This window comes from Schistocerca nitens, chromosome 1 (genome assembly GCF_023898315.1).
Source record: "Schistocerca nitens isolate TAMUIC-IGC-003100 chromosome 1, iqSchNite1.1, whole genome shotgun sequence".
Classification (NCBI taxonomy): Eukaryota; Metazoa; Arthropoda; class Insecta; order Orthoptera; family Acrididae; genus Schistocerca; species Schistocerca nitens.
Window position 1 is genome coordinate 57,214,253 of NC_064614.1, and position 72,089 is coordinate 57,286,341.

Sequence of the window (72,089 nt, forward strand, 5' to 3'; positions counted from 1 at the left end):
CTTAAATTCTGAGGTCATCAGTCGACTAGAACTTAGAACTAAGTAAACCTAACTAACCTAAGGACATCACAAACATCCATGCCCGAAGCAGGATTCGAACCTGCGACCGTAGCGCCTTAGGGTCATCCAGATTTAGATTTTCCGTGATTTCCCTACATCTGTCTTGTCCACATCCGAGCTTATCTTCCGTCTCTAATGACCCTTTTGTCGATAGGACGTTAGACTAGGTTTCATCTTCATTTGCCTGTACACTGACGAGCCAAAACATTACGACCACCTGCATAATAAATTGTTGGACCATCTTTGTAACGCGTTTGATCATCGGCTGTGCCTATCAGTAATTCTACAGGTCGCTGGCTGATTTGTGGAGCTATGCGGCCCCAGGCGACCATGCCTGGATGGAGGAGGGTGGTGTGCCAGGGTAATCTGTGCAGGTGTGTGAATCACTGTACCGAAATGGCTTTGCGGCTAAAGCACCTGCCTAGAAAGGGGACGACACGGGTTTCATTCCTGGCCTTGATAGAAATTTACACTCGCCGCTTCAGTTTATACACTATGTGATCAGAAGTATCCGGACGCCTGGCTGAAAATGACTTACAAGTTCAAGGCGCCCTCATCGGTAACGCTGGAACTCAGTATGGTGTTTGTTCCACGCTTAGCACCGATGACAGCTTCCACTCTCCCAGGCATACCTTCAATCAGGTGCTGGAAGGTTTCTTGGGGAATGGCAGCCTATTCTTCACGGAATGTTGCACTGAGGAATGCTATCGATGTCGGTCGGTAAGGATTGGCACGAAGTCGGCGTTCCAAAACATCCCAAAGGTGTTCTACAGGATTCAGGTGAAGACTCTGTGCAGGTCACTATATTACAGGGAGGGATGTTATTGTCGTGTAACCACTCCTCCACAGGTCGTGCATTACGAACAGGTGATCGATCGCATTGAAACCTGCGATCGCTCTACATCAGTGGGAAGCAAGAAGGTGCTTAAAACATCAGTGTAGGCCTGAGCCGTGATAGTGCCACGCAACACAACAAGGGGTGCAAGCCTCCTCCATGGAAAACACGACCACACCATAACACCACCGCCTCTGAATTTTACTGTTGGCACTACACACGTTCACCTGGCATTCCACGAACCCACAACCTGCCATCGAATCGCCATATTGTGTACCGTGATTCGTCACTCCACACAACGTTTTTCTATTGTTGAATCGTCTAATGGTTGCGCTCGTTACACCAAGCGAGGCGTCGTTTGGCATTTACCGGCGTGATGTGTGGCTTATGAGCAGCCGCTCGACCACGAAATCCAAGTTTTCTCACCTCCTGTCTGTCATTGTACTTGCAGTGGATCCTGATGCAGTTTGGAATTCCTGGGTGACGATCTGGATAGATGTGTGCCTATTACACATTACGACCCTCTTCAACTGTCGGCGGTTTCTGTCAGTCAACAGACGAGTTCGGCCTGCACGCTTTTGTACTGTACGTGTCCCTTCACGTTTCCACTTCACTATCACATGGGAGACAATGGACCTGGGATGTTTACGAGTGTGGAAATCTAGCGTACAGACGCATGACACAAGTGACAGCCAATCACCTGACCACATTCGAAGTCCGTGAGTTCCGCGGAGCGCCGCATTCTGCCCTCTCACGATGTCTAATGACTACCGAGGTCGCTGATATGGAGTACCTGGCAGTAGGTGGCAGCACTATAAACCTAATATGAAAAACGTATGTTTTTGCGGGTGTCCGGATGCTTTTGATCACATAGTATTCACAAGATCATATCTGTATGAGACCAGTAAAGTCTCTGAAACTGTGTCATTTTATCCATCCAGGAGAATTACACCCTGCTGCACAGCACGTCCAGTAAGCCAGAAACATTTTCTGTTTGGCTCTGCGATCCATGCCTTAATCTCAGTGTCCATTCCATTCTGCTTGGGAAAAATGTTTCCCAAATATATAAATATGTCTGTTCTCTTAAAACTTACTTCATCCGGTGTCAATGGATTACCATCACTGGGTACCTTGCTCACTTCAATGCACTCAAGTTTTCTTCTCATTAATTGTAAACGTGCTTTGCTTGCATCAGCTTGTCATCAGCTGCAAGTTCTCTTTGCTACCACCTATTGCAACAACATCGGTCGCATATGCAAGCTTATTTATCGTGTTATCACATAGTATTACTCAAATTTGGCTTAGTTTTTGATGTGCTGTGGGTGTCTTAAGGTTGTAGGTTATGGGTGATAACGAGTCTACTTGACCAAAACCAGTTCTGACTCCAAAATCCTCTGACATACCTGTCGTGATCTTTACTCTGCAGTAGGTTTCCTCTAAACACATCCGCAATAAACGTACTAACGTTTGTGGAAACTGAAACTCTTTCATGAGAGTGGTCATTGTGCCCCTATATAGCCTGTCATAAACTTTTTTGAAGTCATCAAACACCATGTGAATATCGTTACTTTCCCAACCTTTCTCGGTTACCTGTCTGAGCGCTAAAAGCTAGTTTATCTATACACTTCCAATTCACCTTATTGCGTGCTTTCGATTCAGTCGACTACCATTGGCTTTGTCAACAAGATAAATTGCTGACGGAGAATAAAGATGACTTACAATGGAGAATATATTTACTAGCTAAGAATTGTGAAGAGTTGGCTACCATTTAATGATTTCCGAAAGAAATAAATCAGCAGCTTTTAAAGGAAAACATCCCTTTGGGTTCAAATGGCTCTGAGCACTATGGGACTCAACTGCTGTGGTTATCAGTCCCCTAGAACTTAGAACTACTTAAACCTAACTAACCTAAGGACATCACACACATCCATGCCCGAGGCAGGATTCGAACCTGCGACCGTAGCAGTCGCACGGTTCCGGACTGCGCGCCTAGAACCGCGAGACCACCGCGGCCGGCCATCCCTTTGGGGACAATAATTATAATAGAATAACACAGCAAAGCAACAGTTTAGCAATTCAGGTTGCGATGACATGGATGTGACGAAGATACAGAGAAGAAATTAGCAAAGTTCGGAAACAGATAACTAAAAAATAAAACGAGGAAAGAAATTGTAAGGCGATCGTTTGCGCAACGGAAATTCTACTAATACCGTGGCTGAAATGAGGCACCTGTGCAAAACGAACAAATAACACTGGGAATCTGGTGTATGTCAGTGAATCAAGGGATAAAATTTAGGTATATTTATTTGAGGCCTGTTTTGCTTCTAGTAAAAGAATGAAGTTTGGGAGAAACGTAATACTGTATCATTAATCACCCTTCAACAATAAAACGAGAAAAGACCTAATCCACGACATCAATGAAAAACCTGATAATGAACAAAAGGAGAAACAGAAAATCTTTAACCTGGTCTGGCATCTCACAGGAAACAACTCTGGCGAGAAAATTTAGTATGAATCGAACAACACTAAATGCATTACAAAATATGAGCCCCAACTAGCAAGATTTTTTGAAAAGTAATTATTTAGCGAACCGACCTCGTTTCTACGCGGCGTCTTCCCCTCTACAGCCTGGCGAGAAACCTGACTGTTGCCAGAACAACCATGTCCACTCTTTCCGTAATGGTACCAGAATGCCGATCAGATTTGGCTTTGTTTCTCCGCTACCCCACACATCGTGCGAGCAGAAACACACATATCACTCTACAACTGTTTGAAAGTTAATCTTTGCCAGTGTGAGTCAGAATCGATAAACGAACATGAAACAAAGAGATGCTTCACATGAAGTTCCAGAGCGCGTATAGTAACTGCCATCTGAAACACAAACATTCCTGAGGTGGGGTGGCTTGCACGCCTCAACGTTATAGATAACCGTACCGTAGGTGCAACCATAACGAAACGCATCTGTAGAGAGGGAATATGAACATGTGGTTGCTGAAGAGCGCAGCAACCTTTTCAATTGTTGCAGGAGCAACAGTGTGATTGATTGACCGATCTGGCCTTGTAACATAGCCAACACTGGCTTTCTGTGCTGGTACTGCAAACGGGGAAGCGAGGGGAAAATACAGCCGTTACTACCATGAATTTAGGATCTACAAATGGCTCAAGATATTATCAGTAGAATAGGTTTCATTGGCGGCGACCCGTTCCTTTGGCTAATTGCTAAATTGTGTCAAGTGTCGACGAGAGAAGTTACAATGTAACATCAGTCATCAGCTGAACGAGCATTTCTAAAAGTCATGCTAATTCAACCAATGCTAGACAACAAAATAACGTGTTTTAAACAGACTGTAATCTAAAGGCCTCAGGCAGAATATTACTAACAAAATATTAAACACAATAATAAATTTTCGAAAACGTCGGAAATATTACAGACCTGCAAAATCTAATAACAGTTTTGGAATCAGTCCCAAACTTTCTTTAATATGAGACTTTCGCACATCATTTACAGTCATTTTAAGTTTAGTAGAATTTACATTTATTTCGTTAAGATGGCAGAATGTTTTGTGGAAGAAATATATTATTCAAGTGTTGGTACCGCGTTAATATACATTAGGATTACTACAACACTTACAGGACAAATCCTTTAAGTAAAAATTAATAATAATCAGGCAACATACTGCTACTGCGAAGTACATATTTATAGTTTTTAAGCACATATTTATACGTTGTTTTTGTGGTATCAAACCTCCTAAACTTACGGGGAGGTAGGTGACTATAAATCTCTTTATAAGAGACGCTTAATTCCATGGGGGTGAGTGTCAACTAAACGACTATTCACACTTGTGTTTAGAACGTATAACACTGACGACACACCATCAGACTTTCGGAAGAACATCATCCACACAATTCTGAAGATAGGAAGAACCAACCAGTGCGAGAATTATCACACAATCTGCTTAACAACTCACGCACCCAAGCTGCTGACAACAACAATATACAAAAGAATGGACAAGAAATTCGAGGATCTCTTAGATGACGATCACTTTGACTTTAGGAAAGGTAGAGGCACCAGAGAGGGAGTTCTGGGGTAGCGATTGATATTGTAAGCAAGACTAAAGAAGAATCAAGACATGTTCATAGGATTTGTCGACCTGCAAACAGCATTAGACAATATAAAATGGTGCAAGATTTTTTAAATTCTGAGAAAAATAGGGGTAAGGCATAGGAAAGGAGGGTAACACACAATATGTTCAAGATCCAAGATGGAACATTAAGATTGGAAGACAATGAACGAAGTGCTCGAATTAAAAAGGGTGGAAGGTCCGTGCTGTTCAGCCTATACATCGAAGAAGCAATTAGCGAAATAAAAGACAGATTCAAGAGTGTAATTAAAATTCAGGGTGGAAGGATATCAGCGAAAAGATTCGCTTGACATTTCTGTCCTCAGTGAAAGTGAAGGAGGATTGTAGGATGTGTTGAATGGAATGAACAGAGTACATAATATGGATTGAAAGTAAATCAAAGAATGATGAAGGCAATGAGGAGTAGCAGAAACGAGAACAGCGAGAAACTTAACATTACATTTGGGGATCACGAAGTAGACGAAACTGAGGAATTCCGATACGTAGTCAGGCAGATAACCTATGACAGACGGAGCAAGGAAGAAGTTAAAAGCAGACTAGCTCTGGCGGGAAAGGCATTCCTGGCCAAGAGACGTCTTTAGTATCAAACATAGGTCTTAACTTCAGGAAGAAATTTCTGAGAATGTTCGTTTTGAGCACAGCATTCTATGGTAGTGAGACATGGACCATGGGAAAACCAGAACAGAAGAGAATCGTAGCCTTTGTGACTTGGTGTTATAGAAGAATGTTGAAAATTACTTGGGCTGATACGATAAGAAATGAGGAGGTTGGCCGCAGAATCGAAGAGGAGAGAAACATATGTAAAACACTTAAAGAAGAAGGTACCGAATGATAGGGCGTCTGTTATGGCGTCAGGGGATAACTTTCATGGTACTAGAGGGAGCTGTAGAGGGTAAAACCTTTGGAGGGAGACAGAGATTGATATATATCCACGAAAGAGTTTAGGACGTAGGGTGCAATTGCTTTTCTGAGATAAAAAGATTGGCGCAGGAGTAGAAAAAGGCAGGTCAGGTTAACACTGGGGGTAGGTCATGTGACCTACATTACGTATATTTTTGTGACTGCCTACCAAAGTTAGGTTGGCACCACTGGCAATGGCTGTGGCCTGTCGATATATCTTACTGTATATGTGAACTGTGTTTACATAGTAAATGTTATTTGTGGAAACCTGTTTTGACATAACGCTTTGTAATGGTACTTGAATTACGTAACCATTACCGCACCTCACCTCAACCTCTCGATACCAACAGTATTCTACTTTGTTTCTGTAAAGTAGTTAACAAAAATGGTTCAAATGCTCTGAGCACTATGGGACTTAACATCTGTGGTCATCAGCCCCCTAGAACTTAGAACTACTTAAACCTAACTAACCTAAGGACATCACACACATCCATGCCCGAGGCAGGATTCGAACCTGCGACCGTAGCAGTCGCGCGGTTCCGAACTGAGCGCCTAGAACCGCTAGACCACCGCGGCCGGCAAAGTAGTTAACATATTTCTGTGACAACATTCAGATTTGATTTCATTAATGTAGAGGTACTTCGATACATCGATATGTATATATTGCAATGATATTATTCTTATGTGTATTCTTTCTTTTGTCACTATGATCTTTGACGTACTTGTAACTCTGATTTTTGGGCGCGTAAGCGGTTATTAGAGAGTCAAGCTTTGGTCATGTTAAAAAGACGCAAATTGTAGTCAGTTTACGAAATGTCAACTTTAACAGTGAGGAAGATATTTTAAGGAGGAGGAGGATATTGGTGTTTAACGTCCCGTCGACGAGGTCATTAGAGACGGAGACATTTTAAAGTATGTTTTATATTGTGAAGTGATGTTTTGGAACGAGTTACGTGATATTGCAACAAAAGTACTAAAAAAGAAGTGTAACTTAAATTCGGAGTGCTGATTACTTTTTTACATCACCATTGTCCTAACTTGCAAAAGTTTAATCTTCAAGAATGGTTTATGAAACACACCTATAAAACTTTTGAATATCGCAGAATAACACCTAGGCCTCTTTGTATACGAGCTTGGAATCATCACTACCTAGATTTTCGACGATCGAGCAATGAATTCACAACGAGACCAGCGTGGGAAACACGAAAAGATGAGTGCCTAGTTTATCCAATATTTCAAGAAATGACTTAATTAACTGTGCTCTAATGACACATGCCACATAATATAACTTTGTTGTTGCCCGAAAATGCAATATTTAGGACTGAAGGAGCGCTTCCGACCACACGAATGAATAATCCAAGATTCAGATGTCTGCCATTACGTCACGCGTGTCTTTAGCGTCTATACTAAAGTCTTATAAGACGAATGTAGTTAAACATTACAAAACTTCAAATATTGCATCTAGGATTGAAATATCATTTACGTATCCCATAAAATACCCATACATCATCAATGAATTACTAAAATTGAGAAACAAGACAGTTTTAAAATAGTCCGTAGGTAAAAAAATATTGGAGTAGATATATGACTGACGTTAGATGCTAAATATTCGTCCATCGCACACGAATGTTTATCACTGAAAAGGGTTTCTACAAATTTCTTAGAACTGACACACTACCATTTGTCCATCCATTGCAGAAGAGAATATTCCATTTGCTGCGTCGTGTGGACTAGGTTAGCGAGAGGCGTCAAATACTTCAGAAAAGCAATTTCCCAGACACCCGATTGTGGATGTGGCCTTGTTCGTTGTCATAAGTTAGGGGCAACTCGTTGCGTTGAAAAGAGGTGTTGAGTGGTTTTCGTTTTCAAACGCAGGTTCTCAGTAATAAATTCAGCCTTAACCGCAGTGCGGTCAACTGGCCCGTTGCATACTGATTTAAATTCTTCTAAGCCAGTTCGGGTATAACAAGAACCAGCATTTCATAGCTTGGTCGTGAAATATACAAACAGCTAGTCAAATTGGATGTCGGTCTGAATACGACCACATTAAATCTACTTGTTAGCAGAGCATTTCACCATTCAAGGAATTTGTACGCCTTCCTTTCAGACAAACCTTTCCCACTGCGCTGCCTCGCTCTGTGTAAGTAGGGGAAAACTGTGTTAGAAATTTTATAAAAAATGAAGGAACTACTAAAAGAAAAACAAAATCCCTGACCATGATCTTTAAGGATCATCGGTGACAATAGTACACTTGGCTAAGGTAAGTGCCATCACCTTGCGAGAACAATGGAGAATTCCCGGCCGTCACCGTCTGTTGGAAGCTCGCACCGTTCTAGCGTAAACCTATCAGATGATAATCGTCAATCTGTGACATTCATCTTACAACAAGTCTTCTTCTTCTGCACTACAGCCCTTGGTGGGCCTTGGACTCCTCAACAATCTCCCTCCATGTCTCTCTCTTCTCAGCTTTTTTCTTTCATCCACGGATCCCCATCTTGGCAAGTTCAGCCAGCACATTGCCATCCATCTTGCTTTTGGTCTGCCCTTCCCTCTGGTGGAATACAGTCTGGCATTCATTATTCATTTGGGCATCCTGTCTTCCGTCGTCCTCTCCGTATTTCCTAACCAACGTATTCTCTGAGATTTGATAAATTTTACTATAACTTTCCCTTGTATAAGTTCTTGTATTTCATGGTTGCATCTCACTCTCCGACCTTCTGCCTCTCTCAGAGGCCCATAGATTTTCCCTTAGGCTGTCACTGTCTGCTTCTGTCAGTGTCCACGCTTCTGATCCGTATGTGACAACAGTTCGCACAAGGGAATAGTATACTCTCAGTTTAATTGTTCTTGTAATTAGAGAGTTCTTGAATAGCTTTAGGCTTGCATAGAAGGCTTTGTTTCCTGCTTGTATCCTTTCTCTAACACATGGCCTCATACTGTTATCATTGGTTAACAGGGCACGTAAGTGATGGAAGCATCTAACAGCTTTGAAGCATTTATCAGAGATCTTCAGGTCCTGTGGTGTTCTCTTAGCTTCAGAATGGGACATAACGATATATTTTGTCTTGCTTTAATGTACAGTAAGTCCAATTCTTGTTCCTTCTGCTTCCATTTGTACATATATTTCTTTAAGCTATGTTACATCCCTTGTTCGATGGTAATATCATCTGCTTATGCGCATATCTGGCTGGACTTCATCATTATTCTTCGGCTTTTATCTACTTTTTGTATGATACTGTCCAGTGCTAAGTTAAACAGGACTGCAGAGAGGCCATCATCCTATTTCACTCCATCCTCAGTCAAATTGCCTGGTCATTCTGATATTCACTTTTACTTTTGCTTTTGTACCATTCCATTGTTAGCTCAATTAACCTTCTCGGTTTATCACAGATGCCCAGTTCTTTCAGCCCTTTATACAATGCTGGTCTGTTGATACTATCGAAAGCTTGTTTGAAGTCAGCGAACAGGAAGTGGAGATGTATATCATATTCATAAAATTTTTCCGTTATTTGAGTAACAACAAACAAATGGTCAGATGGACCTCTGTTTGGTCGGAATCCACATTGGTATTATCTGAGTATCTTTAAGACGCAATTCTTTATTCTTTTGTTCAGCACTCTAGAGAAAATCTTATATACTGTATTAAGTATAACTCTATTGCTTTCACAATTGAGCTTTTGTCCTATCTTATGTATTGTCCCCCATTCGGATCTCCGGGCGGGGACTACTCAAGAGGACGTCGTTATCAGGAGAAAGAAAACTGGCGTTCTACGGATCGGAGCGTGGAATGTCAGATCACTTAATCGGGCAGGTAGGTTAGAAAATTTAAAAAGGGAAATGGATAGGTTAAAGTTAGATATAGTGGGAATTAGTGAAGTTCGGAGGCAGGAGGAACAAGACTTTTGGTCAGGTGATTACAGGGTTATAAATACAAAATCAAATAGGGGTAATGCAGGAGTAGGTTTAATAATGAATAAAAAAATAGGAGTGCGGGTTAGCTACTACAAACAGCATAGTGAACGCATTATTGTGGCAAAGATAGACACAAAGCCCATGCCTACTACAGTAGTACAAGTTTATATGCCAACTAGCTCTGCAGATGATGAAGAAATAGATGAAATGTATGACGAGATAAAAGAAATTATTCAGGTAGTGAAGGGAGACGAAAATTTAATAGTCATGGGTGACTGGAATTCGTCAGTAGGAAAAGGGAGAGAAGGAAACATAGTAGGTGAATATGGATTGGGGGGAAGGAATGAAAGAGGAAGCCGCCTTGTAGAATTTTGCACAGAGCATAACTTAATCATAGCTAACACTTGGTTCAGGAATCATGAAAGGAGGCTGTATACATGGAAGAAGCCAGGAGATACTGACAGGTTTCAGATAGATTATATAATGGTAAGACAGAGATTTAGGAACCAGGTTTTAAATTGTAAGACATTTCCTGGGGCAGATGTGGATTCTGACCACAATCTATTGGTTATGAACTGCAGATTGAAACTGAAGAAACTGCAAAAAGGTGGGAATTTAAGGAGATGGGACCTGGATAAACTGAAAGAACCAGAGGTTGTAGAGAGTTTCAGGGAGAGCATAAGGGAACAATTGACAGGAATGGGGGAAAGAAATACAGTAGAAGAAGAATGGGTAGCTCTGAGGGATGAAGTGGTGAAGGCAGCAGACGATCAAGTAGGTAAAAAGACGAGGGCTAATAGAAATCCTTGGGTAACAGAAGAAATATTGAATTTAATTGATGAAAGGAGAAAATATAAAAATGCAGTAAATGAAGCAGGCCAAAAGGAATACAAACGTCTCAAAAATGAGATCGACAGGAAGTGCAAAATGGCTAAGCAGGGATGGCTAGAGGACAAATGTAAGGATGTAGAGGCTTGTCTCACTAGGGGTAAGATAGATACTGCCTACAGGAAAATTAAAGAGACCTTTGGAGAGAAGAGAACCACTTGTATGAATATCAAGAGCTCAGATGGAAACCCAGTTCTAAGCAAAGAAGGGAAGGTAGAAAGGTGGAAGGAGTATATAGAGGGTTTATACAAGGGAGATGTACTTGAGGACAATATTATGGAAATGGAAGAGGATGTAGATGAAGACGAAATGGGAGATAAGATACTGCGTGAAGAGTTTGACAGAGCACTGAAAGACCTGAGTCGAAACAAGGCCCCGGGAAGAGACAACATTCCACTAGAACTACTGATGGCCTCGGGAGAGCCAGTCATGACAAAACTCTACCATCTGGTGAGCACGATGTATGAGACAGGAGAAATACCCTCAGACTTCAAGAAGAATATAATAATTCCAATCCCAAAGAAAGCAGGTGTTGACAGATGTGAAAATTACCGAACTATCAGTTTAATAAGTCACAGCTGCAAAATACTAACGCGAATTCTTTACAGACGAATGGAAAAACTGGTAGAAGCTGACCTCGGGGAAGATCAGTTTGGATTCCGTAGGAATGTTGGAACACGTGAGGCAATACTGACCTTACGACTTATCTTGGAAGAAAGATTAAGAAAAGGCAAACCTACGTTTCTAGCATTTGTAGACTTAGAGAAAGCTTTTGACAATGTTGACTGGAATACTCTCTTTCAAATTCTGAAGGTGGCAGGGGTAAAATACAGGGAAAGAAAGGCTATTTACAATTTGTACAGAAACCAGATGGCAGTTATAAGAGTCGAGGGGCATGAAAGGGAAGCAGTGGTTGGGAAAGGAGTGAGACAGGGTTGTAGCCTCTCCCCGATGTTATTCAATCTGTATATTGAGCAAGCAGTAAAGGAAACAAAAGAAAAATTCGGAGTAGGTATTAAAATTCATGGAGAAGAAGTAAAAACTTTGAGGTTCGCCGATGACATTGTAATTCTGTCAGAGACAGCAAAGGACTTGGAAGAGCAGTTGAACGGAATGGACAGTGTCTTGAAAGGAGGATATAAGATGAACATCAACAAAAGCAAAACGAGGATAATGGAATGTAGTCAAATTAAGTCGGGTGATGCTGAGGGAATTAGATTAGGAAATAAGACACTTAAAGTAGTAAAGGAGTTTTGCTATTTAGGGAGTAAAATAACCGATGATGGTCGAAGTAGAGAGGATATAAAATGTAGACTGGCAATGGCAAGGAAAGCGTTTCTCAAGAAGAGAAATTTGTTAACATCGAGTATAGATTTAGGTGTCAGGAAGTCGTTTCTGAAAGTATTTGTATGGAGTGTAGCCATGTATGGAAGTGAGACATGGACGATAACTAGTTTGGACAAGAAGAGAATAGAAGCTTTCGAAATGTGGTGCTACAGAAGAATGCTGAAGATAAGGTGGGTAGATCACGTAACTAATGAGGAGGTATTGAATAGGATTGGGGAGAAGAGAAGTTTGTGGCACAACTTGACTAGAAGAAGGGATCGGTTGGTAGGACATGTTTTGAGGCATCAAGGGATCACAAATTTAGCATTGGAGGGCAGCGTGGAGGGTAAAAATCGTAGAGGGAGACCAAGAGATCAATACGCTAAGCAGATTCAGAAGGATGTAGGTTGCAGTAGGTACTGGGAGATGAAGAAGCTTGCACAGGATAGAGTAGCATGGAGAGCTGCATCAAACCAGTCTCAGGACTGAAGACCACAACAACAACAACATGTATTGGGCATATTATTTCAGTACTCCACTCCTCCGGCATGCTTTCATTTACCCATATGTTCTTTATTAGTTTAAATATTTCACGTGTTATAAGTTGTCCCCATGATTCTATTAGCTCTGACACGATCCCATCTTCACCGGGTGCACGGTTACTTTTTAGCCAATGTCAGTAATTCCTTTGTGTTTTAATCCACAGTGGCCGCTGGATCAAATTGGTGTCTGTTCTTTTGGACACGTCCGAATTACAGTTTTATGTTTTCATTACAAACTTTTAACTAACACTAGTCTCAACTGAAGTACAGAACGTAATAATGTAACCTCTATGATCAGTAATATTTTTTTTCTTTTTTTAGTACTGGAAGATGTATTTTACTATTCGGTAAATGAATTTAAAAAAACAGTTTTGGAAGCCGTTTCCTCGGATTTGGAAAAAGGTCACTTGCTTGGAACTGACCTTCCCATAATTGGTAAATATTGAAAAGCGTATTTATACCGTCCCAGGAACACGTATTTAACGGCTTCTCACATTTCAATAGAATTCTGAGTGATCGGAGCAACAGTTGAATCAATATACATCTGGACTTCTGTCTCCTCGTAGCAGTACGTGACCACTGTCTAAACTCGTTATTAGGTGCTAAATGTTTACAGCATTTATATATATCAGTCGTCTTTTTATGACAAATTGCAAGAATCAGATTTATTACTTATTTGACTGGCGCTTTTTGCGAATCCATTTAAGTATGTGACCAATTTGCTCTTGGTCAAAAGATATTTAAAATTTAATAATTTAAATCTTAAGTGCAACGCAGTAGTCAGTGCCGCAATCGAGCTACTTCGCTTCTCAAATCGCCTTGTCATTTGTTTGCGTAATTCATTTTTTAACTGGAATATACTCTTGTTTTTTGAAAACTATTTTTAAGGGCTTCATTCAGGTAACTTACTAGCGGCATTTGGCAGACACGTACACCATGACCTGGATTAACTAGTTACAGATAACTGTACTTAAGTGCTCGTGGCAATCGTAAATAACCCCAGGCAAACCATTAGCGAGATAAGAAGTAACCTGTTAGTTAATCTAAGTCATAGTTTCATTCCGAACCAGATTTCATTCAAATACGTTCAGCCGTTGTAGTAAAATTTTTTATCGACATCACTATCTCGCTTAGATGAAATAAAAAATTAAATATATTTTGAACTAAGAGTGGTATGCACTACAACTGAGCATATACTGAGTAACTTCACTGACATTAGATAATGATTGCATTCCAAACACCAACAACACCTTAACTATAATGAACAACAACTGCAGAATTAAGATTAAACGAACAATTCGTAGTTTTAATACATTTAAAAGTTCAAGTTATTGTTGAAAATCAGTTTATAACAAACGTATTCCTTTTTTTACAAAAAATATAAAAACAGGAATCATGTACACTTTAACTGTAAATGACTGTTGACAAACGGGGGCACTTTTTTCAAATCACAGACAAAACATCGACATGAAACGTCGTTCAAAATGACACCGATACTTCATTGATTTACAATTGGAAACATCGATGGCAAATATCGATATTATTCCGTTTAAACATCGATGTATCGTTTGCATCGCCAACCATACTCCACAAACATCGGCAAAATTCGGACATCATACACAGCTTCGAACTGTGTGTGTGTGTGTGTGTTTATAGTTATGTGCAGGTGTTTGTGTATATTGAATTACGGGTTTTGATTTGAACACTGGCACATATCACTCTAACAGCAGATGGACAATGATGAAACCCAAGTGCCCGTTTAACGTCGCTTGAAACGCTCAATAAACCGAGCGCTAAAGCCACCGGTAAAAGTCTCTTGAGGTTAGACGCACCACTAAGTGCACACCAGTGCACTTGCAGAGAGCGAGCCATTATGGCCTGGTGCGCTATATTAAATCAGCAGGTCTTGTGTTCTCTTTATCTGCTGTCATGGCAATAAAAAACATGAGAAGAAAGATGCTGTCGGTAAGAAAAGCTAGATGAGCAAATAGAGGGGACGTTCGGCATTTCTTCGAAAACATCTTGTTTTAGAGGCCGAAAACTCGGCTTGAAATCAACCAGAGCTGTTATAACTATCGATTGGTACTGCAACTTGTGCAACAGGAATGAAGAGAGCAGATCGCTGTGATAAGAAAATATATTACTTCTTCTGACGGTTCATCGAATTCTCTTAGGATTGCGTTCCACTGGTGAACCTAAGTGTTCCAAAAGACTGAATTTTCTCATTTTGAGCGTACTGAAGAACGATCTGTTTCAGTTGGTAAAAACGATTCAACAGCCACAATCGCATAAAATATTATTTAAGACAGCCGGCGTCAACACACTTTGCCGTCCCCTCCAGATCTGTCAAAAGACTATACTCTCGACAGGTAAACATTCTCACTGGCAGCACCACTGCTCTTCAGGGTCTCAATGAAATGTCTTTCTCGGCAGTACTGGTAATGCAGAGTTTTTGTATTCTTTTTAACGTCCTACACTGTGGTCTATGGCCGACAGCCCCTTAACATAGAACATATTTTGTTTTTATCTTGTGTCTCCTTTATTCCTGCTGTCATAGTCTTCACTTCTGACGTCAAGGAGACACCGCTTGAGTTCATATTTTTCAGTTAAAAGAATCACAAGTTCTATGAATCAAGATGCCATATTCTGCGTTCCTTCTTCTAGAAAAGTGTCTGCCCCCGTAGGAGCTATGAAGTGCACAGGTGATTGACGTCTTCAGCTTTGGGAAGGACACCAGTTAGTGCACGCTACGGCTTTATGAGAGGCATTCTTTTAACATCGTATGCGCTGTCACGCACAGGTATAAACTTGCTTTCGTACAACTTGCAGCAGCATAGTAGGGGTCGGCGATTTTCGGCAGCCTGAGCAACTCCGCGGTATCTTGAACGCTAAAATGTTTCAAATAGCTCTGAGCACTATCGGACTTAACATCTGAGGTCATCAGTCCCCTAGAACTTAGAACTACTTAAACTTAACCAACCTAAGGACATCACATACATCCATGCCCGAGGCAGGATTCGAACCCGCGACCGTAGCAGTCGCGCGGTTCCAGACTGAAGCACCTAGAACCACTCGGCCATACGGCCGGCTTTGAACGCTAAATGTAACCTGTAAACACACACCAAGGGTGTGGATGTCCGCAAATGTAGTCATTATTCGGAAAGGGTTAGATAAAGATCCTACAAACGTAAAATCCTATAGACCAATCTGTTTAATCAACATATTGGGGAAAATATTAGAAAAGCTACTAGCTGACAGACTGGCTGCACATAGAGTGCTGCGTGGGGTGAGCGACAGGTAATTTGGCTTCAGGCCTGGGCGATCGACATCTGAGGTCTGTGGCTCTACCCCACATAAGTACGTGGTGGGCATTATGGTTGACATCAGTGGCGCCTTCGACAACCTGTGGTGGCCTTCGCTCTTCTCCTGCTTGCGGGAGAAGGAGTGTCCAGGGCCGCTATATGGTTGTCTGAGGAGCTATTGCGAGGAACGGGAGGTCTGGCTATCATCTTCTAGCAAGAGAATTGGAAAAGCTATAACAAAGGGCTGTCCTCAGGGTTCCGTGCTAGGGCCCCTGTTCTGGGACATCCATATGGAGCCTTTACTAGACACTCTACAACAAAGTGAAGAAGTGCTAGAGGTGATAGCCTATGCAGATGACCTCCTCCTGCTGGTCGGCGGCCGTAGCCGCGAAGACATTGAACCTTAAATAGAGGGTGCCTTACACAAGCTACAACTATGGTGCCAAAACACCAAAATGACGGTGTCACCAAGTAAGTCCACTTACTTACTATTGAAGGGACAATTAATCCGTAACCCTACTGTACGAATCAACCACTCGCCGGTTCTTCGGAGACGTGACGCACGATACTTGGGCATCATCATTGATGAGAAGTGGAATTTTGGGAAACACATCGAAACCGTAACCCAGAAAGCCCTCCAAACACTGAATAATCTCATATCCATAGGACACAGAAGATTTCATCTTCCACCACACCTTATAAAACTTTATCATAACAGTATATTAACATCGATAGTGGGTTACGGATCGGGAGTCTGGGCACACAGGCTCACGAGGGTGGTGCCCGCCATGACAGTGAGAAGGGTTCAAAGGAACATGATTCTTAGATCGATAGGTGCTTACAGAACAACATCGGGGGGAGCACTACTAGTCGTAATGGGGCTTTGCCCCCTGGACATCAAAATTAGGGAGCAAGCTGCATGGTTCTGGACTAAAAAGGGAAATATAACAAAAATAGAGGAGATCTTAGGTATTGGGGCAAGGGACAAGGGTGAGATTCGGCAAAGAGGAATACAATTATGGCAAGAACTGTGGGACGCGGATGAAACAGGGCGCAGGACACATGAGTTGATACCAAGCATTAGGGAACGGCTAAGAATGGAGTACTTTGAACCCACCAGAGGGCTAATCCATTTCCTCACTGGACATGGACCTTACCCGGCATACTTATGCCGGTTTGGGAAAAGGGTCACACCCGCGTGTGAATGTGGTGAACCGGAGGGCACTCCCGATCATGTGATTTACGAGTGCCCCCTCTTCAATGATGTTGCCTCTACACTACGGAATCAACTACCTGACCACGACACTTACAACCTAATAAGACAAGAAGACACCTTCCAGATAATAAATAGACTTGCCAACGAGGTATCACAGAAGGTGTTGAGGGAATACATGAGGGAACGAGACTGAATGACACAGATTATGACTAATGTGCCCTACTCCCATTCCGCCTGTGATGTGCGTGAATAGGCCGACCCTTTAGTCTGGAATCCGCCACGCACGGGATTAGAGCGGGTGGGGAATATGAATAACCCGGAATTGACAATACACTGGAAATGACGTAGGTTAGAATTAGTTAGTAGGAATTAGACTAGAAATCTAGGTTTAGGAACCTGCAGCGATTAACATCCTGGCCTGCCCAGTGTCAGGGGCACGCCCATCGGGATTAGCTCGATTGGCAAGGCAATAAAGTAGGTTTGTACATCACTGACACATCTGTGACGCTGCAGGAAGTAGAATGTAGGTCTAGTTATAAACTTAGAAGTTAAAATAAACAATTGTATAGTTGCCCATTGAATTTAGATTAGCTGTAGCTCACAACTTACTATATATATTGTAATCAGCTGCTAATTGTAAACAACAGTAGCAAGTAATGACCCACTAATCAATTAAGGAGGTGGGTTGGATGTATAAATATTATTGTTGATGGTAAATAAAGATTTAAAAAAAAACACACCAAGGGGTTGTTTAAATGTTAACGTTTCTCCTAGTGCGAACGCATCCCCATTGGACGAGATGTTTCCGTGATATTACTTGACGTCCAGCGAGAACGTATCATTAGGAGACTGTGTAGTCGCAACCCCATTTGACAAAATGTTTCCGTGACGTGATACCTAACGTGAAAACGAACATCACAAGATAGAAACGCTACACCGAAACTGTGGAGGGCGCTCACGAAAACTGCGGAGGGCTGCCACCACATTGTCGCCAAAGCATAAGCACCGCGCCTTTGTCATAGACGGAGGTGTCCGGGACGCCAAGTGGGACGTTCCTACGTTCCAGTGAGGCCGCTGGAAGCATTCTGCGGGCGACAGCTGTGGCCCACTGGAGTGGAACGGAATGTGTGGCCGGTGCCGGTAACGCGTTGCGTAAAGCCGTTTCCTGACGTAACGACCAGTTTCCCCCTGGAATGGCGACGCAAGCTGGTTACTGCCATTTTACGACTGCGTGAAATGCTCGGAGAGTGCCGCACTTAAAAAGGAAATTACGAAACGTGTGGCCCATTCGCGACAAGTTCCAAACAAAATATTCTCCTCAGGGCTCTAATAAGTGTAACTTCATTTACTTGATTACAGTAACGGCGAAAAAAACTGATCCCCCCTGATCGCTGCGCGGGGACACGCGCGCCCCCATCGAATCGGCCCGGCATGCCGACCAGCCTGGGTGTGGTTTTTAGGCGGTTTTACACATCCGATTAGGTGAATAGCGGGCTGGTAACCACGTCACCCACCCTCTTTAGTTACACGAATCACAAACCTTTAGAAAACTTACCCAAGCTTGCATTTGACATTACAGTAAAGCAGACAGGTGGATACATAACTTCCATTGCTGGGGGAAAAGGGGCAGTTGGTGGGGAGGGGGGAGGGGGGGGGGAGGGGGTAGGGGCGGCGACAGGAAGTCATGGAATAAGGCTGTGAAAAGAAGAAGAAAAAGAACAAGAATGATGGCCAAAATTAAGGGGAATATTGAAAGAAACAGAAATGCGAAATGCGAAATTCCGAGAACGAAATCTCAGCATAGGTATACAATACTAGGATTCTGCAATGGGTTAAAAACAATGTTTTTATGCACAGGCAACCACGAATTCCCTGTATCTGAATGTCTGTAAGTGCCCTGATTCGCTTTTGTGTCTGTATATGACGGCCAATCACACGAACTACTGTAGGCATTTTGCTACGATTTTCAAAAACAGATTTATTCTACATCTACTTCCCTATTCAGTAAGCCGCCTTACGGTGTGCAGCGGAGGGTACTCTATGCACCACTGCCAGATTCCCGTTTTCCTGTTCACGTCGCGTTTGGTTCGCGGGAAGAATGATTGCTGGTAAGTCTCCGTATGAGATCAAAGCTCGAATCTCTCTAATTTTATGTTCATGGTCTTTTAGCGAGATACAAGGAAAAGGAAGCTGCTGGTTGACTCATCTAGGAATGTAAGGTCTCAGAATTTTAGCAGCAGAGCATAATGTGATGGAGGACATTTCTCTTGCAGCATCTGGTCTTTCTCTCTACGTATTTGCAGTAATAAATGTTTTTCTGTTTATTTATTCCTAATACTTTACATTTGTTTACGTTGTGTGTCTACTGTCGCATCTTCCACCAATCATAGTTCCCCTGCAAGTCTTCCTACATTTCACTACAGTATGTAGTGATACAATACAATCGTGATACACTACAATATGTAGCACATAAATTATAATTACAATCCCAAAGATAGCAGGTGCTGACAGGTGTGAAAATTACCGAACTATCAGTTTAATTAATCACGACTGCAAAATACTAACATGAATTCTTTACAGACGAATGGAAAAACTGATAGAAGCCGACATCGGGGAAGATCAGTTTGGATTCCGTAGAAATGCTGGAACACGTGAGGCAATACCGACCCTACGACTTACCTTAGACAATAGATTAAGGAAAGGAAAATCTACGTTTCTAGCATTTGTAGACTTAGAGAAATCTTTTGACAATGTTACAGGAATACTCTCTTTCAAATTCTGAAGGTGGCACGGGTAAAATACAGGGAGCGAAAGGCCATTTACAATTTGTACAGAAACCAGATGGCAGTTATAAGAGTCGAGGGTCATAAAAGGGAAGCAGTGGTTGCGAAGGGAGTGAGACACGGTTCTGGCCTATCCCCAACGTTATTCAATCTGTACATTTAGCAAGCAGTAAAGGAAACAAAAGAAAAATTTGGTGTAGGAATTAAACTCCATGGAGAAGAAATAAAAACTTTGAGGTTTGCCGATGACATTGTAATTCTGTCAGAGACAGCAAAGGTCCTAGAAGAACAGCTGAACGGAATGGAGCGTGTCGTGAAAGGAGGATATAAGATGAACATCAACAAAAGCAAAACGAGGGTAATGGAATGTAGTCGACTTAAAATCAGGTAATGCTGAGGGAATTAGATTAGGAATTGAGAGACTTAAAGTATTAAATGGGTTTTGCTGTCTGGGAAGCAAAATAACTGATGATGGTCGAAGTAGAGAGGATAGAAAATGTAGACTGGCTATGGCAAGGAAAGCGTTTCTGAAGAAGAGAAATATATCAACATAGAGTATATGGTTCAAATGGCTCTGAGCACTATGGGACTTAACATCTATGGTCATCAGTCCCCTACAACTTAGAACTACTTAAACCTAACTAACCTAAGGACATCACACAACACCCAGCCATCACGAGGCAGAGAAAATCCCTCACCCCGCCGTGAATCGAACCCGGGAACCCGGGCGTGGGAAGCGAGAACGCTACCGCACGACCACGAGATGCGGGCATAGAGTATAGATTTAAGTTTCAGGAAGTCCTTTCTGAAAGTATTTGTATGGAGTGTCGCTATGTATGGAAGTGAAAAATGGACGATAAACAGTTTAGAAATGAAGAGAGAAGAAGCTTTCGAAACGTGGTGCTACATAACAATGCTGAAGATTAGATGTACAGATGACGTAACTAATGAGGAGGTACTAAATAGAATTGGGGAGACGAGGAATTTGTGGCACAACTTGACTAGAAGAAGGGATAGGGTGGCAGGACACGTTCTGAAGCATCAAAAGATCGCCAATTTAGTACTGGACGGAAGCGTGGAGGGTAAAAGTCGTATATGGAGACCAAGAGGTGAATACACTAAGCATATTCAGAAGGATGTAGGTTCCAGCACGTACTTGGACATTAAGAAGCTTGCACAGGATAGAGTAGCATGGAGAGCTTAATCAAACTAGTCTCTGGACTGAAGACAACAACATTGTAGTGACGCGAACTCTCAGTATACTACGCTATCATCCATGAAAAGCGTCATGGAACGTCCGACGTTACCTATCAGGTCATTCATATATTTTACAAGTACTCAGGAAAGTCTCAATGTTTCATGAAGCGTTTTTTAAAACATCTGTCGCAGTTGCAGTACGTGTATTTGGCTATCACTTTCGAACCAAGTGGTTCATTCTCAAGCCTGTTCTACTGAGGTTGCATTGAAAGTGCCTGATCTTAATTACGAACATCAAAATGGGCATACTAATTCTGACTTGCTGACTGTTTATTGTGAATTATCTGCGAACATTTTATAAAGAATGTACTGGCGTTTTGATGATTGTTATTAAGACCAGGCACTTTTACTGCAGCCTCAGTAAGTCAGGTTTGAGAAAGAACCACTTGGATCGAAACTAGTCGCCAAACATATGTACCGCATCTGTGACAGCTTTATGAATGGTGGGCTCCATGTGATGACAGAGTTGTTAATAAACGCTTCACGAAATATTTAAAAAGTTGCTGATCCTGTACCAACAAAATGTTGAAACTAAAAAAAGTCTCACACTTTGGTAAAATTATTATCGCTGGATCTGTCTGTATTTACCCTGCTGGGGGAGAGAGAATGCATACAACAGGAATGCGGCAGTGATTCAGCTGCGCCTTGTGACACATTCTAGAGCAGAATACTGTGCACTGTCCTAAAAGCATTTTCACTATGCAGTTATATCAACACTGTAACTACGACTAACTTACGAGGTTCGTGTGACCAAAATGTGTTTATTCATCGCACCGAATCGGTACACCGATGCTTGGGAACAATACGTCGAGTGTTCCATTTGAGTGGACATACTACACTACTGGCCATTAAAATTGCTACACCAAGAAGAAATGCAGATAATAAACGGGTATTCATTGGACAAATATATTATACTAGAACTGACAAGTGGTTACATTTTCAAGCAATTTGGGTGCATAGATCGCGAGAAACCAGTACCCAGAACAACCACCTCTGGCCGTAATAACGGCCTTGATACGCCTCGGCATTGAGTCAAACAGAGCTTGGATGGCGTGTACAGGTACAGCTGCCCATGCAGCTTCAACACTATACCACAGTTCATCAAGAGAGATCTGGAGAATGCACTGGCCAGGGCAGCAGTCGAACATATTCTGTATCCAGAAAGGTCCGTACAGGAACTCCAACATGCGATCTTGCATTATCGTGCTGAAATGTGGGGATCCGCAAGGATCGAATGAAGGGTAGAGCCACCGGCCGCACCACATGTGAAATGTAACGTCCACTGTTCAAAGTGCCGTCAATGCGAACAACAGGTGGCCGAGACGTGTAACCAATGGCACCCCATACCATCACGCCGGGTGATACGCCAGTATGGCGATGACGAATACACGCTTCCAATGTGCGTTCACCGCGATGTCGCCAAACACGGATGCGACCATCATTATGCTGTAAGCAGAACCTGGATTCATCCGAAAAAAATGACGTTTTGTCATTCGTGCACCCAGGTTCGTCGTTGAGTACACCATCGCAGGCGCTGCTGTCTGTGATGGAACGTCAAGGGTAGCCGCAGCCATGGTCTCCGAGCTTATAGTCCGTCATGCTGCAAACGTCGTCGAACTGTTAGAGCAGATGGTTTTTGTCTTGCAAAAGTCCCCATCTGTTGACTCAGGGATCGAGACGTGGCTGCACGATCCGTTACAGCCAAGCGGATAAGATGCCTGTCATCTCGACTGTTACTGATACGAGGCCGTTGGGATCCAGCACGGCGTTCCGTATTACCCTCCTGAACTCACCGATTCCATATTCTGCTAACAGTCATTGGATCTCGACCAACGCGAGCAGCAATGTCGTGACGCGATAAACCGCAATCGCGATAGGCTACAATCCGGCCTTTATCAGAGTCGGAAACGTGATGGTACGCATTGCTCCTCCTTACACGAGGCATCACAACGATGTTTCACCCGGCAACGTCTGTCAACTGCTGTTTATGTATGAGAAATTGGTTGGAAACTTTCCTCATGTCAGCACGTTGTAGGTGTCGCCACCGGCGCCAGCCTTGTGTGAATGCTCTGAAAAGCTAATCATTTGCATATCGCAGCATCTTCTTCCTGTCGTTTAAGTTTCGCGTCTGTAGCACGTCATCTTCGTGGTGTAGCAGTTTCAATGGCCAGTAGTGTATTAATGGCTGTTGTATCAGTAGTTAATTAATGCTAGTACTGTGTATGAAACAACTGAAATCCATTTTCCGTGATACACGTTTCATTTTATTTAGTCACACCACCGCGAGCAGTATGACTCGTCCGTTTATCGCTTACAAAGCGAATGCACTTAGCAGAAATTTTCTCTTTTGCACTGGTGCTTTACATAAAAACAGAGACGTGCGGACAAAGGATCGGTAATGAGACACAATAAGGCTAACGAGAACTATGCGCATTGGTATTATTTCTCGGATGGACGACAGCACAGACCATGGGAAACCTATGGGCACAAGACTGCGAGTGAAGGTCTGCTTCTCCGTTCTCCGCCCAATTGTACCGCAGGCATTCTGTTTTAATTAACGGTATCACTGTGTGTAGATTGGGGTCCCATCCCAGCAAAACCGACTGATCGCCAAAATGCCACAAGCAAAGGGGACGCGCAAAGCTAATGTAGATTCTCTTGTACAACGACGATGCAGGTACTCAAAGGTGACCTCCGAGATTGCAACAGCGTTTCTTAAGTCATTCCATGCCTCACGAGAGACGTGACAAAGACTTCGAGACTTCGATCGCGGCATGACATAGGGAGACGAAGAATCTGGTTTATTGCGTCGAAAAAACAGAGATTACGTACAGAATCCGTATTAGGGTGAACTACTATCGGATATTGAGGCATACAAAATAACCGTCTATTCTACTCGCGATAGAATTCAACACATGGGCTGCAAAATTGAAATAGACGGACATACTTGGTGAAAGTCTTAAAACATGGGAAAGATCATGGTCGTGCAACATACATAGACCAACTGCGCTGTCATGTCTGGGTAATACCTTTGAACGCCTCATCAAGCTCCGTTTAGAACGGTGGCTAGAAAATATGCTGTTAGACTTTAGAAGGGAATACCATGTGGGATGAGACGTGAATGGAGATTTAGAGTGAGGAGGGAGGCGTACTAGGATGGTCCATGCAGCTGTGCAAAGACACTGAGCCAGAGTGACCAAGTGGTTAGCGCACCTGCCTAGTGAACAGGACACCCGGGTTGGTACAAATTTTCGTTCGTCGCTTCAGTCTGCGTGTACTCATAATATAAAATGAGACGACTACCACAACGTGGCTTTCGTAAGGACAGAAGTATTTTTTTACACAATATCACGTCTTTATCACTGCACATCGAAAAAATGTTCCTGACTAACGATTACCTGAAGCCTTTGACCACAGACTTTTCGAGAGCTTGCGATAATGTCATTGGACCTGAGACATTTAAAAACTTGAAACTGCCATATATATTGAAACACGTATGTATTCAGTAGCAGCGATGGCAAGGCATGACAGAATCTCTGACCAGAGAGTTATTTATCGTTGCTAGTCTGCGCTTGACCGCGCAAGAGTTCAGTGGAGTTGTGAAGCAGTTGTTGTACGTAGCGAGTCGCGAGAGCATGTAGTTCGTCTGTGCTAGTAGTGCGCGCGAGACAGTCGGAGTTGTGTGTGAGGAGTCGGCGGGCGTCGACATGGGTCTCTGGTCAAGATTCGGGACGAGGTATATTTTTAAATAAGGTAATGAATTATATTTTATTGTACAGAGTGCTGACATTCTATGAGTTGAATCTTCAGGTTTTGGCGGCGCAAAGACTGTTCCATTAAGTTCTTGCGGCTGCACACCCGAAACTTATTGGAACATTCTGTGAGTTTTTGTGTTAATTCTGTACAGCAATAACTATTGTCGGCAGTGTGGTCAATGTTCTCCAAAATCAAAATAAATAGGCCTACTTGACTAAAAAAATCACATAGTGAAAGACGTCGAATATTCGATTCCCGACTGGTGCGCAGATTTTCTCTACTTAGGGACTGGATGTTTGAATCGTCTTCACCATCATTTTATCCTCATCAACGCGCAAGTCGCCGCAGTGGCGTCATTTCAAAAGACTTGCGCAAGGCGATCAGGTGTACCCACCGGGAGGCCCTCGCCAAACGACATTCCCTTTCACCTCCGTATCCTAGCGAGATATCCCACACATGCAGGTAAGTGATTTGCTCGATGAGTGTTTGATTAATACAACCACATACTTTATACTGGACGGCAAATGTTCAACAAGAGGTAATATCGAATGTGCTCCATTGTATGAAATACTCCAAATCACACTTCCTGGAAGATTAAAACTATGTGCCGGACCGAGACTCGAACTCGGGACCTTTGTCTTTCGCCGGCAAGTGCTCTACGAATGAGCTACCCAAGCACGACTCACCCTCCCTTCTCACAGCTTCACTTCCGCCAGTAACTCGTCTCCTACCTTCCAAACTTAACACAAGCTCTCCTGCGGAACGGAAGTAAAGCTGTGAGGACGGAGCGTGAGTCGTGCTTAGGTAGCTCAGTTGGCGCCGGCACGGTAGCTCAGCGTGTTTGGTCAGAGGGCTGCTCGCCCTCCGTAATAAAAAAACACTGAGTAAAGGAATCAACGATCAAAGGATGTCTTGTGACGTCCGCCCAGACCAAACGCAACGAACAATACCGAACAAAAGTGAAAGAAGAAAAAACAAATAAAAAAAGAGTTGGTAGAGCACTTGCTCGCGAAAGACAAAGGTCCCGAGTTCGAGTCTCGATCTGGCGCGCAGTTTTAATCTGCAATGAAGTTTCATATCAGCACACGTTCCGTTGCAGGGTGAAACTGTCATTCTGGAAACTCCAAATCAAGTTTTTGCTTCTCTTGGAAGCTGTTATATAGGCAGCCTGCAACTAAGTTGAGATGACCACGTGACTATTTTAGCCATTAAGTAGTGTAGATATATGCGTGTTAGGAAAAAGCTATCATTTGCACAAAAATAACTGGTGCGTAACCTAACTTGTTCTCTTCATTCATGAGATCCAGAAGGTAGTAACAGACAACGGAGTTCGGGTTAGTGTAGTATTTCTCGACTTTTAAAAAGCCTTCAGTACAATCCTACACCACCATATCACCTAATAGACTATATTCGGCATTCGGTTTATCAGATCAAATTTTCGACGTGACTGAAAATGTTCTCTAGTAAAGTGGTAATACTGTAGGGAAGTGTGTGCGTTATCCGCTCTGTGCAGACAGAGAGGTGTGGCGTCGTAAGTGTGTTTTCCGCGCCTTCTATTGCCTGCCCTTTTAACCGAGCCTCCGTTTCTTCTTGTTTCTCTCCCTGTAAAAGATTATGTGATCGGAAATCTTTCAGTGTCGGTTGTTAACATTGTATAAAACAAACACTACATAAAAATGAACGGTAAATGCACGTTACGTGTGTGTTGGCTGGTGCGTCACACGGTGCAATGCTCCTTACCATTCTGCAACGTCCAGCGCGCCTTCTTACATACATGAAACTACAAAATTGTTGAAACTGTTGCGAAGAGAACTCTGTATGCGGTTCATAATAGGATTACAACGCCAGAAGTGAAAGTAGCTTTCGGCATACCGCATGCTAGTGTAGTAGGACCACTGCTGCTCACCTTGTAGTTAATGACGTAACAGATAACGTCTCTAGGTTTCTCAGGCCGTTCACAGACGATGTAGTTGTATATAGGAATGTAACACTGTAAGAAAATTCTCAGGAAATACAGAAACACTTGGTACTAATCTGTGTCTGGTCCAACAAATTAGCAGTTGATTCTAAACATAAACAAACTTATTACAATAAGCATAAATAGACCAAAAATTACGTTATCCAGAAATAATTTTTAGTGGTGGAATGTGCACTGACTTGAGAAACTTCCCGGCAGATTATATCTTTGTGCCGGATCAGGACTGGAACCCCAGACCTTCGCTTTTCATGACCAAGTATTCTACCGAGCCATCCATGCACGACTCACAATACACCCACACAGTTACACTTCCGGCAGCACCTCCTACGTTCGTAACTTCACAATTCTCCGGCATACCTTACGAGACCAGCGCTCTACGAAGAAATGATATTCTGAGAAGTAGCTTAACCGCTTCGAATGCGTCCGAAGCTAGCTTCGCAAGATACGCGAGAAGTATATCTGTGAGAGGACGCCGTGCGACGTGCTTGGATATGGTCCGTCCGTGAGTGAAGCTTTTTCCGCAAGAATTTCAGAGATGCTATGAGATGATAACGAAAGAATTTTTAAGAAACAGATAGAACGACTGCAATATAAGTGGTTAGCGTAAATCTCTGAAGATCACGGGATCTCGCGTAAGATTCCCATTCTTCGTTTGGGGACTAGGTGCACGTTTATTGTCCTAATCCTTTTATCTAATCTTCACCACAAAGATGCAAAAGTCGCCAAACGGCGTGTAATATCCGGCCGCGGTGGCCGAGCGGTTCTAAGCACTTCAGTCCGGAACCGCGCGACTGCTACGGTCGCAGGTTCGAATCCTGCCTCGGGCATGGATGTGTGTGATGTCCTTAAGTTAGTTAGGTTTAAGTAGTTCCAAGTTCTAGTGGACTGATGACCTCAGATGTTGAGTCGAATAGTGCTCAGAGCCATTTGAACCATTTGGTTTGTAATAGAAGGACTTGTACCAGTAAAATAATTGCGTGGGTTCCGCAGCCAGAGCCAGTTTTCATAACAGTTTTGTGTGTGTCGTATCGCTCCGTAGTGAAAAAAAAAAAAAACTGAAGAAACCAACGTTTCGTCCACGCTTACAGTAGCCTCCTTCTGCGTCCACTGATGTTCTTTATCTGTGTGGAGTTGCTTATATTTTGTCGTTGCTGCTTACCGAGCATGATGTTACGTCACAATTTTAAAAAAGGTCGTTGTTATGATTGGTCACATGAGGCTGCGTACAACGTTTGTGGTCAATGGCTACAACCATAAATGGATGCCAACAGCCATGGCACCAAACAAAAGGAAACGAGAGAGGCAAGGAATCGACGGAAAGCAGCCAGCAGCGCGCTTACCTTACGTGAAAAATGTCGCTGACTGGACTGGTAAACCTCTTCAACGGGTTGGTATCTGGTCCGTCTACCACAGCAGCCTCATGTTCCAGTATGTGCTAGGCTCCACGAAGGACAAGACAGATGCATTACAAGCTGCACTCGTGTACAAGGTGGAATGTCAGTGCGTCGCTGTAACCGGCAGGCGGATAGCAATGCGCCATTGGGAAACTTATGCCGCCTGGTACAAATCGTTCTAGTTGACGCCCTTTGGCGACTTGCGTATGTATGTGATGAACATGAGATGAAGGTATTAGGATAAAACACGCAGACTTAGTCCCCGAATGAAGAGGGGAACCGTACGCGAGAGCCCGTGAAGATGTGCGCTACGTTCGTTCTGGGCAGCACAGCAAGACTGCAGTGGCCAAATACTGGAAAGACGAAACCTGCATACTCGCCAAGCAGGCGGGTGTGACGAAATGCAAAATCAGAGACGCCATAGAAATAGTAAAGCGTTCTAACATGATGAACAGAGAGGATGTATATAGAGGTTTGCCCCCTCCTGGCTGCCAGCCCGCTGGATTCCAACAGGCTCCACCAACATGTAATGCGACCGCTACTGGCAACTCGTTGCCGCCGTCCGGCCTGCGTCCTGTACGAGGAAAAACAGAAGTCCACGCCCTATTCGCCGATGAGCACCGGTCATGGAAAAGAATGCAAGAAGCATTAGACAACAGCAGACCCCCAGTCCCTCCACCGTAGCAACCTGTTATACACTACTGGCCATTAAAATTGCTACACCAAGAAGAAATGCAGATGATAAACGGGTATTCATTGGACAAATATATTACACTAGAACTGACATGTGATTACATTTTCACGCAATTTGGGTGCATAGATCCTCAGAAATCAGTACCCAGAACAATCACCTCTGGCCGTAATAACGGCCTTGATACGCCTAGGCATTGAGTCAGAGCTTGGATGGCGTGTACAGGTACAGCTGCCCATGCAGCTTCAACACGATACCACAGTTGATCAAGAGTAATGACTGGCGTATTGTAACGAGCCAGTTGCTCGGTCACCATTGACCAGACGTTTTCAAATGGTGAGAGATCTGAAGAATGTGCCAGCCAGGGCAGCAGTCCAACATTTTCTGTATCCAGAAAGGCCCGTACAGGACCTCCAACATGCGATCTTGCATTATGCTGCTGAAATGTAGGGTTTCGCAGGGATCGAATGAATGATAGAGCCACAGGTCGTAACACATCTGAAATGTAACGTCCAATGTTCAAAGTGCCGTCAATGTGAACAAGAGGTGACCGAGACGTGTAACAAATGGCACCCCATACCATCATGCAGGGTGATACGCTAGTATAGCGATGACGAATACACTCTTCCAATGTGTGTTCACCGAGATGTCGCCAAACACGGATGCGACCATCACAATGCTGTAAACAGAACCTGGATTCATCCGAAAAAAAAATGATGTTTTGCCATTCGTGCACCCAGGTTCGTCGTTGAGTACACCATCGCAGGCGCTTCTGTCTCTGATGCAGCGTCAAGGGTAACCGCAGCCATGGTCTCCGAGCTGATAGTCCATGCTGCTGCAAACGTCGTTGAACTGTTCGTGCAGATGTTTGTTGTCTTGCAAACGTCCCCATCTGTTGACTCAGGGATCGAGACGTGGCTGCACGATCCGTTACAGCCATGCGGATAAGATGCCTGTCATCTCGACTGCTAGTGATACGAGGCCGTTGGCATCCAGCACGGCGTTCCGTATTACCCTCCTGAACCCACCGATTCCATATTCTGCTAACAGTCATTGTATCTCGACCAACGCGAGCAGCAATGTAGCGATACGATAAACCGCATTTGCGATAGACTACAATCCGACCTTTATCAAAGTAGGAAACGTGATGGTACGCATTTCTCCTCCTTAGACGAGGCATCACAACAACGTTTCACCAGTCAACGCCGGTCAACTGCTGTTTGTGTATGAGAAATCGGTTGGAAAGTTTTCTCATGTTAGCACGTTGTAAGTGTCGCCACCGGCGCCAACCTTGTGTGAATCCTCTGAAAAACTGACATTTGCAAATCACAGCATCTTATTCCTGTCGGTTAAATTTCGCGTCTGTAGCACGTCCTCTTCGTTGTGTAGCAATTTTAGTGGCCAGTAGTGTAATAAAATTCTCTCTCCTTCCGCCTGAAATGACCAATCACAACAAAGCTACTTAAAAATTTTTACGTAGCATCACACTCAATAAGCAGCAGTGACTAAATATAAGCGACTCTACACAGCTAAAGCACAGTAGTAGACGCAGAAGAATGCCATTGTAACCTTGGCTGTTACGTTGGATTCTCCACTATAATATTTTACCTTATTACTACCCTCAGAAACGCTTTATGTGAAATTCTCAATAATCCGATACCATCATTTCCTTTCAGCTTAGTCCATAGAGCAGCTGCTCGCGATAAGCAAAGGTCCCTGGTTCCAGTCCCAGTCCGACATAGGCACACAGTTTGCAGGAAGAAACATCCACATCATAAACTAGCACAGAGAGCTGCAAAAAAACTTTCTTAGGACTGACGACCTCGACAGCAATAAGTATGGGTCAAGTACGAATGATGGCGGATGACTGTTATCACAAAGCCACAATCGACACCGCACTGGTGCAGTCAGGGTTGTGTACAGCTGTGATGTGGTATCTCGGATCCCGTTACGTTTGCCGTTTGTTTTCTTTTTTTTCCTTTGAGGGCCAAGCCAGGTCCACAGAGCGGGACTGGGAGACAAACGGTCCCTGCGCCGTGGCGGGTGGCGGAGCACACGTTGCCGCAGCGGGGGGCCGGCGGGGTCACGGCCTTGAACCCTGAGGGCCGAGGCTGCGACACGCGCGGCCTCTGGTAGCGGCCTTCCCAACCAAGGACGGCAGCGCCGACCGAGCCCGGCCCCTGGCCTACCAGGGTGGCATTGTTCTCTGCCGCGTAACGTGTTTACACGCTCAAAGCGACAGTGGGCGTTACTCTGTGTTACAGAGGTAGCTGGTAACAATAATATTATCTCGGAACTCTTCCATTGGGTCCGTGTTTCCATAGAAAAACAGTAATATCAAAAATTGAGTCCGCCTTGATGCAAAACACCTTGTTATTCGGTTATTTCTTTATTATCCCAAACTAATTTCGGCGACAAATATCACTATCATCAGTGGGTTTTTTTTTTAATCTAAAACATGCAGAAAATGGTATGGTTGTGCAAACACAGTAAAACATTATTACCTTTTCACAAATCATCTTTTGAAATATAGTTTTATATTGATACTTTTATACTACCTTATTTATCGTATGCTACACCATTTTTTAAGCTATTATTGGCGCTGTTTGTGACATATTTTCTGTGCTCTTTTTTTCTGTTGCCGTCTTTTTTACTTAACGAACATCATGTCATCTGCAACCATGTGAACGGCTGTTAGTAAACAAATACTAAAAGGTGAACTTCTTATGTCAGCAGTATATAATTGGGGTTGTGATAGTGTTGTGTTTTTGGTGTGTATTGAGCTGTGGTTTAGCTATTCGTGTACTCACGTTCGTTGGATGGTATGTGGCTGCTTTTTACACAGAAAAACTTTTGCACTTTGTTTCTGATCCAGAATATTATGCCATCTTGCTGTTCGCGCGTGTCGCGAGATGTGTGTCGGATATAGCGAGAAAGACTATAAAAAACTGTAGCGCGAATTACGACGATTTCTGTTCATTATTTATGTCTCTGTGTGTGATGGGGAAGTGGTTCTTTTGCGTGTGTGTGGTTACTGTTCTGTGTCCTTGAACAGTTCTCTCAGAGCCGTAAAGTGTGTGTTGTTGCAGAGCCTTGTGTCACATTTATTACGTTTTTCCCTTCGACTATAGCCTTTTGTATGTGGTAATTTTCTTCTATTGTTAGAACATTTAATGAACAAAAACCATTACCCCACTAATATCGAAAACAATCTACGCATTCTGAGAAACAGCAACAGTCTATACCGACAACTAACAATAGGATTGCAGGATGTTTTGAATGGACTGAACAGTCTAATGAGCACTAGTTTAACTACTGCGCCACGGCGCAGGGACCGTTGTCTCCCAGTCCCGCTCTGTGGACCTGGCTTGGCCCTCAAAGGAAAAAAAAAAAAAAAAAAAAGAAAACAAACGGCAAACGTAACGGGATCCGAGATACCACATCACAGCTGTACACAACCGTGACTGCACCAGTGCGGTGTCGATTGTGGCTCTGTGATAACACTGAGTTTAACTACTGAGTACTAGTTTAACTAGTACTGACAGTAAATCGAAGGAAGACGAAAGTAATGAGAACCAGCCGAAATGAGAACAATGAGAAACTTAACGTGAGGACTGATGGTCACGAAGTAAATGAAGTTAAGGAATTCTGCTACCTAGGCAGCGAAATAACCAGTGACGGACGGAGCAAGGAGGGCATCAAAAGCAGACTAGCACTGGCATTGGCCAAGAGTATCAAACACGGACCTTAAACTTGAGGAAAACATTTATGACAATATACATTTGCAGCACAGCATTGCACGGCAGTGAGACAAGCACTGTGGGAAAATCGGAACAGAGGAGAGTAGAAACATCTGAAATGTGGTGCTAAAGAAGAATGTTGAAAATTAGGTGGACTGTTAAAGGTAAGGAATGAGAGGAATGAGGAGGTTCTCCGCACAATCGGCAGGGAAAGCAATATGTGGAAAACACTAACAAGAAGAAGGGACATGGTTCAAATGGCTCTCAGCACTATGGGACTTAACATCTATGGTCATCAGTCCCCTAGAACTTAGAACTACTTAAACCTAACTAACCTAAAGACATCACACAACACCCAGTCATCACGAGGCAGAGAAAATCCCTGGCCCCGCCGGGAATCGAACCCGGGAACGCGGGCGTGGGAAGCGGGAAGGGACATGATGACAGGACACCTGCTAAGACATCAGGGAATAACTTCCGTGGTACTGGAGGGAGCTGTCGAGAGTAAATACTGTAGGGGAAGATAGAGATTGAATATATTCAGCCGGCCGAAGTGGCCGTGCGGTTAAAGGCGCTGCAGTCTGGAACCGCAAGACCGCTACGGTCGCAGGTTCGAATCCTGCCTCGGGCATGGATGTTTGTGATGTCCTTAGGTTAGTTAGGTTTAACTAGTTCTAAGTTCTAGGGGACTAATGACCTCAGCAGTTGAGTCCCATAGTGCTCAGAGCCATTTGAACCATTTTTGAATATATTCAGCATATACACACATCAGAAAAAGTTTTGCATCACCTCGGTTCCGAGAGTTCCGGAACCTGTACAGAAAATAGGAATAGAGATCAACATAACCATCATTTCCCCCTTTGTATTGCTCATGAAAACCACACATTGCATGTTGTACCACCACACTGCGAGACCTTCAGAGGTAGTGGTCCAGATTGCTGTGCATACCGGTACCTCCAATACACAGTAGCACGTCCTTTTGGATTGATGCATGCCTGTATTCGTCTTGGGATACTATAAACAAGTGCATCAAGGCATTGTTGGTCCAGATTGTCCCACTCCTCAACGGCGATTTGGCGTAGATCCCTCAGAGTGGTTGGTGGATCACGTCGTCCATAAACAGCCGTTTACACACTATCCCAGGCTTGTTCGATAGGTTTCATATCCGGAGAACATGCTGGCCACTCTAGTCGAGTGATGTCATTATCCTGAAGGAAGTCATTCACAAGATGTGCACGATGGGGGAAAGAATTTTTGTCCATGAAGACGAATGCCTCGCCAATATTCTGCCGGCATGGTTGCACTATCGGTCGGAGGATGGCATTCACGTATCGTACAGCCGTTACGGCGCGTTAAATGACTACCAGCGGCGTACGTCGGCCCCAAATAATGCCACCCCAGAACATTAGGAAACCTCCACCTTGCTGCACTCGCCGAACAATGTGTCTAAGGCGTTGAGCCTGACCTGGTTTCCTCCAAACCCGTCTCCGAAGATTGTCTGGATGAAGGCATATGCGAGAGCCATTGGTGAAGAGAACGTGATGCCAATCCTGAGCGGTCCATTCAGCATGTTGTTGGGCCCATCTGTACCGCGCTGCATGGTGTCGTAGTTGCTAAGATGGACCTTGTCATGGGCGTCGGGAGTGAAGCTGCGCAACATGCAGCCTGTTCTGCACAGTTTGAGTCGTAACACGACGTCCTGTGGCTGCACGAAAAGCATTATTCAATATGTTGGCGTTGCTGTCAGGGTTCCTCCGAGCCATAATCCGTAGGTAACGGTCATCCACTGCAGTAGTAGCCCTTGAGCGGCTTGAACGAGGCATGTCATCGACAGTTCCTGTCTCTCTGTGTCTCCCCATGTGCGAACTACATCGCTTTGGATCACTCCGAGACGCCTGGACACCTCCCTTGTTGAGCGCCCTTCTTGGCACAAGGTAACAATGTGGACGCGATCGAAGCGGTACTGACCGTCTGGGCATGGTTGAACTACAGACAACACGAACCGTGTACCTCCTTCCTGGTGGAATGATTGGAACTGATCGGCTTTCGGACCCCCTCCGTCTAATAGGCGCTGCTCATGCATGGGTGTTTACATCTATGGGCGGGTTTCAAATGGTTCAAATGGCTGTGAGCACTATGGGACTTAACTTCTGAGGTCATTAGTCCCCTAGAACTTAGAACTACTTAAACCTAACTAACCTAGGGACATCACACACATCCATGCCCGAGGCAGGATTCGAACCTGCGACCGCAGCGGTCGCGCGGTTCCCGACTGTAGCGCCTAGAACCGCTCGGCCACTCCGGCCGCCTATGGACGGGTTTAGTGACATCTCTGAACAGTCAAAGGGACGGTATCTGTGATAGAATATCCACAGTCAACGTCTATCTTCAGGAGTGCTGGGAATGGAATGATGCAAAACTTTCTTTGATGTGTGTAGTTGAGGACGTAGGTTGCAAGTGTTTAATGTGAGATGAAGAGGCCGCGCGGGATTAGCCGAGCGGTCTGGGGCGGTGCAGTCATGTACTGTGCGGCTGGTCCCGGCGGAGGTTCGAGTCCTCCCTCGGGCATGGGTGTGTGTGTTGGTCCTTAGGATAATTTAGGTTAAGTAGTGTGTAAGCTTAGGGGCTGATAACCTTAGCAGTTACGTCCTATAAGATTTCACATTTGAGATGAAGAGGCTGGCGCAGGAAGGCATTCGTGGCCTGCCGCATCGAACCAGTCAGAGGACTGGTGATAAAAAAAGTACTGTTTTAAGAGCTGTCTACAAGGGGCTATAAAGTGGACACTACATATCTTCCTTATTAGGCACTTCTGTGCAACATACACTTTCTTCCTAATGATGAGTTGGGCAATAATATAATGCCGTGTGACGTTAGTCAATGAAAATAGGAAAGGTTGCCGGTGTTTATGTTTTTCGATTCGGAATGTTCCCTGACCTGTATGCGCACGTTTACGATGACCTTCTATAAACTCTGTACTTTATCTCTGGCTTGCTGTTCACCTCATTAACGTTTTGACGCCTTCAAAATTGGATACAATCCACAGTGCGAAACTTGTGATGTTTCTGTGGGTACTTTGAGCTACATTTGTACTCTGCAAATCATTTTGACGTGTGTGGCGGAGTTTGGTCTGAACATTGCAGATCTGTACTTAGAATACTATCCGACAATGAATCCGATTGCATGTACAGATGGGGTGTTGATATGGAAAAACGATTGCAGTTCCTTCCTGTGGAGGTTGCCACCACCGCTGTAGACAAATCACAATGGCCTCCCCATGATGACGCGACAGAGCTGGTAGATATCGTGGCCCCGCACGTGTCCGGCAATGCTTCCTATTCTCTGAAGTTTTGGATACATGTCACGGATAGCAGAGTGATTGACCTTATCTGTGTTTATGTTTTTCGATTCGGATTACTCCCTGAACAGTATGCACAAATCTATGACCTTCCATATACTCTGTACTTTGGGTTTATTTCATTTCATTTTATACGTCTAGTTCCGTAGGAGCAAATCTCCAAGGTCGTGGAACGTGTCAATACGAGGGTTGAATGAAAAGTAATGCCTCCACATTCGTTAATTGGGTTTGGATGGGAATATTTTAATAAATCAAACGCAGAAATAATCATTAGAATGTGATCTTTAAACTTAATCTCAACGTCTTCATCAGAAGCATAATGATGTCCCCTGAGATCGTGTTTCATTATCGGGAACAGATGGAAGTCAGACGGTGCTCTAAATCTGGACTATATAGAGGATGCCGTGCAGTGGTGAGATTCAAGTCTGTGCTCATTCATTTCAGGAGTCACCATCTGGGGTACCAATCATGCACAGATCTTCCGATAACCAAGCAAAGTAATAATATGACCCACACGATATTGTGAAATGCCGATTGTGCTTGCTATTTCTCTGTCAACGATTTGCTTGTGAAACACGGTGGTTGCTGTCACAGGACGCCCAACTCTTTGTCACGCAGGTCAAATATTCCCGCCTCAACATCTTTAAACTTACTCGCCCAACGAAGCACAGTGCTCACATCAATACAATCACCATAAACTGCTTTCATTCTCTGATTAATCGCCTTTGGGGTGACACCTTCTGCTGTCAAGTATTCAATGACTGTACGTTTCTTAAGTCGCATTGACCGACCGTCTGCGCAGGGTTCCAAACTTTACACTGTAACAACACAACCGTTCATTGCTAAGGTTTCCCGCCAGCTGGAGCTGTAGAGAAGAGGCTACGGAACAAGCCAGTACCTGCCGCATACAATGCTGCCAAATGTTGAAAAGTTACGTCGGTGGACGCATTACTTTTCAGTCAACCCACGTACACGAAATTACAATATAAAATTAATAACAGATAAATTAAATTGTTTATGAACCGAAAGAAAGCAGGTGTTGACAGATGTGAAAATTACCGAACTATCAGTTTAATAAGTCACAGCTCCAAAATACTAACGCGAATTCTTTACAGACGAATGGAAAAACTGGTAGAAGCGGACCTCGAGGAAGATCAGTTTGGATTCCGTAGAAATGTTGGAACACGTGAGGCAATACTAACCTTACGACTTATCTTAGAAGAAAGTTTAAGAAAAGGCAAACCTACGTTTCTGGCATTTGTAGACTTAGAGAAAGCTTTTGACAACGTTAACTGGAATACTCTCTTTCAAATTCTGAAGGTGGCAGGGGTAAAATACAAGGAGCGAAACGCTATTTACAATTTGTACAGAAACCAGATGGCAGTTATAAGAGTCGAGGGGCATGAAAGGGAAGCAGAGGTTGGGAAAGGAGTGAGACAGGGTTGTAGCCTCTCCCCGATGTTATTCAGTCTGTATATTGAGCAAGCAGTAAAGGAAACAAAAGAAAAATTCGGAGTAGGAAATAAAATTCATGGAGAAGAAGTAAAAACTTTGAGGTTCGCCGATGACATTGTAATTCTGTCAGAGACAACAAAGGACTTGGAAGAGCAGTTGAACGGAATGGACAGTGTCTTGAAAGGAGGATATAAGATGAACATCAACAAAAGCAAAACGAGGATAATGGAATGTAGTCAAATTAAATCGGGTGATGCTGAGGGAATTAGATTAGGTAATGAGACACTTAAAGTAGTAAAGGAGTTTTGCTATTTAGGGAGTAAAATAACTGATGATGGTCGAAGTAGAGAGGATATAAAATGTAGACTGGCAATGGCAAGGAAATCGTTTCTGAAGAAGAGAAATTTGTTAACATCGAGTATAGATTTAAGTGTCAGGAAGTCATTTCTGAAAGTATTTGTATGGAGTGTAGCCATGTATGGAGGAGGAGGAGGAGATTAGTGTTTAACGTCCCGTCGACAACGAGGTCATTAGAGACGGAGCGCAAGCTCGGATGAGGGAAGGATGGGAAAGGAAAGCGGCCGTGCCCTTTCAAAGGAACCATCCCGGCATTTGCCTGAAGCGATTTAGGGAAATCACGGAAAACCTAAATCAGGATGGCCGGAGACGGGATTGAACCGTCGTCCTCCCGAATGGTAGCCATGTATGGAAGTGAAACATGGACGATAAATAGTTTGGACAAGAAGAGAATAGAAGCTTTCGAAATGTGGTGCTACAGGATTGGGTAGAAGAGAAGTTTGTGGCACAACTTGACTAGAAGAAGGGATCGGTTGGTAGGACATGTTTTGAGGCATCAAGGGATCACAAATTTAGCATTGGAGGGCAGCGTGGAGGGTAAAAATCGTAGAGGGAGACCAAGAGATGAATACACTAAGCAGATTCAGAAGGATGTAGGTTGCAGTAGGTACTGGGAGATGAAGAAGCTTGCACAGGATAGAGTAGCATGGAGAGCTGCATCAAACCAGTCTCAGGACTGAAGACCACAACAACAACAACAACATGAACCGAAAAAAAGACAAACCATAAGTTTAAGTAAACGCATTCAGCATTATAAAATAAGAATCAGCTTAACTTTCAAGGAACTCCTCGACAGAATAGAAGGAGTGACGTATGAGGAAACACTTCAGTTTCGATTTGAAAGCACATGGATTACTGCTAAGATTTTTGAATTTTTGTGGTAGCTTATTGAAAATGGATAAAACAGTATACTGCATGCCGTTCTGAACAAGAGTCAAGGTAGTGCGATCGAAATGAAGATTGGATTTCTGGTTAGTATTAACTGAGTGATAGTTGCTAATTCTTGGGAATAAACTGAGTTATCCCAAAATATAATACCATACGATATAAGCGAATGAAAATGAGCGAAGTAGACTACTTTTCGTGTCGAACGATCGCTTACTTCAGGTACCGTTCGAATAGTATAAATCGCAGCATTAAGTCTTTGAACAAAATCCTGAACGTGGGCTTTCCACGGCAGTTTACTATCTATCTGAACACCTAGAAATTTGAACTGTTCAGTTTCACTAATCATACGCCCATTCTGTGAAATTAAAACGGATTTATTTGAATTGTGTGTTAGAAACTGTAAGAACCGAGTCGTGCTGTGAATTAGCGTTAATTTATTTTCTACAAGCCATGAACTTAGGTCATGAAAGGCACTATTTGAAACAGAACCACTGTTCCACACAACATCCTTTACTAAAGCTAGTGTCATCAGCAAACAGAAATATTTTAGAATTACCTCCGATACTAGAGGGAATATCATTAATATAAATAATCAATTGTAGAAACTGCCACCGATCTCTGCGTCACCGCCAATTCGAGTGGTCATAAACTGTGTTCTTCCTACGCCGAGTTGGATAGTAACTTAGTATGGTCCTAGAGGTTGGGGGCAATTGTCTTCCTTCGGTTTTTAACCTGAGCTACCCAGCAAATTATAGTGGGTCTTAGAGTTCAGTGTGGAGTCCAAACCAATTTGCGACTGCTGTCAAGATAATAAATCACTGTCAGTTGGGAATGAGGCAGGGGACTGAATCAAGTGCTTTGAAAAGATACACACTTTTCACTTACCATAGATGGAGTTTTCTTCCCGCTACACCCGAAGTTGGAGAGTAGTAATTGGTATCTATCAACTGTATAGGATTTAATTCTGCAGGGCACTTTTTATGACTACACATTAATGTGACATACTGGAGGGGTGAACATCGTCTTGGTTCTGTCTGAGGCGGTTCAGTGTAGCTTCCACTGGCCACTTTGGAAGTAATTTCACATATTCAACTAGTTGTCTACTGGCCCTGGGCTAACCAGCCCAAAAAATGTAGTTCTGAAAGCACAGTTTGTTCAACTTTTCCAGTTAACATAAAAAAATGCGTGAAAGTAATGCAATTGAAGAGGGTCATCTCAAATCAATCATCTTAACACTTGATACAGTGTGAGTGATCAAACTACTTCTGCTGCGGCTAGTAAAACAATAATATCCTACCGGTACACAAATGACAATACCAAGAACACAAAGCATAACTTAATAGCACACCTGATTATCTCTATCTCAAGTAACCAGGAAAGGTATGGGACAAGTTAAGGGTTTTGTAATGGAAGTCAGATCTACTTTTAAAAATTCTTTTTTTATTTATTCTAAAACTGAAGAAGATGAATCAAAAAGTTATTTATCTTTGACAGAACTTGTAGATTTACTTTTACGAAACAAAAGTTAATTGCAATAACTCTGCTCTTAGCAGAAACTGATTTTGCTATTAAATTGAGGAAGTGTTATACAAATGTTGACAGTGAAAGATGCAACTAATCTGTTTTTCGCAGAATCTGATTTCACTCTAAAATCGAGCAAATATTTAATAAACTTTGCGAGTGAAAGAAATAAATGAATTTACCATATTTACGCCTAGGAGGATCAATATGGAAGGATGACTGTATGGAAGGAACAGCACAAATATGTCCTTATCTGCGCAGCTCACTGATGAAAAAGAAAAAAGATTGAACTGGAGATACGTCAGCAACCTAGATTGCAGATAAAGGATCTCTGTCACCTCTGCTCCAAGAGGTGCAGCAACCACACACGCCCAGTATCTTTCTTCTTTCTCCGTCAGCGTCTTCGCAACTCGAACACCCTCCATGAACAATTCCTCCTGCTCAGTTCCCAACCTCTCAAAAAATCATAGGTGGAGGGATGAATCTATACCATCGCCAACGTGACGGAGAAAAATGGCACAAAATTTTCGTAAAACCGGGAAGAAAGCTGAAAACACCGCCCCTTCTTCATGCACTACACACTATTTCCTTTGGCCGGCCGAAGTGGCCGCGCGGTTCTGGCGCTGCAGTCTGGAACCGCGAGACCGCTACGGTCGCAGGTTCGAATCCTGCCTCGGGCATGGATGTGTGTGATGTCCTTAGGTTAGTTAGGTTTAACTAGTTCTAAGTTCTAGGGGACTAATGACCTCAGCAGTTGAGTCCCATAGTGCTCAGAGCCATTTGAACCATTTGAACTATTTCCTTTACGAAGTTGGTAGCAGAATGAAACCATGTTATTTCCGATTGGCCAGTTCGTCGGCGCCCTCCGTTAGGTGAACCGGCGCAATTTCATCCGCTGAATCCATGTTTTGGAACGAGAAACAAGAGGCACCGCCCCAACGGTTTTACTGGAACCAGGGCGTCGATCCTCAAGATGCAACCACAGAGAACCCTGGTTACTGTGCCCAGAAGTGGTGGGGCAAGCCAATACACAAGAGGCGGAAGCGTGGGGTGTAAGGACGCCTGAGTTAGACCGCCCACAAGGCGGGCATGGTTGAAGCGGTAATATTTACCGATGGCCTTCTCTGTCGCTAAAACAGGATCCTTAGCCCACCCTGTGACAGCCAAGTGGATGTAAAGCTTCCCTCCTTCAACACACAGTTAACAAAACTTAAACTTTGTGTTCTGCCTTACGGCAGGTCTTGTCAACGGGAAAGTCTCGTCAGAGAGGTCCACCGCATGAGCGTCTAGGGATGTGTTTCCAGTGGTGGTTTCCTGTACCCTTCCACTGATGATGATGATGAAATGATAATGACGACAACACAACACCCAATCCCTGAGCGGAGAAAATCTGCGACCCAGCCGGGAATCGAACCCGGGCCCCGTGTCGTGACAGACCACCGCGCTGACCACTCAGCTATCGTGGCGGACACAACAAATCAACAACTAAAAATTGAAAAATATGCTGATCGAAAAAATGAATCCATTTGGCACAGCGATATGTGACGGGCATGCCACACAGTATCTCCATTAAAGTGGTCATGTACGAAGTTCGGTAGGCAGTGCCTTCAGGTGCCATGTACTGCTAGATGCTTTGCTTTTGTTCACGCTGCATTCTCTTCCGTAGTGCTTCCTACGCTCCCACACTAGCCTTTACGAAAGTTTTAAAATTTTCGGGCTGACAGGGACTAGAACACTGGACCATAAGAAAAAAAAAAGCCTAACGTTTTACCGACTGAGCTACTCTGGCCCAGGCTCGCCGCTTATAGTGCAGCTAAGTTTCTTTCTAATGGAATAACAGTTTTATATTATTTTGCTAATGGTTCTTCGCTCTCAGTCTCTGAAATGCCGCTTCACAACATTAATTATACTTACAGGCCACCAGCCGTCACCATCCTTCGCAACGAAGTGGCGTGCTGAGGACGTTGGTCCACAGAGCACGAGCCATATCAGACTCAGACAGCTTATCCAATGAGCTACTCCATCTGTGTACCATTTTCCAACAAAATGGATACTCCGAATGGGAGATTCGCCGTGCCTTACAACCGAAGCGGGTTACCCAACGTGAGGAAGTGGAAGAAGGCGAAGAACAAAGGGGAATGGTCATCTTGCCATACATCGGCGGTGTCTCTTCAAAAATAGGAAGACTATTGAAGAGGCATAAAGTTAAATGTGTTTTTCGTCCGCCGGCAAAACTCAGAGCTCTCTTGGGCTCATCTAAGGACAGCCTTGGCCTAAGAAGACCCGGTGTTTACGAGATTCCTTGTAGCTGCGGCATGTCGTACATCGCACTGTAGAAGAGAGGTGCACTGAACACCGACGCTACACTCGTCTGGACCAACCAGAAAAGTCTGCAGTGGCCGAGCATTGTCTCAGTACAGGCCATTCTATGAATTAACTACATACAAAAATTCTCGCATCGATGAGTTCGTACTGGGACAGTGTTATTAAGGAAGCAGTGGAAATACGTAGCTCGACCAATCTTGTAAACAGAGACACGGGCTTTCAGCTTAGTTCAGCATCGGATCCTGCACTGGCCATATTGAAGTCGCTTCGAGCAGAGAGGAGTACTTTTGGTCATAAGACGGACGACGATTCGCCAGCAACATAAATATTATGTTGACAACGGGAGGATAATCAAGGCGCCTACGTGGACGCGCAGTACTGCTTGCGGCTTCCGACAGAGGTCGCTGGGGCTGCCGATGGCAGCGCAGAGCACCGGCGGCAGCCTCCACGCGTGCGACGAAGTATTTGGTTCTTCATCCTGTAGGTGGCGTTACTGTCCTTCCAGCTATCAGTTGATATCGTCGCTATTGGCCATCGAATTTGGCGCCTCCACGCATGCGCACTTCCTGCCTAAAACTGGCATAAATGGGGAGCCCTGGTCCTGCCTTAGCTCCACACCTACAAATCCATGATCCGCCCCATCCTTTGTTATGCCAGCATCGCTTGGATTTCCGCCCCTCCCCGGTTCTATAACGCCTTCCAAATCCTCGAACGCCATGCCCTCTGCCTCGCCTTCCGCATCCGCCTTCCGTCCCCCACGCACATCCTCTATGACCTCATCCCCTTCCCCCACCTTCTCCTTTTCCTTGAACACATCCGCACACTATATATTGTCCGTCGCCTTGATCCCCCTCACCCCCTGGTGTCTCCCTTCCTCTCCCCTCCCGACCAGTTGCCGCGCCTTTACCGTTGTGTCCCTCCCTCTCTCCATCTCCACACCCTCCATCTCCTTTCCCAGCACAACTTCCACCGTCTACCGCTCCCGGATGATGAGCTTCGCCCTGACATCTACCCTTCCTACCAACTCTAACCCCCTCTTCCTGCCTCCTCGTCAGGGCTCCCTCTCCTCCCCCTCCCTCCTTCTGAGCGGATTTCCCCTCCTACTCCCCTCCATCTCTTGTGCCTTCTTTCAGTGTCTCTGCGCTCCCTCCTGCCCTGTCTTCCCTTTTCCTCTCCCGCCCCATGTGTCTCCTGCCTCTTCGTGAACCCACGGTTGCCCCTCCTCTCTTCATCCCGCCGCTTCCCCAGCTGCCCCATGCTCTCCCCTCCTTTTCCATCCTCTCTGACCTTTCCCTCGGCAGGTCCCGCCTGGTAGTTTTATTCTTCGTCGTGTGCGCTCCAAGTGGGTTTTAAGTGTGTTGTTTCGGAGTGTTTTTAATACTGTGGCCGACTTTTAACCTGTGCATGTGCATCCAGTGACTTCTCTGTGTTTTAAGAATCGCCAACTGTGTTTTTTTAACTTTCTGGTGACTTTTTTAACTGTCCCCAATGAACGCCTACATATCAGTGTATTTTTACCTCCATTTTCTCCCCTTACTCTGTTTTCTGTTCCCCTTTTTTTACCTCCTTATGTATGTATTATTTTATTCTTGTTTTAGTTGTCATGTCACTCGGCTGAAGAGCGGCGGATTGTGCTGCTGACAGCCCTCCCCTGCCCATATGGGGCAGGGGAATGAAATCACAATAAAGAAAAAAAAAAACCTGCCTTAGCAGTGTGTTCGTCGCACCTGAAGATGTCGGCCAGTTGCGCTGACGAAATATTGTGGAGTTTTCACTATGACATCCGACGTCTCGCCCGAGCACCATATATACATTAATTTTTTCGTTCAAACATCGAGATCACTGTCTTCAGCTAACACATCATCTGCACTTTCACTGCTATTGTCAGTGACTGCATCAAAATAATTCGCTTCCAAAAGGCACGCCAGAACTTCCTCTTCCTTTATTCTGCAGAGTACATCGTGTGAAACTGGAAATACGAAAACCTGTCACAGCTACTCATATTGCTCTTAGAGCCGTAGTGATTTCAAAGGGAACCTCCACAATAATTATAAAAATAAATACACAAATTTAATTATTATCGCTGTACGCAGATTATAAACTGGAACAGGACCGCTTTACGTACCTAATACATGCCCAAAACATGCCTTAAAGAGACAAACCTAATACATGCCCAAAACATGCCTTAAAGAGACAAATTCAATTACAACTAGAAAACAAAGACAATCACCCAATGTATGCAAAAATGTGTGCTACATTTTCTCGTCTAACTGCAAAGATTCGCAACATATGAAGCTGTTCTAGCTACAACCACTATAGTGCAGTATCTACTGTTGCGAAGAGTGACTACAGACGTACTTGCTTCGCGTACGCCACGAAATGAGAACATCCTAGGTGGCTGCAGAGGGAACCGCATCGTCTGGAAAGGTTAAAGTTTTTTACCTGCTCCTGCTGTTCGAGGAATATTAATATGAAATTTTTAGCTGAATAATTTTTTTGACATCTATTCAGAAAGACTGAGAAGAAAAGTTATCCCAGGTGAATGACAAGTTCGACCTAACGCTGTGGGGATATGAATACATTTCTTGATGACTGTTTTCTAGCGTTATTTCACAACTTGTTGGATACCCCGGATTTGATTATGTAAGGATGTAATTTCAGCTCGTTGACTCAAAAATGCAAATTTTATTAGTTTTTGAGTGTCGAATCAGGTGAACGGTTAAATTTATATACCGCTAAATGTATGAAGTAAAATTATTATTAGTAGTATTAATATTTAAGTAGTCTAATGCAGATTGTATAGTAATAATGAAATACCGTTCACTCAAGCCAGTTTCTGTTTCCTCTATGTATTAATGTGCAATGTCTGTGGCGTAATATGGGCCGTAGCAAAGGCGAGTGGTATGAGCCGTATACAGGGTGGTCCATTGATCGTGACCGGGCTAAATATCTCACGAAATAAGCGTCAAAGGAAAAACTACACAGAACGAAACTTGTCTAGCTTGAAGGGGGAAACCAGATGGCACTATGGTTGGCCCGCTAGATGGCGCTGCTATAGGTCAAACGGATATCAACTGGTTTTTTTTTAAACAGGAACCCCCATTTTTTATTACGTATCCGTGTAGTACGTAAAGAAATATGAATATTTTAGTTGGACCACTTTTTTCGCTTTGTGATAGATGGCGCTGTAATAGTCACAAACATATGGCTCACAATTTTAGACGAACAGTTGGCAACAGGTAGCTTTTTAAAAATTAAAATACAGAACGTAGGTACGTTTGAACATTTTATTTCGTTTGTTCCAATATGATACATGTACCTTTATGAACTTATCATTTCTGAGACCGCATGCTGTTACAGCGTGACTACCTGTAAATACCACATTAATGCAATAAATGCTCAAAAGGATGTCCGTCAGCCTCAATGCATTTGGCAATACTTGTAACGACATTCCACAGCGAGTAGTTCGCCTTCCGTAATGTTCTCACATGCATTGACAATGCGCTGACGCGTGTTGTCAGGCGTTGTCCGTGGATCACGATAGGAAATATCCTTCAACTTTCCCCCACAGAAAGAAATCCGGGGACGTCACATCCGGTGAATGTGCCGACCAATCCATCTGTCAAGAAATATGCTATTCAATACCGCTTCAACCGGACGCGAGCTATGTGCCGGACATCCATCATGTTGGAAGTACATCGCCATTCTGTCATGTAGTGAAACATCTTGTAGTAACATCGGTAGAATATTACGGAGGAAATCAGCATACATTGCACCATTTAGATTACCATCTATAAAATGGGGGCCAATTATCCTTCCTCCCATAATGCCGCACCATACATTAACCCGCCAAGGTCGCTGATGTTCCACTTGTGGCAGACACCCTGGATATTCCGTTGTCCAAAAGTGCATATTATGCCGGTTTGCGTTACCGCTGTTGGTGAATGACGCTTCGTCTCTAAATAGAACGCGTGCAAAAAATCTGTCATCGTCCCGTAATTTCTCTTGTTCCCAGTGGCAGAACTGTACACGACGTTCAAAGTCGTCACTGTGCAATTACTGGTGCATAGAAATATGGTACGGGTGCAGTGTTGATGTAGCATTCTCAACACCGACTTTTTTGAGATTCCCGATTCTCGCGCAATTTGTCTGCTACTGATGTGTGGACTAGCCGCGACAGCAGCTAAAACACCTATTTGAGCATCATCATTTGTTGCAGGTTGTGTTTGACGTTTCACATGTGGCTGAACACTTCCTGTTTCCTTGAATAACGTAAGTATTCGGCGAACTGTCCGGGCACTTGGAAGATGTCGTCCAGGATACCGAGCAGCATACATAGCACACACCCGTTGGGCATTTTGATCACAATAGCTATACATCAACACGGTATCGACCTTTTCTGCAATTAGTAAACGGTTCATTTTAACACGGGTAGTGTATCACAATGCAAATACCGTCCGCACTGGTGGAATGTTACGTGATACCACGTACTTATACGTTTGTATCTATTACAGCGCCATCTATCACAAAGCAAAAAAAGTGGTCCAACTAAAACATTCACACGAATATGTAATAAAAATGGGGATTCCTATTTTAAAAAAACGCATTTGATATCCGTTTGACCTATGGCAGCGCCATCTAGCGGGCCAACCATAGCGCCATCTGGTTTCCCCCTTCAAGGTAGACTAGTTTCGTACTTTGTAGTTTTTTTGTTTGATGCTTATTTCGTGAGATATTTGGCCCGGTCACTATCAATGGACCATCTTGTACATGTGATTTTGTTTTTTTTCTGTTTTGTTTGACGAGACTGAAGAATATGCATGCCGGAGAGGGTCGACGGGAGTGGTCCGAGACGGCAATGAAGCGAGCAGTTTCAATTGTTTTGGACGGCAAAATGACGGAAAGGGCTGCTACCAATCGTTTTAATGCTCTTAGAACTGTACTACAAGGTAGCTTAATGTCAGTTTTAGGGAATCAGCTCACATCTAAACACACCTAATATGGAGTTCTTCAAACCAAACATTTGAGGAAATTACGAAGAAATACTAGTAGCACAAATGAGAGATTTTTATTCCACGTTAATGTCGATGCCTATGATTGAGCTTCAAACGTTTTCTTACAGACTGACAGCAAAATGTGGAAACTGCCTAACAGGGTTAACAGACAGTTTATCAGGTAATGATTTCTGTCAAAAATGTGTGAAGAAGCACCTAGAACTGACTTACAGAAAAACATCAGTCCTCAAGTCTAATGTGTTGTGTCAAGTTCATTTCAACTTTAAGTTGAACGGTTTTTTAACCGGCTGTTTTTGTCTTGAAGTTTGGATACGTCAACAGATCAATTTATTTGTTTACCACAGAAAACACCGTTTTCGTTCAAAAACCTACATTTTGGTGTATGTCTCATACTACCCGACATTATTTTTAACCGCTCGAGCTGCAATCCTGGAAAATATTTTCAGGATGTGTTTGGCTTTAGTTCGAAATCTTTTTTTCACCATTTACCCCAAAACAAATGTTCAAGCAAATGTTTTGTGCAGTTATACCTTATTTCAAAATAACAACAAAAGCTTTATACGAATCTTGGCTTAAGTGGATAGCTGTTGTTCCTCTACCGTTAAATATTTTGAGAAAAAGTAAATTATGTGTACTTCTCGTCAAAATTAGTTCTTGGCTCACAACACATTTTCAAGAACATTGAATCAGTCGTTTTATAATCTTGTCTTGTCTTCGAAAAATTCCTGCAGACTCTAAAGCGGCACTGTTAATAGGTCACGTCGTCAGGTTTGAACAACTACGAGCGAATATAAAAGGTTAATTGTGATTAGACTTCACCGAAAAGTGCATGAGACTGAAAATGCTTAAGTTGTCGAGCGTGCACACTGTCGTATTTGGTGATATGTATAACTGCACGTTCTACATCTACATCTGCATCTATACTCTGCAAACCAACGTGAGGTGCATGGCAAAGGATACGTTCTAGCAGTTATTCGGTTTTCTTCCTATTCCGTTCACGTATGGAGCGCGGGAAGAATGATTGCTTGAATGCGTCTGTGCGTGCAGTAATTATTCTAATCTTATCTTCACGATCCCTATGTGAGCGATAAGTAGAGGTTGTAGTATATTTCTAGAGTAATAATTTAAAGGCGGTTCTTGAAACTTTGTTAAGGGGCTCCGGAAAGGCTCAAAATCATGAAAAGTTCAATTTTTACTTTTTTGCGTTTTCTGAATCTGCAGACTATTACCTTTTAATAGATATATAATTTATTCAATTCCGAAGACTACAACTATTTTTAAATTTTTTTTGAAATGTGTTCTACATGGGCGTGACCCACTGTGGCGCTGTTAAACTGCTGTCAACTGGTGTTATTATTAACGTCCGTGTTCATCAGGTACATTTTAGTGATGTGAGATAAAGTATGTGTTGTGGCTAACCTGTGATGGTTCAATATATATCGCTGGTGTGATTGTCGATTGTTTCATGTTTATTTACTCTGTCGTTATCTCGAAAATATTCGTAATTAATTCTGTTTCTTGAGTCTCTGTTTTGTTGAAGTATAATAATGAGTAAAAGTAAAGTTATTAGAAATCCTCTGAAGGCTTTTAACAAAAGGAGAAATGTTGGAAAGCCAATGGTATGTGTTATTACTGTAAACAATAAAGACGATGAAAATCCCCAACATAGCTTCTGTCCCAAAGAAGAAGACAGTTGGTGTAAATATAACAAAGGATTGCTAACTGGTGAAGTGTACACTCATAAGCATAGTCTGCCTCATCCAATAATGGAGGTGATAAAACCTATTTTCAGAGACTTAGCAGCACCTGAACTGTTGAAAAAGTGTATTCACGGAAAAACTCAAAACCCCAATGAAAGTGTAAATAGTGTTATATGGTCGAGAATCCCCAAGACTGTATTTGTTGGAATAGAAACAGTTCACTTTGGTGTGTATGATGCTGTTGCGACTTTCAATGATGGCAACATTGTAAGGTGCTAGGTATTTAGAAATATGGGAATGAAGATAGGTTCTAACATGGTACGAGCGATGCTTGCTTTAGACAAGGAACGCCTTCGGGCTGTAGACAGGGCTGTAAAGAGTCTAGAAATACAAGCAAGAGTAAACAGGAGGAGGAACAAGAGGAAGCTGGAGGAGGAGTTTGCAGAGGATGAAGATAATCCATCCTATGGACCTGGAATGCACTAAAAAGTTAATCCAATCTTTGTCGCTCGATTCCCAAAACTTTTATTTTCTCATACTAATTACATGTTTTCTAAGAATCTTCGAAACATATTTGTTTCAAACTTTCAGTAAATGTTACACAGTACCTTCTGCAAACACAGCCTTTTTCCAAAAAACTGTATATTTTTGAATATATAAATAAAAAATTGCAAAAAAATGTTGTGAATTTTCATTACAATTGAAAAAAAATCATCTTTAATAACTGAACTAAAATTTTGCAAAATCCCTGTGTTAAGTTGTAGCCCATATTCCAGTAAATAATCTGTAAAAAGTTCAACTTCCTACCTCAAATACTTTGTGAGGAAAGATGTAATTTATAAGCGTTATTTTAACATTGCAAGTATAGGGCGTTCCGGAGCCCCTTAATAGACTTTTTTCCGGATGTTTACTTCTATCTTCAAGAGTGTTCCAGTTCAGTTCTTTCAGTATCTCTGTGACACTCTCCCACGGGTAAGAGAAACATGTGACCATTCGTGCTGCCCACCTCTGTACACGTTCAGTATTCCCTGTTACCTCTATCTGGTACAGGTCCCACACTATTGAGCAAAATTCTACAACTGGTCGCACGAGTCATTTGTAAGTAGTCTTCTTTGTAGACTGATCGCACATCCCCAGTATTCTGCCAATAAACCGAGGTCTACTACCTGATTTAACTACGGCTGAACCTGTGTGATCATTCCATTTCACATCCCTACAAAGTGTTACACCTACGTATTTTTGTATGAGTTGAACCGATTCCCAGTGACTTATTGATGGTTCAAATGGTTCAAATGGCTCTGAGCACTATGGGACTTAACATCTGTGGTCATCAGTCCCCTGGAACTTAGAACTACTTAAACCTAACTAACCTAAGGACATCACACACATCCATGCCCGAGGCAGGATTCGAACCTGCGACCGTAGCAGTCGCGCGGATCCGGACTGAGCGCCTTGAACCACTAGACCACCGCGGCTGGCTGACTTACTGATATTATAGTCATAGGATACTACGTTTTTTCGTCTTGTGAGCTGCAAAATTTTACATTCTGAATATTTAAAGCAAGCTGTCAATCTCTGCACTACTTTGCAATCTTATCAAGATCTGAGCGAATATTTACGCAGCTTCTTTCAGACAGTACAGGGTTATTACAAATGATTGAAGCGATTTCACAGCTCTACAATAACTTTATTATTTGAGATATTTTCACAATGCTTTGCACACACATACAAAAACTCAAAAAGTTTTTTTAGGCATTCACAAATGTTCGATATGTGCCCCTTTAGTAATTCGGCAGACATGAAGCCGATAATCAAGTTCCTCCCACACTCGGTGCAGCATGTCCCCATCAATGAGTTCGAAAGCATCGTCGATGCGAGCTCGCAGTTCTGGCACGTTTCTTGGTAGAGGAGGTTTAAACACTGAATCTTTCACATAACCCCACAGAAAGAAATCGCATGGGGTTAAGTCGGGAGAGCGCGGAAGCCATGACATGAATTCTTGATCATGATCTCCACCACGACCGATCCATCGGTTTTCCAATCTCCTGTTAAAGAAATGCCGAACATCATGATGGAAGTGCGGTGGAGCACCATCCTGTTGAAAGATGAAAGTAGCGCCCTGCTTGCTTTATTCGTCGACTTCCGCGGGCTACGCGTGAAACTTGCCCTCACGCGTTCAACCGTTTCTTTGCCCACTGCAGGCCGAGCCATTGATTTCCCCTTACAGAGGTATCCAGAAGCTTTAAACTGCGCATACCATCGCCGAATGGAGTTAGCAGTTGGTGGATCTTTGTTGAACTTCGTCCTGAAGTGTCGTTGCACTGTTATGACTGACTGATGTGAGTGCATTTCAAGCACGACATACGCTTTCTCGGCTCCTGTCGCCATTTTGTCTCACTGCGCTCTGGCGGCAGAAACCTAAAGTGCGGCTTCAGCCCAACAAAACTTTATGAGTTTTTCTACGTATCTGTAGTGTGTCATGACCATATGTCAATGAATGGAGCTACAGTGAATTTATGAAATCGCTTCAATCATTTGTAATAGCCCTGTACTTCTTTATGGATAACTGCATCAGCTGCAGAAAGCGTAATTTTACTATAAATATTGTATGCAAGGTCATTAGTACGCAGCGTGAGCAGCAATGGTTCCTGCTCACTTCCCTGGGACACACCCGAAGTTACTTCTACATCTGATGATGACTCTCCATCCAAGTTAACATGTTGCGTCCTCCCTAAAAATTTCACTTGATACCACATATAATCGTAATTTTTTCAGTAACATTAGGTGTGGTACTAACTCAAATGCTTTTTGGAAATCAAGAAATACAGAATCTACGGGTACCTGATTGTCTTGATCCAAAGCCTTCAGTATGTCGCGTGAGGAAAGTGCGAGTTGGTTTTCACATGATCGATGTTTTTGAAATCCATGCTGGTTGGCATTCAGGAGGTCATTCTGCTCAAGATACCCCATTATGTTAAGGGGCTCCGGAAAGGCTCAAAATCATGAAAAGTTCAATTTTTACTTTTTTGCGTTTTCTGAATCTGCAGACTATTACCTTTTAATAGATATATAATTTATTCAATTCCGAAGACTACAACTATTTTTAATTTTTTTTTTTGAAATGTGTTCTACATGGGCGTGACCCACTGTGGCGCTGTTAAACTGCTGTCAAATGGTGTTATTATTAACGTCCGTGTTCATCAGGTACCTTTTAGTGATGTGAGGTAAAGTATGTGTTGTGGCTAACCTGTGATGGTTCAATATATATCGCTGGTGTGATTGTCGATTGTTTCATGTTTATTTACTCTGTCGTTATCTCGAAAATATTCGTAATTAATTCTGTTTCTTGAGTCTCTGTTTTGTTGAAGTATAATAATGAGTAAAAGTAAAGTTATTAGAAATCCTCTGAAGGCTTTTAAGAAAAGGAGAAATGTTGGAAAGCCAAAGGTATTTAGAAATATGGGAATGAAGATAGGTTCTAACATGGTACGAGCGATGCTTGCTTTAGACAAGGAACGCCTTCGGGCTGCAGACAGGGCTGTAAAGAGTCTAGAAATACAAGCAAGAGTAAACAGGAGGAGGAACAAGAGGAAGCTGGAGGAGGAGTTTGCAGAGGATGAAGATAATCCATCCTATGGACCTGGAATGCACTAAAAAGTTAATCCAATCTTTGTCGCTCGATTCCCAAAACTTTTATTTTCTCATACTAATTTTCTAAGGATCTTCCAAACATATTTGTTTCAAACTTTCAGTAAATGTTACACAGTACCTTCTGCATAATTTAACACAGCCTTTTTCCAAAAAAACTGTATATTTTTGAATATATAAATAAAAAATTGCAAAAAAATGTTGTGAATTTTCATTACAATTGAAAAAAAAATCATCTTTAATAACTGAACTAAAATTTTGTAAAATCCCTGTGTTAAGTTGTAGCCCATATTCCAATAAATAATCTGTAAAAAGTTCAAGTTCCTACCTCAAATACTTTGTGAGGAAAGATGTAATTTATAAGCGTTATTTTAACATTGCAAGTATAGGGCGTTCCGGAGCCCCTTAAAGCTCAGAAAACGTTCTAAGATCCTACAACAAATCGATGTCAAGGATAGTGGACGGTAGTTTTGTGAATCACTTCTACCACCGTTCCTTTGTATTCTCAGTTAGTAGCAATTAGTTGTGTAGTACGTAATTTGCCAAACTTGGCAGCAGCTAACCTCGACACAGCTTACATGCGGCAGAAATTCTGCCAGCGTCCGTTGTGGATACACGGTGTGGACTGCTGAATAGCCATAAGCGAAATAACATATACCGATTGCGAAAACAGTGAAGCAGCTATAAATCAACGACAGCGACTTTGAGAAGTCTTCACTGCCGCTTGTGTAGTTGGAAAGACAGCCAGCGACGCAAGGACGACGTCGTTAAAAGAAAGGTACGAGAGAGGAAGCATCATATGGCCGTCGAGCGAATAAGGCCAGACGCAGGGAGGATGGGCGTTCATGCGTCAAGGAAAAGGAGTGCGTGTGTTGCGTTCGCACGGTCGCTAGCGTCAGGAAGTGTCGAAAGAAGGCGAAAAGCAGTTACAGTCAGGATGTGCATTCTAAGTGGGGCAATAATTTTCTGACAACGTCCGCCTAGAAAGGTTGCAGCTTCCGACATGGAAACAATTTTTATAAAACGACCTTCCTTCACAGGTATAATCAGTAACTCGTGTGATACCCTTGTAGAAATGAAAATTGTAGCATTCTTTTTTTTACAATTTAATGTCAGGTTAAACTGACCTCGCTTAATAGGCGGAAGGACTGTTGCGGCTGTCCAATAAAAAGGAGTCTTTAAAGACATCTTAGAGCTGACTGTGAGAAAACCCCGAGGCATATACAATCAGCCCTGAAACGAGTCTTCACTAAACTCTCACAAGGGAACCTCCCCATCGCACCCCCGTCAGATTTAGTATTTAGTTGTAAGTTGGCACAGTGGATAGGCCTTGAAAAATTGAACACAGACCAATCGAGAAAACAGGAAGAAGTTGTGTGGAACTATGAAAAAAATAAGCAAAATATACAAACTGAGTAGTCCATGTGCAAGATAGGCAACATCAAGGATATTGGAAGCTCAAGAGAGCCGTGGTCCCGTGGTTAGCGTGAGCAACTGCGGAACGAGAGGTTCTTGGTTCAAGTCTTCCCTCGAGTGAAAAGTTTAATTTTTTATTTTCAGACAATTATTATCGGACCGTCCGTCCGTCAGATGCGAGGTAACTGCGCCGTAGTATGGGGCCGCTACACCTAAACAAACATCGAAACACACGATGTCAGTCGACTACAGCGCGCGGAAGAGAGAGTATTCCTGCTAACGAGGCTCCCTGGCTGGCAGTTGACTGTTCGCTACTTTGGACGAGGGTGCATTAAATACGTGAGATGTATTCCGTGGGCAATATGAATCCAAACAATATAGCTCGCGACTTCAATAACAAGATCAATGAATATTTCCCGAACTGTAAGGAATCGCACGGTTTTGCGGTGCGGTCGCAAAACACAGACACTAAACTTATTACAGTGAACAGAGACGTCAATGAACGAACAGACAGATCATAACTTTGCGAAAATAAAGAAAGTAAACTTTTCACTTAAGGGAAGATTTGAACCAAGGACCTCACGTTCCACAGCTGCTCACGCTAACCACGGGACTACGGCATTCCTGATCTCACATTATCCTTGATGTTGCTCATCTTACGCATGGACTACTCAGTTTGTATATTTTGCTTATTTTTTTCATAGTTCCACACTACTTCTTCCTGTTTTCTCGATTGATCTGTGTTCAGTTTTTCAAGGCCTATCCACTCTGCCAACTTATAACTAAACCTGAAGGGGGTGCGATGGGGAGGTTCCCTTGTCAAACATGTTCTCCCCAGAAAGAGGCTGGAGTAAACAGACGGCTTAAAAACGTAGGACATCTAATAGACGCTTGTCAGAAAATCCGGAGACGTACGAGGGTGAGTCAAATGAAAACCTTAAATTTGTAATAACAAATCGAAATTTCGCGTCGTTATCCTGTAAGTTGGTAAGCGTGCTACAAACAGCGTGCAGAATGGCCAGTAGGTGGCAGCACAATGTAGATGCACACATACCGTCGCAGAATCACTGTAAAGATGGCTGCCCCACTTGCGACTTGCACCAGGGAAGAACAGCGTTCTGTTATTCGGTTTTTGCGTAGTGAAGGTGTGAAACCTATTGAAATTCATCGACGAATGAAGGTTTAGTACGGTGATGCATGTTTGTGATAGCAGCAAGTCTGCGAATGGAGTAGGAAGTTCGCAAATGGTATGACTTTAGAGGAAGATGCTCCTCGTGCAGGTCAGGCACAACGAGTTGTGACTCCACACAACATTGCAGCAGTTGAAGCCATAGTGAAGGAAAACCGCCGAGTGACATTCAATGACATTGCAGCATGTTTACAGATTAGTCATAGGTCAGCACAACACATTGTGCATGATGTGCTCAAGTTTCACAAAGTGTCTGCAAGATGGGTGCCACGGCAGCTGACTCCTGAAATAAGAGGACGACCTGTTGATGCTTGTGAAGAACTTCTTCGTTACTGGGGACGAAACCTAGGTTCATTTCTACCAACCGGAAATGAAGAGATCGAGCAACCCAGACCTTGCCCGAAGTGATTTCCATATGTTTGGACCACTCAAACACGCAATGGGAGGAAAGAAGTTCCGTTCTGATGAAGAGGTACGCCACGCGGTGCATGAGTGGTTGCGCGGACTACCAAAAGAATTTTTTTCTAAAGTTGCACTTGGTAAGCGCTGGAGGACTTGAATTGAGCGTGGGGGAGATTATGTTGAAAAGTGATACAGCATTGTACAACTTCTGCACAATAAATTATATTTAAAAAAGTATTTAAGGTTTTCATTTGACTCACCCTCGTATAAATCAGCCTAAAACCCGTACGCTTACGTTGGTCCCGGAGAGAAGACTAGAATAATCAGATTTAAAACCAAAGAATTTTATTTTACTCGAGTCAGAAGCCGTACAAAACTCTACATCATATGACTGTAAAATATTAAGGGACACTACTAAAACAACTTCTTCTTCTAAACTGTCACCTTGGCCGGGGAGACCATATGCGTTCTCTACATTCAAACCACCTGTCATTTCTGTTCCTGGCTTTGTAGTTCATTCTCCGTTTCTCAGTACCATCGCCTCCATATCCCTGTCGCTATCTCGCATCATCTTTTCCATAGTCTCCCTCGGCTCATTCTACCTACCATAGACCGTGAGAACGCAACTCGTTGTAGTCTTCCATCCCAATTACATGGCCTGCCCACATCACTCTTCTTTTCTTCATGTTTCGGACGATATCAGGCTGTGAGTACAGATCTGGCAGTTCCTGGTTCTTTAATATCCTTCAGTCCTGTGACTGGATATCCCGGTTGGGCTGAGATATTTTTCTTAATGTCTCGAATGCTAGCAGTTTTTGTTCGTTTTTCTTAATGTAAATGTTTCAGAGTCTTACAGGGCTACTGGGAGAAGTATACACTGTAACAGTCTGATTTTATACATTCTCGAAATAGCTCTAATGCATAGCACGTCCCGTAAGCCAAAGTATGCTGTATTTGCCGCTGCGATCCTTATCTTAATCTCAGTTACACTACTGGCCATTAAAATCGCTACACCAAGGAGAAATGCAGATGATAAACGGGTATTCATTGGACAAATACATCATACTAGAACTGATATGATTACATTTTCACGCAATTTGGGTGCATAGATCCTGAGAAATCAGTACCCAGAACAACCACGTCTCGCCGTAATAACGGCTTTGATACGCCTGGGCATTGAGTCGAACAGTGCTTGGATGGTGTGTACAGGTACAGCTGCCCATGCGGCTTCAACGCGATACCACAGTTCATCAAGAGTAGTGACTAGCGTATTGTAACGAGCCAGCTGCTCGGCCAACATTGACCAGACGTTTTCAGTTGGTGAGAGATCTGGAGAATGTGCTGGCCAGGGTACCACTTGAACATTTTCTGTATCCAGAAAGGCCCGTACAGGACCTGCAACATGCGGTCGTGCATTATCCTGCTGAAATGTAGGGTTTCGCAGGCATCGAATGAAGGGTAGAGCCACGGGTCGTAACACATCTGAAATGTAACGTACACTGTTCAGAGTGCCGTCAATGCGAACAAAAGGTGACCGAGACGTGTAACCAATGGCACCCCATACCATCACGACGGGTGATATGCCAGTATGCCGATGACGAATACACGCTTCCAATGTGCGTTCACCGCGATGTCGCCAAACACGGATGCGGCCATCATGATACCGTAAACAGAACCTGGATTCATCCGAAAAAATGACGTTTTGCCATTCGTGCACCCAGGTTCGTCGTTGAGTACACCATCGCAGTCGCTCCTGCCTGTGATGCAGCGTCAAGGGTAACCGCAGCCATGGTCTCCGAGCTGATAGTCCATGCTGCTGCAAACGTCGTAGAACTGTTCGTGCAGATGGTTGTTGTCTTGTAAACGTCTCCATCTGTTGACTCAATGATCGAGACGTGGCTGCACGATCCGTTACAGCCATGCGGATATGACGCCTGTTATCTCGACTGCTAGTGATACGAGGCCGTTGGGATCCAGTACGGCGTTTCGTATTACCCTCGTAGGTGTCGCCACCGGCGCCAACCTTGTGTGAATGCTCTGAAAAGCTACTCATTTGCATATCATAGCATCTTCTTCCTGTCAGTTAAATTTCGCGTCTGTAGCACGTCATCTTCGTGGTGTAGCAATTTTAATGGCCAGTAGTGTAGAATTTACATAGCTTACGTAATGAACTAAATGATCTTCGGCGAGAAGTGTGCAACAGCAACTGCACCATCTTCAGTTTTCATTAGCTCTCTGTCACTAGATTACTGAAGCCGGCGTGAGAAGTGTCACAGGTTATGCATTATATGTTCCTCTCCGCATTCGGTTTGCCTCTGTACTTTAGCAAGTCCCCATCTGACAAGTTTGTTCCTAGATTTATCAACATCTGATCTGGGGAAAGTTGAAAATATGTGCCGGATCGGAACTCGAACCCGGGTCTCCTGTTCGCTAGCCAGATGCTCTGACTACTAAGTGAAGCGGACACAGTGGCCTCCGATACTGCGCCGTCTACCGTAGCATGCCTCCCGTCAGATCAACGTAGTGCCCCTGCCCATTATCCTCATTACTCGCGGCGATTCGCCGACTCCCGTAAGAGTTCGAGCGTCTGTGAATCTGAACTGAAAGATCATAGGCCAACCTCGCCTTAATTGTATACGTGGTGTTTGTTCTTTCGGGCGTGTTGGTAGGAACAGACACGACATATATGTATTCATAGTTAGCGGCCGCGGAGAGGATGTGAATGATTTAGTTCAATATTTTTCCTTTCAACGTATGCATCTACTTTACAGTGTGCATCAGGTGGTGCAATTCCTTTCAAGCAATAAACCTTATCTGTAGGCGCCGCTTTCAGACATTGCACTACATTTAATTCGGTAACACGACTGATCTGGCCTCGTTATGCAACATTCTTTTTTATATACGTTTTGAATTACCAAAAAGATAAGACTGTGATATGAAAAGGCTACTTTCGTAATACAGCACTTTCCTTAAAGCGGTTTGTCGAAACTAGCGCTCGATCTACGTACTCTTTCTGAAAATGCTAAGACCATAATTCACTATCTTTCCTTCTCACAACGTTCACCCAGTAAACTTTCGAGTTGGACTGACAGGAAGCCCAAAGTCAAATAACAGAAATAAACCCGCCACATTAAACGTATACAGGGTGATTTTTGTACCGTGTACAAACTCTAGGGATTGATCGATGAGAGGATATGGAACGAAAATTGTCTAATGAACTTTCGCCCGAAAAAGCATTGTTTCCATACTAGAAACCATTTATTCAGTCATACCTTGTTATAGAGACAGCGGGCTAATACTCGCTGTACCATGCAGCCATAGCTACAGTATGTGCTGAAAATGGTTTCCAGGTGGCTCTTCGCATGCGTGTACGTTCCGTAGCATGTTCTCAAAAATGTTCAAATGTGTGTGAAATCTTATGTGACTTAACTGCTAAGGTCATCAGTCCCTAAGCTTACACACTACTTAACCTAAATTATTCTAAGGACAAACACACACACTCATGCCCGAGGGAGGACTCGAACCTCCGCCGGGACCAGCGGCACATTCCATGACTGTAGCGCCTTAGCATGTTCTGTCTCAAATGTTCACATCGGCCAGGTTACATCCGAACAGTGTCAAAGGCAGCATGAATACGCTGCTCCATTGTCTCCTCGCCTGGAATGGGCTCTGAAAACACGATACTTTTGAGATGGCCCATAACGAGAAGTCGCACGGGTTGAGATCCGGTGAACGAGCAGGCCATGCAACTGGACTCCCCCGTCTGGTCCATCGATCAGGGAAGACACGACTGAGATGCGTCCGGATGTTAACGGCGGAGTGGACTGGAGCACCACTATGTAGCAATCACGTAACCCTTAGACTCATAGATGGCAGGAGGCAAAGTCACCCGCGACGCGGAAGGAAGACTGGTCTCAAAATAGTACGCCACTTATCCTGGCCCTGTGTTTCCGGTTACACCGATGTTGATGATTCGCTGTTATCATACCATGGGAGTTCTGCATAGTGCCCCACACTAGACTGTTATGCAAGTTGAGGATACCATTCCGTCTAAAGGTGGCCTCATCTGTGAATAGGATGGATGACACAAATCGTGGTCGCCTGGTGAAGAAACCAGTGACAAACCGCTCCAGATGTGGAAAATCTGTCGCTAGTAAGCCCTGCGCACGCTGTAAGTGATAAGGGTAGTAACAATTGTCATGGAGAATGTTCCACACGGTCTTCTGTCTTAGTCTGTACTGGCTGGCCAACTGCGTGGTACTGACACGGCGGTTTCTCCACAGTGTTAGTGACATTTTTCTCCAAGTCTAGTGTCCGAAGATTTCGGGTAAGTTCTTCATGATTTCCTGCCTCCGACAAACAACGAAACACTTCGCAAACATTGAATTCTATGGATGCTATGGTTGGCCGAGCGGTTCTAGGCGCTTCAGTCGTGAGCTTTGGGACCGCTAAGGTCAAAGGTTCGAATCCTGCCTCGGGCATAGATGTGTGTGATGTCCTTAGGTTGGTTAGGTTTAATTAGTTCTAAGTTTTAGAGGACTGATGACCTCAGGTGTTAAATCCCACAGTGCTCAGAGCCATTTGAACGATTTCAATGCTATGGTTGTTGTCGGCGGGGATAGGTCTATAGGTCTCCTGATACTATCTTGCCCCACGCCCAGTTCCCGGGTTCGATTCCCGGCGGGGTCAGGGATTTTCTCTGCCTCGTGATGACTGGGTGTTGTGTGCTGTTCTTAGGTTAGTTAGGTTTAAGTAGTTCTAAGTTCTAGGGGACTGATGACCATAGACGTTAAGTCCCATAGTGCTCAGAGCCATTTGAACCATTTTTACTACCTTGCCGCCCGCCGCCCGCTGCCATTTGCCTTTCCGTAAGTAAACACCAAGTCGGCAAGCTCTCGATTTGAATACGGAAACGTTGTGTACAACGCTGGGTCACATCCACAACATGGTGAGTCAGCAAGAGAAGTGAATCGGACACAATATTACCAATTACTACGGCAGGAGAGAGTGCTAGGGCATAACGTATGAGGAACAGTACCAGCGCTGGCCGTTGTGGCCGAGCGGTTCTAGGCGCTTCAGTGTGGAACCGCCCGACCGCTACGGTCGCAGTTTCAAATCCTGCCTCGGGCATGGATGTGTGTGACGTCCTTAGGTTAGTTAGGTTGCAGTAGTTCTAAGTTCTAGGGGACTGATGACCTCAGATGTTAATTCCCATAGTGCTCAGAACCAGTTTCAACAGTATCACCCTCTAGGAGGAAACCATGCATGCTGCAACTGTGGCTCCATGATACAGCGGGTGACAGAATGCAGTCCCCGTAAATTTGGAAATTTGTGTTAAGTACTATGGAACCAAACTGCTGAGGTCATCGGTCCCTTGGCTTACACTCTGCTGAATCGTAACTTAGACTAACGTTCGTTAACGCAACACACACACGCTCATGCCCAAGGGAGGACTCGAACCTCCGACGCGGGTGCCCGCGCGAACCCTGACAAGGCGCCCTAGACCGCACGGCTACCCCGGGTGGTGCAGTCTCCGTAACAAAGTATGATTGATCATTGAATAAATTGTCTCTAACATGGAAACCAAGCATTTCCTGACATAAGTTCGTTAGATCTTGTTTTGCTCCGTATACATTCGTCGATCAGGCCCTAGAGTTTGTACACGGTGGAAAAAATAACATTTATGAATGAAATGTGCCACGCGGGATTAGCCGGGCGGTCTGGGGGGCTGCAGTCAGGGACTGTGGGGCTGGTCCGGTGGAGGTTCGAGTCCTCCCTCGGGCATGGGTGTGTGTGTGTGTGTTTTTGTCCTTAGGATAATGAAGGTTAAGTAGTGTGTAAGCTTAGGGCTGAGCAGCTAAGTCCCATAAGATTGCACACACATTTGGACATTTTTTTAACAATGAAATGTGATTCATTGCCGGCCGCTGTGGCCGTGCGGTTCTAGACGCTGCAGTCCTGAACCGTGGGACTGCTACGGTCGCAGGTTCGAATCCTGCCTCGGGCATGGATGTGTGTGATGTCCTTAGGTTAGTTAGGTTTAAGTAGTTCTAAGTTCTAGGGGACTGATGACCTAAGATGTTAAGTCCCATAGTGCTCAGAGCCATTTGAACCATTTTCTCGTGATTCATTTGCACCTAAGACTATAATTAGAATGACTAGTACATCAGTAAATGACGCATACTGACATTTTTGATCAAACCACTTGCAGTAAAAGTAAATGTTTGGGGCAACTGACATGGCGGACGTCAGCCTCAAGTTTGTGACGTCACGACAGCCCCATGTTTCTTTGGCGCGGAACGACATCTACGGCGCTCGTGTATCTGTGGCCGCGTGCGCAGTGGCGCGCTCTGCGTGCTTAAAAGAACGGAGCGAGTAATAGGCTGACTTGGAGTACTGGCGAAAGACGTAGTCCGAAGTAGCAGGTGAAGAAACAGGATCCCTGCGACAGCACGTCCGGAATTCAGTTCGTAATCCACAGCGACGCGAAAATGTGGAGATGAGCAACAAACTAATTGCCAGAAACTGCGATGCGGCCTGCTGTACTCGGGACTCGGGAGCGCAGGTGGACGGCACGGTGCGTGCTGTGTGCAGCCCTGGCCGGCCGCCGGGTCTCCCTCCATATAAGGCAGTCTGGTCGGGCCGCTAGGCGCCTCTCACATCACGCGGCGCCCGGCACAAGGCGCCGTGTTTTACGCAACGTCACCAGCCACCACACTGAGATACGCTCCCGGTACTTTCCTGTCCGCTTTTACCAGGGTCCACGTTTCACTGTCATGTAACAGCTTCTGTTGTAAACGTTTATACGAAACATACTAGGTGAGTGATTTCTTGGATCAAATCATGCCTAACCGTTCCTTTGAATGTGTGAAGAGTGGAAGTGGACTATGTTCTAAGTGCCAAATCTCACATTTTTCAGGAATATCAAAGGCAATGTATCTCTTTCTGTACATAATTTATTTGTATCGAGAAAGAATTTGAGAAGATATTCTGTTACTACAGAATATGCTCCCCACCTCAGCATGCAAAAACAGGCAAATTATATAATAAATAATTTATTAAGAACGGTCTAAGAGCCAATAAGAAATTTTGTAAGTGCCATTAATACACAAGTAATACATTTTATTTGTGGTAACATAAGTAAAGAAATACAGCAGATAAATGTTAATAGCATAAGGGAACAATTGACAGGAATGGGGGAAAGAAATACAGTAGAAGAAGAATGGGTAGCTTTGAGGGATGAAGTAGTGAAGGCAGCAGAGGATCAAGTAGGTAAAAAGCGAGGGCTACTAGAAATCCTTGGATAACAGAAGAAATATTGAACTTATTGGATGAAAGGAGAAAATATAAAAATGCAGTAAACGAAGCAGGCAAAAAGGAATACAAACGTCTCGAAAATGAGATCGACAGGAAGTGCAAAATGGCTAAGCAGGGATGGCTAGAGGACAAATGTAAGGATGTAGAGGCTTTTCTCACTAGGGGTAAGATAGATACTGCCTACAGGAAAATTAAAGAGACCTTTGGAGATAAGAGAACCACTTGTATGAACATCAAGAGCTCAGATGGAAACCCAGTTCTAAGCAAAGAAGCGAAAGCAGAAAGGTGGAAGGAGTATATAGAGGGTCTATACAAGGGCGATGTACTTGAGGACAATATTATGGAAATGGAAGAGGATGTAGATGAAGATGAAATGGGAGATACGATACTGCGTGAAGAGTTTGACAGAGCACTGAAAGACCTGAGTCGAAACAAGGCCCCCGGAGTAGACAACATTCCATTGGAACTACTGACTGCCTTGGGAGAACCATTCCTGACTAAACTCTACCATCTGGTGAGCAAGATGTATGAGACAGGCGAAATACCCTCAGACTGCAAGAAGAATATAATAATTCCAATCCCAAAGAAAGCAGGTGCTGACAGATGTGAAAATTACCGAACAATCAGTTTAATAAGTCACGGCTGCAAAATACTAACGCGAATTCTGTACAGACGAATGGAAAAACTAGTAGAAGCCGACATTGTGAAAGATCAGTTTGGATTCCATAGAAATATCGGAACACGTGAGGCAATACTGATCCTACGACTTATCTTAAAAGCTAGATTAAGGAAAGGCAAACCAACGTTTCTAGCATTTGTAGACTTAAAAGAAAGTTTTTGACAATGTTCTTCGAATACCTTCTTTCAAATTCTGAAGGTGGCAGGGTTAAAATACAGGGAGCGAAAGGCTATTTACAATTTGTACAGAAACCAGATGGCAGTTATAAGAGTCGAGGGACACGAAAGGGAAGCAGTGGTTGGGAAAGGAGTGAGACAGGGTTGTAGCCTCTCAATCTGTATATTGAGCAAGCAGTGAAGGAAACAAAAGAAAAATTTGGAGTAGGTATTGACATCCATGGAGAAGAAATAAAAACTTTGAGGTTCGCCGAGGACATTGTAATTCTGTCAGAGGCAGCAAAGGACTTGGAAGAGCAGTTGAACGGAATGGATAGTGTCTTGAAAGGAGGATATAAGATGAACATCAACAAAAGCAAAACGAAGATAATGGAATGTAGTCGAATTAAGTCGGATGATGCTGAGGAATTAGATTAGGAAATGAGACACTTAAAGTAGTAACGGAGTTTTGCTATTTGGGGAGCAAAATAACTGATGATGGTCGAAGTAGAGAGGATATAAAATGTAGACTGGCAATGGCAAGGAAAGCGTTTCTGAAGAAGAGAAATTTGTTAACATTGAGTATAGATTTAAGTGTCAGGAAGTCGTTTCTGCAAGTATTTGTATGGAGTGTAGCCTTTATGGAAGTGAAACATGGACGATAAATAGTTTGGACAAGAAGAGAATAGAAGCTTTTGAAATGTGGTGCTTCAGAAGAATGCTGAAGATTAGATGGGTAGATCACATAACTAATGAGGATGTATTGAAGAGAATTGGAGAGAAAAGGAGCACTACATTTCGCTTTGTAACATACACTAAGCAGATTCAAAAGGATGTAGGTTTCAGTAGTTACTCAGAGATGAAGAAGCTTGCACAGGATAGAGTAGCATGGAGAGCTGCATCAAACCAGTCTCAGGACTGAAGACCACAACAAACAAATAATAATTTCACATTTCTTTTACATCTTTTAGAGAGAACAAAATTAAATTCAGGCGAATATCTCTCGGTACTGACTTCGTTTTCTTACACAAGTCCATTTATTAGGATCAGATGTTCAAAGTTTACACTGAAACTGCCTGTGATGTTGAAGAAGAAATGGCGACATCACCAGCAGGTCTTTTTGTTTTGCAACCGATAAACACAACGGGGCTTTCAGATGAAGTACGGCATGGTATTCATCTGTCCTGGTCTTTCTTCTTTTGAATACGTTTACATTTTCTCCTTTCCTCTGTTTCGCCATAACTATTTGAGATGGATGAGTTGAGACATTTCGATCATACAGCTTTTGGAGATCTTACACTCCGTTACTGACGACAATGTTTCAGCATTATCTTTAAATATCAAAGGGCTCAGGTGTATACATTAGAATGTAATTAGGAACTCCGGAGGAAAACACTACTACGCACAAAGACCATGCACCATCTTCATACCACCTACGATAGCTTAGAAGTGAGACACAGACGCTACATAAAATGTGGAACCATATATCGTTACCGCAACATGTTGCTAATGGTCGAGGGGACCTATGGACATAGAATCTACCCTTACATCATACTCACTCATTAGTAGGTGTTAAGAATCTGTCATTCACTGTGTATTATTCGTGACCCCTGGATCAGGGTATGGACCTGCTCTTACAGCGTAACACTCAGCGCGCTAATTTGTGACACAGGAAGGTGACCCACATCCGGATCGATTACGCTCGCGGTTTAACGAGCATGGTCTGGTACGCTGATCACCGTGAATGTGGCTTTAGGTGGTTTCCCTCGTTGATTTAGGTAATACGGGGCTGGCCCCCAGATTCTGACTCAGAGAGCTGAGTGTGGTTTTTAGGTAGTTTCCCACGTTCATTTAGGTACTACTGGGCTCTCCCCCAGATTCAGGCTCGGAGAGGATGATATACACAAACAATTGAAATACGATGACGTACACAACAAAGCTGATTTTAGCAATTAGAAGCGTCTGGCGTAAGCCTGCGAGTGTAAAAACATTGGGCCCGCGCGCTACCAGTGATGACTTTTTTTTTATTTATATTTTATACAATCACGAATAAACGGAACAGCACACGAGAAACTCTCTTGAAAATGGGAATCGTTTGCCGAAAAACATATTACAAAAATAAACTTAAAAGAAATCGAGACTGGTAGCGGAAAAAGTTATCTTACAAACACACACACGAAAGAAAGTTTACACGATTCACCGACAGATGACACATACGACTTCCTTCCCTAAGGTTAACTTGACGACAAATAATAAAACAAAATTTCCCAAATCCTGAAAAAGTAGATCCGTTCTACATGAGATAATGTTAGTGAAGAGACCCAAGAAGAATGCTTGATCTGTTCCAGAACGTGCATGCCACTCAAATGACTGAATGGGCTAATGTACTCGTCCTCCGTAAGGGATACGGTGAGAGTTGTGTGATGTGACCTCAGCTCATTTCAGTTTGGATGTGTTCTGGACAAATCCCGATAAGGAGGACCAAGTGTCGTGGTCCATTACATTGGCCTTCCTGGTTTACTGACCTAAATCACCTGGACTTTTCTTCTAAGGATACATCAAAAGTGTGATGTCTGCTGCACCATTTAATGACTTTTGTGACCTGGAATATCAGCCGAGAGGCTTCTGCAGCAATTCACTGGTCCGTTTTTACCGGTATTGACTTACAACTACGCATGTACTGCAGTAACTCATCGCTTCGTGACCCCTCAGAGTATTTCAGTAGTGGTCTATTTTTGAACAGCACTTTCCAGCAGGTTTTAAAGTCCAGTTGGTTGCGCCATCCAGTCTCCAGATTTTAATTAACTGAAAGTTTGATAGACACACCGGGAAAGTGTGTTGTACGCTACTCCCGTTAATGACAACGACCAGGAAGAGCATATCCCCACAACTAGTGTCATTGTAAGATAGGACCTGGGCGTCATGAAACGGATTGTCCGGTCCATGTTGAACGCACTGTGTACTGCACCTCATCTCGAAAGACACATTTTGACAATCTCTTTTGTGACATGGCTATTCAAGGTCATGTAACACAGTGGCACGTAACTCAGTGATAACGCAATCCATGACATATGTTCAATGGATCATTTGTTCTTGTTTTGAGCACCCTCAAACTTTTCTTTCCTGAGTTGGGGTCATTATGTGACGTAGTGTTTACTGACGAAGACAGCAATATCTTAGTTCTTTCCACAATAGACTTGGGATACCAAAATGACTTTTTGCTCATTTTAAATCCATTGGTTCCTGATTGTGAGCAAAGAGTGAACATAAAGTTCCACGTTCAGCTCGGAAAATCCTTACTGAAACGTGGACAATGATTAAGCAAGCATATGCAGGCGACGCTTTGAAGAAGTCATGTTTTCGAGTGGTACAAAAGGTTTCGTGAAGGTAGAGATTCAGTGAATGACGAAACAAAAAGCTGGCCGCCCGTCTACAGCACACACCGATGTAAACGTGGAGTTTGTAAGGCAGTTGTCGCAAGAAGACTGTCATGCAACTGAGTGTGCGATATCGGAAGAACTTAATTCGAATCGTGATGTATGTCGTAAGATTATAGACAAAGATTTAGGGAAAAGGAAAGTTAATGCAAAACTCATCCTCACACATTAAAAGACAAAAAGAAAGAGGTAAGACGAAGAATTTCTGCTGGACTAGTGGATAGAGCCACACGTGATCCTATATTTCTATCAAAGATTATTGCCGGGGATGAAAACTGCTGTTACCAGTCCGACTCTCACACGAAGCATCAAAGTGTTGAATGACGGAGTCCTGGATCACCAGCCACGAAAAATTCAACCGACAGCCTTGCCTTTGAGAACAAACAGAATGTTGAGCGCATTCTTTTATAGTAGAGGATTAGCTCGCTGTGAGTATGTTCCTCCAGTTCAAACAGTGAACCACACTCTTCACATCGAAGTCTTGAAACGTGAGCGTTAAGCACTTCGACATCGCCGTCCAGTTTTGTGGCATTCTTAGGGCTTGTTCTTAATACATGACAATGCAAGAGCCAATACTGCTTTATCTGTTACCGAGTATCTGGACAGACATTCTGTTATTGCCATCCCAGATCCCCACCATATTCGTCGGCCCTCTCGCTTTGCGATTTTTTCTTCTTTCCATTGAGTGAAAAGGCGACTGAAAGGAAAGTTTTATCAAGATATCGCAGACATTCAACGTATGTGACAAATGAGCTTACAAGAATAGCAGTTGAAAATTTCCCTGTATGCTTCCAAGATCTCCAGAAACATTGGCACCTGTACAAGGGGACTATTTTGATGGGAGCTAGGATCATTAATTGGTAAGTGCAATTTCCTATTTTTTAAAAACAATCTGTCCTGGAACTTTTCTGACAAAGGGAGTATTAAACGTAATTTAATATTTCATCATATCCAGTTCAAGATTCGAAGAACAAGTTATTAATTACGGTGACCCTGCAGACAAGTGAGTCTGACTATCTATTATGTATAAAACACATCAAAAATGTTTTGCAACACCTCGGGTCCGAGAGTTCCGAAACCTGTACAGAAAATTGGAATAGAGATGGACATATATATTATTTCCGCCCTTTTTATTGCTCATGAAACCCACACATTGCATGTTGTACCACCATAAAGCGAGATCTTCAGAGTTGGTGGTCCAGATTGCTGTACACACCGGTACATCTAAAACCCAGTAGCACGTCCTCTTGCATTGATGCATGCCTGTATTCGTCGTGGGGTACTATCCACAAGTTCATCACGACACTCTTGGGCCAGACTGTCTCACTCCTCAACGGCGATTGCGCGTAGATCCCTCAGAGTGGTTGGTGGATCACGTCGTCCATAAACAGCACTTTTCAATCTGCTCCAGCCATGTTCGGTAGGGTTCATGTCTGAAGAACATGCTTACCACTCTAGTCGAGCGATGTCGCTATACCGAAGGAAGTCATTCACAAGATGTGCACGTTGGGGGCGCGAATTGTCGTCCATGAAGACGAATGTCTCGACAATATGCTGCCGATATGGTTCCACTATCAATCGGAGGATGGTATTCACGTATCGTACAGCCGTTACGGCTCCTTCCATGACTTCCAGCGGCGTATGTCGGCCCCAAATAATGCCACCCCAAAACATCAGGGAACCTCCACCTTGCTGCACTCGCTGGACAGTGTGTCTAAGGCGTTCAGCCTGACCTGGTTGCCTCCAAACACGTCTCCGACGATTGCCTGGTTGAAGGCATATGCGACACTCATCGGCGAAGAGAACATGATGCCAATCCGGAGGGGTCCATTCGGCATGTTATTGGGCCCATCTCTGCACGCGCTGCATGGTGTCGTGGTGGAAAAGATGGATCTCGCCATGGACGTCGGGAGTGAAGTTGCGACTCATGCAGCCTATTCCGCACAGTTCGAGTAGTAACGCGACGCCCTGTGGCTGCACGAAAGGCATTATTCAACATGGTGGCGTTGCTGTCATTGTTCCTTCGAGCCATAATCCGTAGGTAGCGGTAATCCACTGCAGTCGTAGCCCTTGGGCGGCCTGAGCGAGGCATGAGATCGACAGTTCCTCTTTATCTCCTCCACGTCCGAACAACATCGCTTTGGTGCACTCCGAAACGTCTGGACACTTCCCTTGTTGAGAGCCCTTCCCTGCACAAACTAACAATGTGGACACGATCGAACCGCGGTATTGACCGTCTGTGAGTGGTTGAACTACAAACAACACGAGCCGTATACCTCTTTCCTGGTGGAATGACTGGAACTAACTACTTAAACCTAATTAACCTAAGGACATCACGCACATCCATGCCCGAGGCAGGATTCGAGCCTGCGACCGTTATGTTCGCGCGGTTCCAGACTGTAGCGCCTAGAACCGCTCGGCCACACTGGCCGGCTGACTGGAACTGATCGGCTGTCAGGCTCTCTCCGTCTAACAGGCGCTGCTCATGCGTGGTTGTTTACATCTTTGGGCAGGTTTAATGGCATCTCTGAACAGTCAAAAGGACTGTGTCTGTGATGCAATTTCCACAGTCAACAGCCATCTTCAGGATTTCTGGGAACTGGGGTGATGTAAAACTTTTTTTGATGTGTGTATTAACTGCAGAAACTGAAGCGTTATAGTCAAGCTGTTAAGAGTTAGACTTTTACGCTATGTTCCTACGTGACATTGTAGCTTAATTTTCATGTCACGAATTGCAAATATTTTTATAAACTTCTACTGTTTTCTTTTTAGTTTCAAGATTGTATCAGCCACTTAAATTTTGGGACCTACCTAAAGAAAAAAGAAAACAGAGTCATATCCAACGTAAGTTCAGTGGGAACGTCACTGTCATACCAGCCTGTAATCATCTGCTTTGTTTAACCACCAAACACTTTCTCAGTTGAAGTAACCGCGTGCGAACCAGAAATTTCCATTTCACTAAAGCATGATTTTAACAAGCGTTCGCTATATTCCAAAACACAAACCAAAAAAGCTTGTTCCCTAAATGTGCGAGGGTACAGAGTAACTAAAATATCGGTAATGCGCATAAACATCGTTCTGCTCATGAACTGTGAACAACGGCCGACAGTATGTTGCAATGAGAGGAAACCTGCACCACGTACTGCGCGTAGAATTCCGAAGCTCTGAAGAACTAGACTAAAAAGGCCCAGAGAACGACAGGGACGACGCAGCCACAATACTCAAAAGGGAAAAAGTCTGCGCTGAGCAAACTAGAAAAGCGATGGCTCATACGCTGGGGAATTTTACAGCAATGAATGACGTGAAGTAACGAAGAAAAATTGTCGTGCGTTCATTCCGAGAACAAGAGAGAAAGCAGATCTCTCGGAAAATACGGCGTTCCAGACGAGAACGCGGAAACTGGTGGAACTGTACGCTACGTCAGTTCACTACTGCAGCAAGTACACACATGTCTGTTTACGTTAGACTGTATCAGTGCAACATTCGATGCTACGAAACATTTGGCGGGCAATGCAAGCACATTAGCATTACGGGCTGATTCGGAGTTACGTCTGTTTGTAAGTAGGGATATTCAGCCGCCAAATAATTGTTAAAATTCATGGTGAAACCTTGAGATGTCATTTACTTCGCTCAATTCGCTACTAGTTTAGGTTAATGACAGTTATCAAGCTTAGCCGGCATAAAGGGCAGGAAAGTTACATCCTAGTTAAGCTTCGGAATGGTCATTGAGTGAAACTAGTAGCAAACTGTGCAAAATAAGTGACAGCTGAAGGTTTCACCATGAATTTTAAACGATTAGAAGTTTTAGAATGGTGGTGTGGTGGTTTCGAGTCCTCGTCCAAGTTCATACCACGTAGCAATTATTGAAGACGACAAAAAAATCGTCGTTTTTGTCTTTTGCTCGTCACGAGATAATTGTCCTCCTTGTAATCAAATTCGCAAAACATGCGAGCATTCGGACTACTATATTCAAATATCATTTTGTGGAAATTACGGCAAGGACTGCTAATTTTTCTCGCTGTATAATGGCCACATATTGACAAACAAAATAAAGTAGAAAACAAAACTTCGTGGGCGTTACAGTTGGAGAAACAATGAAAGGATGCCTTCATAAAAAAGAACAACATCTACTACAAACTGGTGTAAATATTATCATAAGACATTTTGGTAACGGACCGAAATAATCTATTCATTTCATCCGAAACCATAGTGGCACCGAAATAATAGGCGACAGAAGGCAGAAATACTGAATTCAATCTTCCGAAAGTGTATCGTTACGGAAGACCGTAATACGACTACTCCTTTCCATCAACACAGAACAGCGAAAGGGAAAATAGACGAGTAATCACGGAATAGAAAATCAGCTAAATCTCTCAACAGTGGGAAAGTATCTGCCTTGGAATATATACCTATAACATACTACATAGATAATGCGACGGAACTTGTTACTTATAGCAACATATTAGCCCTGTCTTAGGCCGCTGGACCACAAAAGGGTATAAAGC